Source organism: Amborella trichopoda, chromosome 6 (genome assembly GCF_054954075.1).
Source record: "Amborella trichopoda isolate Santa Cruz 75 chromosome 6, AtrichopodaSantaCruz75HAP2 v2.0, whole genome shotgun sequence".
NCBI lineage: Eukaryota > Viridiplantae > Streptophyta > Magnoliopsida > Amborellales > Amborellaceae > Amborella > Amborella trichopoda.
In genome coordinates this window covers 20,696,531-20,768,619 of record NC_142341.1, presented here as the reverse complement: position 1 = coordinate 20,768,619, position 72,089 = coordinate 20,696,531, and the positions used below count along the sequence as shown (strand labels likewise).

The following is a 72,089-nucleotide window of genomic DNA, read 5'->3' as shown; positions in this document are numbered from 1 at the left end:
TTTCGATGAGGTTCTGATGATGTCCAAGTGAAAAACACAGATGGGAAAGTTTTTCAGTGGGTTTTCGACCGTATAGGAAACGTTTCGGTGGGAGACCGACGGTCACGAGAGGTGGGCCATCGTGGAAGGTGTACAGTTGCAGGAGGTGAACCGTCGTGGGAGGTGTACAGTTGCAGGAGGTGAACCGTCGTGGGAGGTGAACCGTCATAGGGAAGGTGTGTGACTAGCTCTTTCGTGTGTCAAGTGAAGCAGCAAGACGTGGTGACGGTTGGCATTCGCTCATGTGTCAGGTGGCACTGAAGGACGTGGAGACGGTTGTTAGTCGGCATTGCTAAGTTCGAGGTGTCACGACTAGGACTCATGGCACGCGCGAGAGATTCGGTCACAGCTGGTGTTGGCCTTTGACAAGCTCAACGGGCGCTGGGTATTGGCAATCTCAACCGGTTCTAAGTGCTGAAATACTCAACCGGCGCTAATCGTTGGCACGCAACCGGTGCTGGGCATTGACAAGCTCAACCGGCGCTAAGTGTTAATAGACTCAACTGATGCTAATGGTTATCACACAACCAGTGCTAAGTATTGGGAAACATAACTGACGCTAAGTATTGGCAAACTCAGCCAGAGCTAATCTAGTGTATTAGCAACTTTTAGGAGCAAACCATTAAGCCCGTTTATAATGACTGGCTCTTCTTACCAAATTCCTGATGTGAAGAGGCTTCCCAAGGAGGGAGAAATTGGCGCATGTGATTTTACAGGCAAGGTTTTATCAAGGGGTGAGCCCATTTGGTTGACCCAAGTAGTATGCGAACCATAGTGGCTCCTCAGTGTCACTTTCATTACTGACCCCGTTTGTTTTGATGTACGCAAGGGCAATGACGGGAGCATCAGTGTTGAAGAAGGGGTGGCACTTCTTGATTGCCTACCTTAGGGAAATGGATTGTACAGGCAAAGGGACTACTAATGTGGTCTACGAAAGGCCTTCGGATTCAGGGGGAGCACCAACACCTGAAGGGATACACTTCCTGGACTGCCAAGGTATTGGCGCCATACAAAAGCACTCTTGAACGTGCTTCACTATTAGCAGCGGTTCCGTGTTCGAGCGGCTACTATGATTGTTGCTTCAATATAATAAAGGCATTGCTGGAGACATGGAGCCATGTTAGTAATATATGACTTCTTGGGCATGGGGAAGCAAGAATCTCTTTACTAGATCTTCATTATATTGGAGGTCTCCCGATGATTGGGGCTATTTATGATGAGTTTGTGCCCCCGAACTCAGTCATCTTTAGTGGTGCTAACTTGGGGGATGAAGAGCTGCCTGCCAGCCTTCAAAAGATGTTCGAAGTCTACCAGTCAATTGCCCGCTGGTCTAGCAATGGCAGGGTCACTTTCATGGAGTAGGTAAAATTCTTTTGTGGGGATTATCTTGAAGGTGGTCATGATACTCCGAAAGGGAAAGGGAAGGAAATTGCAAAGGAGATGCCTCCTGTATATCAACTTGAGACCGGCGATGACCGTATCTTCTTGGCCGTGTAGTTGGCCTTATTTTTGTACAAATTCGTGCTTCCTGACTGGGGGGAAGACATTCGTCCAGGTGTACTGTATGTGGCATGTGACATGGCCAGAGGACATGAGTATGCCCTTGCTCAGCCAGTCTTGTGCAACATATACCATGGCTTGGGGGCCATCTCTCATGGAAAGGCCTACAAGGGCAAGGAGGGAGGGAATGGCATTGTAGAAGGAGAGGCTTTTCCCGAGGATTTTAAAACTCCTTTCCTTGTGCATTACGTGTATGGGTGGCTAGGGGCCTATTTCCCAGACACGTACATCAAGCATCAGTGCTCGGGAGATAAATTGTGGCCCTTCTTGATGAGGATTGCCAACTAGAGGGCCATCTTCCATACCCCAGGGGAGGCTCGGGGTCTATTTGAGAATGATTCTTTGAACATGAGGCGAGTCCCTTTTTCGGTCGGGAGCTTCACCGACCGTGCTTTCATTGATGAGTTGGGGAAGGAGCTAGATGGTGCTCCAACAACCATTAAGAAACTCATGTTCATCCTGAGCATCAAAGGTGGAGTCTTTCCTTATCGGACTCTGCACAGTGCCAGGTTAGAGGGGTATTTTCCTCACTGCTTCGCCCGTCAACATGTGCTTGATCAAGGCTGCCCCTTCTCAGTGTTTTTCAAAAAGAATTGGAGTAAGGTGAACAAGGGGAAGACATAAGAGTTTGGGATTTTCTATGAGTGATGGCTGCCAGAGGATATATGGACTGCTTGGTCTATGTGTCTAGAGATGACAAAAACCAGCAAATATGTAATACCTCACTTTGGTAGGAGGGTCCGAACGGCCAAAGATTATGAAAACTGGTGGAGAATCACCAGCAAGGGATATTGGGATAAAGATCACCCTTAGAAAGGGGTGAACAATAACTGGTGCCAGGATATCAGGCAAAGGAGACTGGTAGATGCTCCTGCTCCTAGTGCGGTATTTTTCTTAGATTGTCCCTCGAACTGGCAGGCTTTAGGGCTTCCACGTGAGATAGCAGCTGTTGAAGCCTCGCCAGAATTTCTTGCACTGAAGATGAGAACTGGGAGAGTTTTTGACAATATTAGTTCCATCTTTGAGTGGGATGAGGGGCGACAAGTCCCTGGTTATGAGAAGCGTCCCCCACAGGACTTGAACGCCCTCATCGGGAGTGGTCCTCATGGTAAGTTGGCTGGTGGGCCTTCTCGGGGAGGTGGACCTAAAGCGGCCACTCCTACTTCAGCAAGGGGGAAGAAAATAAAGTGCTCGACTGCTGCCGATACCCGTGCACCGCCTTCAGCTAGTGGGCATACTCGGAGGCGCAAGAGTGTCAAGCTTCCTTTGATGTCGGAATCAGGAGGTAGCTCTTCCTCTTCTGATCTTGTAAGAACTACTCCAGTAGCACCTTCTGCGCTCTCTAGACCACCTTCTACTTCTCCTGAATTGTTTTCTTTTTTCTTCAGAAATCAAGGTAGACGACTCTGGCCACTCTGAGCCCATTGTCATTGCTTCTGATCGGGAGGTGACTACGGATCTTGGGGAGGGGCCCTTGAGTCCAAGGGTAGTTCCTGAGTCAGAGGCAGCTCGTATGGAGACTGACAAGGGTGAAAGCCCTAAAGCAACTGCTCCAAATAGGGGCTCTGATGTTGATGTGGCCTCCAAGCCTCAGGAGCTTAGTGCCCCGACCGAGGTAGGGGTTATGACTCAAGGAGAAGAGTTTGAAGTTGATGACGTGCCTGAGCACTAAGAGGTTGCTGCCCTCATGGACATAGGTCGTGAAGATGAGGGATTTGAACTCTTCGTAGCCGAGGTTCTGGCTGTTGAAGGCACAAGCCAAATGGAAGAAACCGTTGCTAGAGATGAATTGGCTAGGGAAGGCCAAAGAGAAGAGGCAGTTCCTAAACTTGATAATGCTAAGGCAACAGTTCATGAGGATGAAGAGCAAGTAGAGGTCCCCATAAGAGAGGGTCAAGTCAGCGAGACTGACATTAAAGAACCCAGGCAGGTTGAGACTGAGGCTGCTTATGAGTCCGAGGGGTAAGAAGCTCTAGGCTTTGCCCTTGTTTCAGGTGAGATAGTGGCTCAGATGGCTATCACTTCAACAAGCCCGATCCTTGAGGTCGAGGTTTCCTCAGGAGCACCTTCTAGGCCTATTTTTAGTGGTGTTTCTAGCATGATTGCAGGCATGCTTAAGCAGGCCTTCAGGGCTTGAGGGAGCTGCCTTTCAATGAGTTGGGTGAAGCTTTGGCAAAGTTGAGGGAGTTCACTGTGACTACTATGGTTGGGAGTGCACCATAAGTGCTTTTCCATTTTGATGCGACTCTAAACAAGTTGGAGAGCTGGTGGTTGGGAGCACTACATCATGAGGAAGAAACTAGCGGGCTAGCCTCTTTGGATGAGTCGATCTTGCATCGTCACAAGAAGATAGATGCTTGCATTGAGAAGAAGGCCACGATAATTGGCCGTCAGCAGGATCTCAAGAGGAAGGCGCAAGGAAGCTTCAAGAGAATGATTGAAATCCGAGAGGAGATGTGAATACTGAGACAGGAGTTCGTGGGCCTTGAGACAGAGATGGATCTGAGGGCCATGGAGTCCTCTTTGGTTGAAGATCTGTTTGAACTCAATGGCACATATGAGTCAGAAATTGTGGCGATGACAGAGGAGACTCAAACGGTGGTGAAGTTGAAGGAGCGTGTCCAGGTCACCGAGACTTCTCCTGCAGCGCGCAGCGCAAAGATCAATAAGATGATTGATTGTTTCTGAACTTTTCATTTCCTTTTGCCAGTACTTGTAAATGTTTTGACTGATGAATAAAGCGCTTCTCTCTTTTGAATGACTTTGCTGCATGATTTCATTCTCTACTTACTTTTGCTGCAACTCATGTGATTTCTCCTTCTACTTTTTTGACTGCCTCTCGACACTTTTATTGCCCCAAGTGGCTAATAACCTAGGCCTTTTTTGGCCCCATGGTGGGCTGCCGCGACTTGGATAGCTTCAAAATGGGGAGTTTTCTCCCCTTAATGTCTGATTGGCAATAGTTCATTTTCCTCATAATTTGGTGAGCCTGGTTGCTATAGATAGTCCAATCAGGAGGGGCCTCGGCCTCCATTAGGGGCGAATTTACCTCAATCTCATCATAGCCTCTAGTATCCGTCACGAACTCCTTGAGATGTTTTGAAGCGATACACATGACCTCCAACTGACTCTGGAGACTGCGAACTTCGATTCTTGAGTTTGCTAGGGGATCCTGCCCTTGAGGGGAAGAAAGTTGCTCTTCATGGAACTGCTCTCCTCCTGAGATGTTGGGGAAGAGAAAAACTTTTAACTGATCACCAATCCGAGGAGCATCCTCTATACTTATCGCAACAGACTTTTGAAAAATATTTTGCGACAGTTGTCGTCCCGCTTCGGCTTTCAAGAGGGCAATAGGGATGTGCAAGACTTTCTACTGGTCCGGCTTATAAGTGATCCTTGGAGCCAAGAATTTTATCCCCATGGCTTACTCAATCTCAGGAATGACCTCTAATTCATTTTTCAGCGAAGGTGGCTCAAAACTGGGGGTAGAGGCCGAAGACTCTTTCTCAAGAGAAGAAGGAGTTTCGTTAGGGATGATGGTTGGGATGTTAGAATGGGGTAAAATTCTGCCTTGCCTTTCTTCCTCTTTGAACATGTTCACCAATGTTCTCCCAACATCCTCAACATCTTCATGAGATAAAGACGTTGTCTTGATTGTAGACTTGTGACCTCCATCATTTGGCTTTTGAGGTAATGCCAGATCTATGAAGTAATATTTAACATCAGCATAGTGAGTTTCGGCTACGAGGAACGGTTGCTTAGCAGCATAGACCCTATGATATCTCCCATCTTGACTATACTTGAAGCACTAATGCAATGTTGATGGGACCACCCCCTGGTCATGGAGCCATTGCCAACCGAGGAGAATATTGTAGGAAGTGTGGGTGTCGATTACATGAAACTGGGCATAATCGTTCAGCTCACCGATCATAAAACGAAGGTGTACCGTGCTAGTTGACTTCTCTCCTGATTGGTTGAAACCTTGAACTATGATGTGGGTCGGGGTAAGATCTTAGGTCCCCAACCCTAATAGAGTAAAGATCCTCCTTGGAATAAGGTTGACTGCCGAACCTATCATAATTTGGTTGATGGGGCATGCATGTAGTTCGCCAGTAACCAAGAGAGGGAGATTATGAAAATTTCCTCTAGCAGCAGATCATCCTCTGAAAAGGTGATTAGCTACATTCTTGTAGAATCACCGGGTCTTCCTCAATGGGTTCTACTTCGATTAGAGCCCTTGGTTTTTTACACTTCTGGGTTAGAGAGAGCTTGAACCAATGCCATCCGGAAATCCTTCGAGAGCATAAGGGCATCGTAGACATTGAGAAGAGCCAAAAATTTATGTAGATGTCCTATCACATCATATTTCACATTTTCTTGATCAAGGCCTTGTGCTTCTGGTCCTACCACTGATTTGGGTGGAATGTTGGGTTGAGGAGCAGGTTTGGGTAGAAAATGTTTATTTTGGTCGGCTGGCTGACTTGATTGTGTAGCGGGCTTGGTTTGAGCGATGGAAGTTTGAGGGTTTAGAAGAGACTGAGTATATGCGATCAAAGGGGTCCTAGGGACTCGGAGAATAGGTGGATTGTTCGAAGTATTGGGATTAGGAAGGAGCCCAGGGAGTTGTAAGATAAGCAGACTAGTCTTTGGATTAGGGGACAGTGGCGGACTGGGGAACTTCAAGGTGCCCGACTTCAGCAGTAGAGGTTGCAGCATCTTCCTTGATATGATATTTATCTGCCCCGTGGTGGGTATTGCTCCTGAAATTTACACCATATGGTAAGCTCCCTAAGCATAGGAGCTTTGCCCATTTGATTCTCTCAGTCTCTGCTCAAAGTCAGGCTCAGGTGGCCACTGAGGTTTCTTTGGCTTTGACTTCTTGTGCTTCTTTGAAGAAGGTGGCTCTGCCTTGGCTTTGCATCAACAATTGTTAGGAATCCTGCTACTTGTGCCAGGGTCTTTTACAATAGCTTCTGCTGCGTCCTGCTTATATTGATTCCTTTGAATTCTCGGTCGAGTGCTTCGAAGTATAGGCATATCAAGGTTGTACCTATAGAGGACGTAGAAGAGGGAGAATGAGAAGCAGAAGAAGAAGAAGGAGAAGGGTTAGAAGGTGGTGTACTTTTAAGGTCGTTCCCCTCATCAGACCGATCTGAGCAGCTGTTTACGTCATCACCAGGTTGGACGGGTGCAGGGGGTCTTTTAGGTCTTTCCCTTGCTTAGACCGTTGGGGAGTGCTTTTAACGTAGTCACCTTCATTGGACGTATGCTGAGTGAGAGATGGCATCGGGACATTGTCTTGACAAGATGAAGAAGGAAGAAAGATGGTGCCGGGGATGAAGGTCAGTAAAGTTTGCAGTGGAGGAAGGGGCCTGAGAAATTCCTACTCGACTGTGGGTTGAGCGATCTTGTTTCGTCGGCGAGTAGCCCTTAGTGCCCGTCTCTTTCTGGTTTTCTGAGGTGATATGTGATTCGTCTTGCTAGGCTGGCGAACAGCCCTAGCTTGGCGAACTGCTTCTCGCCTTAAAGACTTGAGTCTGCTTCAGCCATGGTAGACTATCCATGGTTGGGGAATCGAGGGTTCTGAAGAATCTGAGTCATTGATAGGAAGGTCCTTCTTTGGGAGATCTCCTTGTCCCGATGGAGAAGTGACTTGGGGATCACTTATAGGGTGGTCGTAGAACTCTTGACACTCCAGCATTTTCTTAGGGAATATATTAAGGAAACTTGTGCATTCTGACATGTAATGGCCTCTTATTTGATGGTACGGGCACCAACGATCTTCAGTCCCCTGAGCAAGGTGATGTGGTTGCCTTGTCTGCTTCAGTGTGATTATGCCTTCTTGAAGCATTATAATGAAGAAGGCGTGAAGGATACTAGACATTTCGTCTTCCTCTTGGATAGTTATGGCATGGGAGGCCTCGGCTGCCCCAAAGGCCATCTTTAAGTCTTCAATCTTATCTCTGAATCAGAGCCACGATAATATCCTTCAGCGTGTAGCAGTCATTTGTGGGATGATTGATCCTACGATGGTAAGCACAATAACTCGCTTGAGTGTCAAGGACAGGTTTCTCAGGGAACTTGGCTTTTGGAAACCGGAATAGCATAGGGACCATTCTCGAAGGGATAGACCTTGTTCCTATGCCTGGTGAAATAATCACCCCGATCAAGGTTGGCTGGTGGGGGTACCCGAATTTACGACTGTTGTTGCTTGCCAACCTGGGGTGTTACCTTTGCTGTGCTTACCCCTTTAGAGAGGTCCAAAGTTTGGGAGGGAGCCTTCTTTGAATCAACGACGATGACGGCTGCACTGATTACCCCTTTTTGTTGGCTGCCCCTTATGTTATTCCAAGAGTTACCATTGCCCCAGTTGTTTGCTAAACTTGTAGATGGCTGTCGTGTCCCACCATGATGGCGTGATAAAAATTTTATGCGAACTGATTTAAAGATCAACTCTGACATGAAGGTCGGATTAGAGGCCTCGACATGTAGAGCGATTTCGAGTCACATGTTCCGCATGCAAGTTTGAACTGCTTCCTTCACAGACATAGGATTAGGATGGCGGGAAGCGAAGCTTCTCCATCTTGATATGAACTGATCCACGGGCTCAACAGGGTCTTAAGTCACGGTGAGAAGTTTCACGATCTAAACCTCTCTCTCGACCTCATAGAAGGGTTGATAGAACATATTCTCCATCTCCTCCCACGTATGCACTGAGTTTGGAGGAAGTCAGACATACCATTGAAATACTGGGCCAACGAGGGTCTCAATGAACTGTCGGAGAAGAATTCTCCCGTCAGCCGATGTTTCTCGACATGCTGCCTGAAAGTGGGCAATATGCTGGTTTGGGGATGTGGTTCTGTTGAATAAATGAAACTTCCCTTTCTTGTAATTTGAGGGAAACAGGACCTGATCAATATACGAGAGGTATGGCCTTTGATAAGATGTCATGCCTTATATCCCCGAGATTTGTCTGTTCTATAGGCTATGGGTGACCACAGCGTCAATATCTGTTTGAGAGACTAGATGAGGGATATAATTGTCATGTGAAGTAGATGGAGGGGGCAGACGTGGAGGTGCACCATCAAAGTGATGGGAATTGACCTCATGGTTAGCCGACTGGTGTGCGGCATCGATATGATCAATCTTTTCCATCATCACGAGGACCATATGCTCAAACTTGTTCAATAGCTCTTCCTGTGTATCATCGGGCTCGCTTACAACCATTACACTGACCATTTCTCTATGGAGGTCAATGTTAGCAGGAACTGAGGGCTTGTGAACTCCACGCGTTGTACGTGGTAGGTCAGCCAGTAAGGGGCCAGCATGCCCTAACTGAACTTGACTCTTGTATGCTGATCGCGTTTGGACAGGTTCTCGACGGTCTTGGGACCGTGGCTGCTGAGTGGGTGGGTCTTCTTCTATGATAGTGACCACAACACAGGTCTCATGGAGCTCTTCTTCAGGCTTCAACATCTGATGGGGGTAGAAGGGATTCAGGTGAAGAGGGTCGTCGAAATTGTTTATTTTAACTACCATGGTCACCTTCTTAGTCAAAATTTGTAGACCTTTATCACGTTTAGCCTTGAGATTTTGATGGACCTCGCACCAAAACTACGATCTAAGTCACGGCTGGTCAACTCTTCTTGCACAAGAGAGAGTTGTCTCCATCAGATGCGGCAACGGATGAGGGTCAGGAACTGAAGTCATCTTGAGTCGAGGAGGATGAAGGACTTGATCTTCCATCAGGTCAAGGCCCTGAGGTCTTTTATGAGCTCTAGAGATACGACCAATGTGACGGGGTTGGTTCAGAATGGTACTCTTGGGGAAAACCTTCGAGTACCAACATCGAAGGTGCTTGCTCGATGAAGGAGGAGTGGGCAAGAGCAGGATTGAGTCATGAGAAGGCCCGAGCCTAGGGCTAGGAGATGTCTGTGATGGTGATGCGTGTGTGCCCTTTGAAGAAGGATTACGAGAGACTTAAGGGTTAGCCCGGGCTCGTGCGAGTGATCTGGCCTTAGGAGGCCGAGAACTACGAGCAGGTGTCTATAAGAGAACAGGTGTAGGTCTGCCCCTTACAGGGTGCGCTTGTGTGTGCAGTAGGAGGACGAGAAGGTCGTCTCCTGTGTAATCAGGTTGGCGTGGCAATGATGTTGCCCTGAGCAGTGAGATGCATATGAGTAGCGTACGCAGGACCTGGCCTTGGAAGGTTCGATCTTGGATACAGTCTCGAAGTAACAGAAGGGTTGCCCTGAGGTGTGGCTCGAGTGGGTGACCCACGAGCCTTGTGGTGTGTGTGAGGAATGTAGATCGTGGGGTTGCCACCTTGATGTGTTGAGCCCCTAGGGATAGAGACCAATGGTGCAGAAATGTGGGGCGTAGCCCTATGACGACCCACAGAAGCAATGGCAAATTGTTTGCCTCTTACAAAAAGGGACGGGGCAGCCTTTCGGCATGCCTCAAGAACACAACCGGCGAGTGACTTGCCGGTGGCTGGGTGTATGCTGTGTGGGGCAACAGAAGTGTTGCCGATGAAAGGTGCCTTGGTGGAGTTTCCACCAGAATGAGGAGATGGGGAGTGAGGGACCTTTAAGTCCCGCTTCACACCGGTCCAGGTTAAGACCTGGGAGCTAGATAAGGGGGTCTTTGCTCAAGAGGATGGTTGAGAACGAAGTCGAAGGAACTTGTGCCCTAGGGACACTCTCGAATGAGGGGATAAGAAAATCCCTAATCTGGATAAATGGGTTATAGAACTCGAAATTCATAAATAAAATGTGAAAAGATAATGAAAGCAGATAATAAAAGAAGAAACTAGCTAAACAAGAACGATTCGACAAAGGGGTAGTAAGTCCCCAATGGAGTCGTCAAGCTGGTTAGGTGCCTCAATCTCGCCCTTCAATCCTTTTGGGGATCGGGTGGCATGCGTCTCGGGTTTTGAGGGAAGACCTAAGACATATTTGAGATCACTCTCTCGGGAACCTCATTCGAAAACAGGGATAGGTGTTACTAACCAGTGAGAGAGGAATTTAAGGTGGGTTCGGGACTTACTCGGGCTGGCTCGTGTGGACGTCGATCACGAAGAAAGCCCCCCAGTAATAAAACTGGTTCGAAATCACCTCCCTGGGCTTTGTATTCTTCATGTTTTTTGCAGTCACACATATATATGGCAAAGGTTATAAGACAAGTGGGTTAGACCTCACCCTTTTCCTCTTTGATGAACGTACACGAGCATGCACATTCAAAAAGAAGAAGAGAAGAAAGACGGGGGAGAAAAGAATTTGATTGAGTGAGAGGATTAGAGTGGTGACTAAGCTAGTGAATAATTGGTTTGACGTGGTAGTAAAACGACTCGGTAACTAAGACTGGCTCAGAGGATTACTACTAGACATCATTACCAATGCTGACTAGCTAGGCACGATGGTTAGTCTGTCGTGGCAATAAAACGGGCCAAGTAATCCTGACACAACAACATTATGGCTAGGCGACAAGACTACCATGAGAGGCTAACCTCAATCCCTCTTAGTCGAATGAGGATTATGTGGAAAGAATAAGAAGAGAAGAAAGGAATAGAAAGGAGGGAGAAGAAAGGAAGAGAAGAGTATAAAAGACGAGAGGATAAAAAAGAGAGAGAAGGAAGATGTAGTCGACGCTAGGCTTCACCGACTGTGTTATACAGAGGAGAAGAGTATGAAATACGAGAGGATAAAAAAGAGAGAGAAGGAAGATGTAGGCGACGCTAGGCTTCACCGACTGTATTATATAGAGGAGAAGAGAGAGAAGATGCAGTCGATACTAGGCTTCACCGACTGTCACATGAAGAGAGAGAAAATACAGTCGGGTGCTAAGCATCACCAATTGTGTCGAATGAGAAGAGAGAGAAAAAGCAGTCAACACTAGGCTTCACCGACTATAAAAAAAGAAGCAAGATAAAAAGCAATCGGTGCTAAGTGTCACCGACTGTGTCAGGAGAAGAGAGAGAAAATACAGTCAGCACTAGTTTTCATCGACTGAGTTAGATGAGAAGAGAAGAAGAGAACCAACAGGCACCAAGCTTGCGTCGGTTGTGATGTGAGAGAAACAAGAGAGAGAGATCGAATCGACACTAGACTTTGCTAATTACAATAAGAGAGGAGAGAGAAATCCAGTTGATGTTAGGCTTTACCGACTGTGATAGAGGAGAGGAGAGAGAAATCTAGTCAATGTTAGGCTTCGTCGACTATGATAGAGAGAGGAGAGAGAAATCCAGTCGGTGCTAAGCTTCACCAACTGTGACAGATGAAAAGAGAGGCTTCGTCAATTGTGACAAACAAGAAGAGTGAAAAATCCAATCGACGCTAGGCTTCACTGATTATGATAAAAGAGAGAGAGAGAAAACCAACCAGTGCTAGGCTTCATCGATTGTGACAAACGAGAGAGAGAGAAAATCAACCGGCGCTAGGCTTTACCGAATGTGATAGAAGAAAAGAGGGGATGGATAGGGATAAGAAGAAGAGAGATAGCGATAGAAACAAGAAAGAAAGATAGAGATAGAGATGAAAGAAAAGGAGGAGAGAGAAAAAGGGGAGGAGAGAGAAAAAGCGAAGGATAAAGGATGAGATAGAGATGAGAAGAGAGGAGAGAGAAAGAGATAGAGATGAGAAAAGAGGAGAGAGAAAGAGTGGAGGAGAGAGAAAGTTACTTGCTCGAAGGATACCAGTCCTTTTCTTCTGTATCCTCTCTCTCTCTCCAAGACGTACTCATAAGCTCAAGAAAAAATCAAAATTTTATTGATTGATACAAGGAGAATGAATTCTTTTTTTGTACAATGAGGCATTGCCTGTTTATATAGAATTGGGCTAAAACATGGATGTACGCCCAAAAACTACCTAGAATTGAAGATAATTACAATTTAATTGAATTTAAAGAAATTCTAAAAATGGGTGCAAAATGACTGTTTTGCCCCTATCTAACAATGTGTGGAATTTCAAAATCATCGCTGCTGCTGCTCGAGAACTTGCATGATCTTTCGTGGCTGACCCGAGATCGTTCTGATGCTGATTTGATCGAAAGATTATTATTTTCTTGTAGGGCTCGGCATGTCGATCATTTTGATACCAACTTCGAGTCATGAATCATGTTCTTGAGCCATGAACATGCGACTTGAATTTTGGATGAATCTTGGAAACTTCGGATCGATTGTGTGCTCGTTCCTTGATGTTTCTTCGTGACTTCTTCACTGAATCACACTGAGCATGTTGTCACGATCACGTTGCAACAAACGTAGCTTGATTTCGTGTCCGGATGAAGATTTTATTGTCTTGAGTTTTTGACCGGAATCTTAAAATCAGCCGGCCAAAATTTACAGCAGCTTTGATGCCTTCTGTGTGAAATACAATCGTTCATCGCACGCGAGGTTCAGACCAGAGATAGCCTCAGACCTCATGCACATAAGCAATTGGTTTCATGCTTAATGGGTATGCGAGCGTCGTGATCTGGCTGCTCAAACGAGGCGTGCTACTGCTGAATTTTCTACAACTTCTTTTATGGATCAGCGACTTCTATGTAGTTTTTCTCTCTACTCGAGCGTCATCACGGGGCGTACCACATATCGAATTGCTTGGCTTTATGAGACAAACATGATCACCAAATATTAAATTGGAATGAGTGAGATATAGGCCCTGAAAGTGACTGCCTGTGAATGTAAAAACAGTCACCTTTAATAGTGTTTTAGTGCAGGGTGGCCACACGGGAATAGTGTGCGACCTACCCCTTTTTAGTCTTTTACCCATAACTTTGTCTTGGAATACCTAATTAAGCCGAAACTTGACCCATAGGGGTTTTCAATCGTGATGGATCTAATGGATTGGTCCCACAACTGTTTGACGCACCAAAAGTATGGATCTGGTTAAGGATCCATTTCAGGGTGCTAGAGACCGATTTCACTGAAATTGTTTCTTTACAGCCTTAGACATATTTGATCATGATGAAACTTAGCATGTGCTCTTTTGAAGTATTGATGAAGATCTTGACCAATTTTGGGGCCATTTGAGACTATCAAGAAATTCTACTTTTTTGTAGGCTTTATTGACCTGCTTCCTACTTATTCTTAATCAAAGATCAAGGTGCTGAAAAATCCGTTCAAACAGTAGTAGCAGTCCTAGAGGAAGATGAAGCGTCTGGTCTCCTTTGTGCCTTTTTCGCTATAATGCTTCAAGACGACCTCATCATAGCAAAACCGGCAAGGCAGCCCCAATGCCCTTCTCATGGGATTGTGGACCATTGGTGCCAGTACCATCAGTTATGGGACCACGACATGTGTGAATGCTCCAGTTTCCATGGTATAATTGCAAAGAAAATACATGAATGCCAAGATTCTTGTAGCGCTCCAGAAAGTGATCCTCTCGTACTGTTCCACCAGTACGAGAGGACCTCCTAACACAAGTCCTAGGTAAAGATGACTCAGATCCTGCTGAACCCTCGACTTCCCAGTCATGGATAGTCCACCATTGGTGGAGCAGACTCAAGTCATTAAGGCGAGAAGCAGTACGTCAAGCTAGGGTTGCCCATAAACCTAGCGAGACAGATCAACCACTGTCAATGAAAACTCGAAAAAGACAAGCATCAAGGGCTGCTCATCGGAGAAACAAGACCGCTCAACTACCTGTTGAGCAGAAATTTCTCAGACCTCTTCCCCCATTGCCAACATTATTAGACTTCATCCCTAGCATGATCCTTCCTTCCTCATCTCATCAAGAATATGTCCCTGAGCCGTCTTCTCCTCATAATACGTCCAATGAGGGTGATGACATTAAAAGCACTCCCAAACGGTCTAAGGTAGGAAAGAGCTAAAAGATTCCCCGCACATGTCCAACTCTGGTGATGACGTAAAAAGCTGCCCATAATGGTCTGATGAGGGGAATGACCTTAAAAGTCCCTCACTTTCTGACCCTCCTCCTTCTTCTTCTTCTATGTCTCCTGCATGTACCACCTTAAAATGTCCAGACTTCGAGGCTCTCGACAAAGAACTTGAAGGAACCAACATATGAAGGACGCACATGAGGCCGTTAAAAAGACACTGGCCTAGGCAACATGATTCTTAACAGTTGCTGACGCCCTGGCAGCTCGAGCTAAGACACAACCATCTTCCCCCACTAAGAAGCATAAGAAGTCAAATCCAAAGAAACCCCTATGGCCTCCTGAGCTTGACTTTGAGTATAAACTGAGAGGATCCAAAGGGTAGATCTTCTATTCTCAAGAAGCTTGCCACATGATACAGACATCATCCAACACGGGGCAAATAAGCCTAAGATTGGGGAAAATACTGCAGCCTCCACTTTAGAAGTCGGACATTTTGAAGTTTCCTGGTTCACCACTTCTCCCTCTCCTAAATACTTCAAGCAAACCTCCTCCACCTAGACCTACTCCTCAACCCAAACCAACGGTAGGGCCAAGCACATAAAAGGCTGACGAGGAAAAGGTGAAATATGATGTGATGGGGCACTTAAGGAAACTTTTGGCCCTTCTTAGCATCTACGATGATCTTATGCTCTCAAGGGACTATCGTTTGACCCTGATCTCAGCTCTTTCCGATCCAGAGGTGTATGAGGCGGAAGTGGAACCAATCGAGGTAGACCCATCAATCTTGAGTGGATGTATAGCGGTCACCTTCTCAGAAGATGATCTACAATTGGGAGAAAACTTTCACAAGCGTTCTCTCTTTGTGACTGGTGAATTGCATGCGTGCCCATCAACCGAATTATGTTGGATGGTGGGTCAGCAGTCAACCTCATCCCAAAGAGAATCCTCACTCGGTTGGGATTATGTTTTGAGGATCTCACTCCGACGCATATCACAGTCCAGGGATTCCACTAGTCAGAAGAGAAGCCAACTGGTACTGTCCGCCTTCGTCTCAAGATTGGTGAATTAAAATACTATGCTCAGTTTCATGTGATCGACACTGACACCTCTTACAACATCCTTCTCGTCCGCCTGTGGCTCTATGACCAGGGGTGGTTCCGTCCACATTACATTAGTGCTTCAAGTAGAGTTGAGATGGGAAACAACATATGATCTAGGTCGATAAAAGACCGTTTCCTGTAGCCGAAGCTCACTATGTTGATGCTAATTATGACTTCACTGACTCAGTAGCAAGTCGACTGTGATGACCACTCTCGATCAATGCATTCAAGTCCTGGGAGTGGATGCCCTTCATGACCTGGGACCTTTCAACCCTCCTTCAATTCAATGACATAACTGAGTTTATCGAAGATACTCCCAGTCTTTTTCTTCATGGCAAGGAATTGAGGCGAAGTATCATCAGCCACAATCCCTGACCAATTCTAAGGATAGTCCAAGTCATTAACCTCGCCAAGGATGGGGGCATTGACAATCCTCCTTTGTCTAATCTCTTGATGCCAATTGCCATTTCCCCCTTTCCAAGGGTGATCAGCATCCCAGTATCCCAAGCTGGTAAGCCTCCACCAGAGTGCATAGACCTCAGTCACTCGAACCCTTCTTCCAAAATGGGGAAGCTCATACTTACTAATATCCGTTGCCTCCAAACATGTAGACCACATAGGTCGTACATTCTCTGGCAACCAGCATTCTTGAAGAGTCCCAAGCTCATCTTCTTTCCCAATGTTTACTCTGCCACGACGCTTCTAAAAAAACACAGAGAAAGGGTAGCTCTGATCAAGCCCATGCTGAAGAGCGAAGCGATGAGGGAAGTACCCTTCCAGTCTGGCACAGTTTGGGGTCTGATAGGGCCCTGATAGTCATCGGAGCGCCATCCAACTCCTTTCCTAGTTCATCGATGAAAGCGTGGTCAGTCAAGCTCCCAACTGGAAATGGGACCCACCGCATATTTGAGGAGTCATGCCCAAACAAGCTTTGAGCCTCCCCTGGGCTATGAAAGATAGCCTTTTGACCAGCAATTCTCATCAAGAAGGGGGCATTTTCTCCCTTGAGCACTGACTCTTGACATAGGTGGAAGGGAAATAGGCCCTAGCCACCCATATACATAATGGATGGGCAATGGAGTCTTAAAGTCCCTAGGGAACGCTTCTCCTCCGATAATCTCATTCCCTCCCTCTTTACCTTTGTATGTCTTTCCACGAGAGATGGCCTGCAATCCATGGTATATATTGCACAAAACTGATTGAGCAAGGGCATACTCATGCCCTCTTGCCATGTCACAGGCCACATAGAATGTGCCTGGACGAATGTCATCTGCCCCTCCAAGAATAACAAATGCAACTGCCTTCCCCTTCTTCCTCAAAGAACCTCGACCATCCTCGGGGTAATCCCCGTAAAAGAAATTCACCCATTTGGTGAAGGTTACTCGACTATTGCTAGACTTGGAGTGAAGCAACTGGTATATATCAAAATACGTTTTAAGGCTGGCAGGCAGTTCTCTCTCCCCAAGCGAGCACCACTAAAGATGACAGAATTTTGAGGCATAAATTTGTCACACATGGCCTCAATCAGCGGAAGGCCGCCAATAAAATGAAGATCTAGTAAAGAGATCCCCGCTTCCCCGTGCCGAAGGAGCTAAGTGTTGCTAACATGACCCCATGTTTCGAGCAACACCTTGACAGTAGTGGAGCACTGATCATAATAGCTAGTGGAGCACTGAACTGCCACTAGCAAAGAAGCATGTTAAAGAGTGTCTCTGAAGGACTCCAGCACTTGGATGGTCCAGAAAGAATAGCCTTTCAGATATTGGTGCTCCCCCTGCAGTTGGAGACTAGAAGAAGACTGCATCATCCCTTGGGTCTTCACCATTCTCTTCCCCAAGGTGGGTAAATTGGCATTGGAGGCCACATTCTTGTGCATGCAATGAAGGAGCTCCACCCCTTCTTCAATATGGACATTACCGTCACCTTCCCCCCAGACTTCAAAGCGAATATGGTCGGTAACGAACGTGATGCTGAGGGGCCACTCTGGCTTGCACAATGCATTTATGATCCAAATAGGCTTGCCCCTCACTAAACTCTCACCAGTAAATTCACTGGTGCTGACCTCTCCTCCTCTCGGAAGGTTCTTCACATTAGGGATACTGTGAGAGGACTCGACCATCTTATCAAGGCAGGACCTACTCCTATGCGGAAATTACTTAGGCATAGGATGGTGCCAGCTCTGTTCTTAAAAGCCTAGCAGTGGCTGTGTTTGCTAATGCTTAGCACTGGCTGGGTTCACAAATACCAACATCGGCTATGTCTGTTAACTCCTAGCACTGGCTGTGTCCACTAACACCTAGCATAGACTGTGTTCGTTGATACCAGCATCGGTTGGGTTCGTAAATACCAGTGCCGATTGTGTGCTTCAAATACCAGCGCCGACTGTGTGCTCCAAATACTAGTGTCAGCTGTGTTCGCTAATACCTAACACTTGACCGTCGCTTGTGTTCAAATCTCATGTACATGCCACAGATCCTATGTGAGTGATCTCGAGCCTCGCTACGCCTCCTGACAACTGCCGACACGACGTGGCCTGACGCATATCCTCACATGTATTGATTGATGACCCTTCGTCTCCGGTAACTGTTCATCTTCCCCGTGACGGTCCACCTCCAATGACGATCTGTCTCCCTGTGCCTTCAGGTTCCCGTCGGAAAGTCCCTTTCACTGCCAGAAACCCTTTGCAACCTTTCCCCAACCCACTGAGAAACCTTCACCCTTCATGCGTACTGCTGAAAAACCACTTTCACCCATCGGAAAACTACATAAAAACAGCAGAAGACCTTGGGCATCCCTATGTTGCACCTCCTTTCCTTCTCTAGAACCCTGAAAACCACAGTCGGAGTTACTTGTTTCCCCTAGTGAACTCCCTCTTCCTACTGCAAGCTCCTACAACTCCGAAAAAGCACGATCTTCCCCTCTGGCATTTTTTTTTTCAGCCGGAACCTATCCTTGCTTGTCAAAAAACTTCTGTTAATCTTGCTAGAATCCCTTGTGTGCTCACTGAAGCTCTCACCGGAAAACCTCACCCTCACTGATTTTTACCTTAAGTCCTTTTATCTTTCATGAAACAATGAAAATGGGGGTTACCCCCTTTATATAGCTGAAGCTTCCCTTAACTATACCTCCCAAACCAGGAATGCCAGCCACATCCAAGAAGGCCAAGCGATGATGGGCCGGATTGGGTCGGGCTCTGACTCGAGTCCCAAGCAAAGCTTTTACAGCAAACCATAAAATCCCATGTAAACAAAGAGTAGGGCCGGGTCTGGCTTGAGTCAAGGCCCGAATAGTGACCCATGCCCAGCGCCAGTTGTGTCCTCGACTCAGCGTTGGTTGCGTTCTCGACCCAGCGCCGATTGCGTTCTAGACCCAATGCCAGTTGTGTTTTCAACTACCCAATGCTAGCTGAGCCCTTGCATTAGACTGTGGGTCATGGGTACAATTGGGTCAATTTGATAAAGCAAGTGCGGCTTATGGTCCACAGTAGAAGATGACGTGCTTCAAAATTATTAATTCATAGACCTTTAAGATCTTATTCCTATCAAATTTATTTTCTTAGATATTGATTAATTTTTTAAAATAAATTAACAAAAAATCAAATTGTCTTTTTCAATATTTATAAAACAATATGGGCTCATAGGGGGCTCATTGGACCCCATTTGTTTTTGCATAAGGGGCCCACTATGTGCCCCTTTGTGGCACACCACTTTTAGTGGGGCCATGAGGGTCACACCTCACATTGTAGAAGCTTCCTATTTTCATGAAGCTAGGTGCCACTTTTAGTGGGGGCTATAGGGAAGCCACACCCTAATTTTAACAAAATCCACTTCTTGTGGAATAAAGCCCCCACACCACTTTTTGAGGGGATATGGGGGGTTAAGTACCACCCCCACGAGATAACATTTCGGTTTTGATTTAAAATTTGAAGATATACCATAAGATATGAGAGTTAGTTATTTGAAATAAAAAATCTATTTTGAAATATTTACTTGCTTCAAGAAATATAAATTTATTGACTAGATACAATCTATTTGATATTTAAGCATATCTCTTATTTGATGGGATAATGGTTTAGGAATTGAAGGATAAGGTTCTGGTTTGTTATTTTAGATCATGATGGCTGATCTTAGGAATGGATGGCTCAGATCTCTCATCCCACAGGTCTCCAAGATCAAAAGATTATGATCAAATTTTGTTGATGGCTATCTCTATGGAACCCTATCCCTTCTGAGAAACCCTCTAAATAGCGGCCTCTTCTCCTATTCTTTGCACCCCTCTCTCTCTTCTCTCTTCAAACTTTCTTTCTAGGGGCATGCCCCACTTGAGGCACTCTTCTTCTCTCTCCTAAATATTCTCTCTCTCATAAATTAAATTGTAAGGGGTGGCACGCCTCACCTAGGTAGAGAAGGTGGTACACTCCACTAACTCCTAGGTGGAGATTTATTTTATTGTGGTTTCTAAGCTCTCAGGAGATAGTTGAAGCTTTCTAGATCTGAGATTAATCTTTTGATCCCACACGCTATTGTATGAGGAGACCTAGAGTGAGGTGTTTCAAGGGCCGGTTGAGGTAATCTTCTGGCGTTCTTATTTTAATTCATGCAATCAATGATCTCCCAGCCTTGTTTTCCTCTTCCCTTTATTTAATGAAGTTGATTGTTCTTAGTGGCAGCAAGTGAGGGCCGTTTTACTTATTTTATTTATTTCTTTTGATTTGAAATAATTGTGTAAAGGGCCATTGTAAGTGTTCTCGTCGGTGCAAAATAGTGTGCACTATGATAGATCACCCTAGTTCTACTTTCACTAGTATCAGAGCAAGGTCTCTTACTGCTCATAGGTTTTTTATTTTCTTATTTCCTATTTATTTTGGAAAAAAGAGAATAATGGCTACACGTACATTCATCTCTACAATCCTTAAAACTAAAAGGTTTGATAGAACTACTTATGCCTCATTGAAGCACAAAATAAAATACGTGCTCTATGAGGAAGGTTTGGATGATGTAATAACTGAGGATCGTCCCCACCACTCGAGGTCTAATTCATCTCAACAAAATAAAGATGAATATGCTTCTTGGAAGCACAAAGATAAGCATTCACTTGATGGGCTCACTATCGAATTCATGGGAGACCTTTGTCACTTCAATTTCAACCAAGAAAACTGCTCCAAAGCTTGAAGAGCTCATCATTCTACTCAAAGGGGAGGAAGAAAGAAGGGTTGCACGCAAAGCACCAACTCCAAGAGAGGTAGTTCATGTGGTAAAATCTAAACCGTTCTTTAAATTTAATGAAGGGAAGAACATGAACAATAATAAGAAGAGGGGAGATGAAAAAAATAAAGAGAGAGAACTTAAGGGAAGAAAATAAACTTAGACCTGCTATGTATTCAAAATGGTAGGAAAAATAGCAAAGTTTTGTCGGTTCAACAAAAATACTGAAACCAACAAAGAAGTTTCTTTTGTGGTATTTAAGTCGCTGCTAGTAGATCTCAATGGGACGTCTTGGTTTCTTGACTTGGCAGCTACAGCTCATGTCACAAACACTAAAGATAGCTTTTGCACTTTTACTCCCGTGAGGCCAAGCAAGCAACACATATATATAGGAGGAAACCAAAACACTTAGGTTCTAGGAGTTGGCAACTATGTGCTCAAAATGAAGAATGGAAAGATTCTAATTCTAAAGAAAACACTTTATGCTCCTTAAATGAGGAAGTTCTTGGTTTCGGTTTCCAAAATTTCTAAGGTCGGTTTTATTATCACTTTCTATGGTGATAAGATAGTTGTGAAATACTGCAATAATGTAATTTTGACCGGTCAACTTGTGAATGACCTTTACTCTATTGAAATAAAGGAAGAGGTTGCTTATGTCTCATCTTCAAAAGATTTGGATGTTTTCATATGGCATATGTGACTAAGGCACATAAGAATAGAAAAGGTTAAGAAAAGAATGGATTCTTCAAAATTATAAAGGTGACCTTTTAAAAGTGTGTGAATCATGTGTGGAAGGAAAGTTAATAAGGAAAAATTCCACCGGGGTAAAAAGAGCTTTTAACCTGTTAGAAATTATTCATAGTGATATATGTGGACCTATGAATGTGGCTACAAAAGACGAAAAAGGGTTTTCATTATCTTCATCGACCACTCGCGATATACCAAATATACCAAATAGGCATATATACCAAATACATATGAAATCCGAGGCTTCAAAAAAATTCAAGGAATACAAAGCAGAGGTAGAAAACCAAATCAACTTGAAAATCAAAATCCTAAGAACTGATAAGGGCAGAGAATACTCCTCTGATCTCTTTAGGGACTGGTTAGGTGTCTCGATCTCTCCTCCCCGGATCTAATGATCAGGTCACACGTGTCTTGGGTTGGAAGACCCGGGATCTGAGATCGCTCTCTCAAGAACCTTGTTCACAGAACAAGGGCACGTGTCCAACTAGTGAGAGAGGAATTTTAACATGAAGTGGGGAACAACCTCACCTGGGTCCATGACTTACTCGAGCTGACTCGCGCGGACGCCCTCTTAGATCACGACGGAAAGCCCCCCAGCTGGTTCAGAATCGCCTCCCTTAACCTACAATCTTCTTGTTTTCTACACAACATTATCATGGTTAACTTACAAGAGAAGTGGGCAGAGGGACCTACCCTTGTCTTAGGGCAATGCACATTCATAAGTGAGGGTGATGAAGCTGAAGGTTCGAATAAAGGCAGAGAAGGGAACTTGATAAGGGGATGAGACTAGCATGATAGCTAGACCAGTGACCGACTCGGAGTGGTAGCAAGATAGGCATGGTACTCAGGACCAGCATGACGTCAATACTACTCGAAATCGAGGCTGATATGACTGTTTTAATCTGGTGTGGCAGCAAGACAGGTATGGTACTCAGGACCAACATGAAAGCAATACTGCTCTACAGCTAGACCGCTAGAGCAATGCTAGGCTGAGTCTACCCTCAATCAAGTGAGAAGAGAAGAGAATGAAGAGAAAGGGCGAGACAGTGAAGAGACGTGGCCCCAACAGCGTTTAGGCATCGCCATTCACTGTCATGGAGCAACAGTGTCACAACCCTTGGACGGCGCCAGACACTACTGCTCATGGCAAGAGTGGGAGCAGTGAACTACGAGCGGTGCTAGGCATCGCCGTTGGCAACACGAGAAAGCAGCACACCCCTTCGTGGGCGGCGATCACCTCTTGTGAAGCGCATGGCGATAGCCATTTGTGAAGCGCGCGGTGATAGTTCCTTCTAAGGCACACAACGATGGGTGTGTGACGCAAGAGAAACCTACGGACGGCGATAGGCACCGAGCGCGCGAAGAAAGCTCACGGACGGCGATAGGCACCGAGCGCGCGAAGAAAGCTCACGGACGGCGATAGGCACCGAGCGAGTGAAGGAAGCTCACGAATGACGATAGACACCGAGCGAACGAAAGGAGCTTGTGGACGGTGATAGGTATTGTGGCGACCCTTCGCAGGTGGCGATAGGCTTCGCCGTCTGCGATAGGCGCACAACAAGGGAAGACCCCTGCGGCGGCAATAGGCTTCACTGTCTGTGCTCCTCGCTGAGATGTCGAAGACACATCTGCGGACAGCGATGAGCAGTACTATCTGTGAGCCTTGCCGAGAGATAGAGATGGATAAAAAGAAGGAGAAAGAAGCTCACGCATGGTGCTACCATCGCCATACGCAACCTGTGAAACCACAGGAGAATAAAGAAAGAAGGAGGCATGCATGGTATTTCCACTGCCATACATGGCCTCTAAGAAAAGCCCAGACGAAGAAGAAGAGCGAGGAAAAGAGAGAGAAGAAGAAAGAAAGGAAGAGAAGAGAGAGAAAGATTTACCTTAAGTCTAAGGATATCGATCCAAAAGTTTCTCTCTCCTACCTCTCTCTCTCTCAGAACGTGACCCAATAGTAAGAAGAAATAGAGAATTTATTAAGCAAAAGTCTCTTTGGCGAAGGGCCTGTGTACAATGGTAGTACGTGATATATATAAAGTTATGCCCAAACATGGGTAGATTGATAAAAAATTAAACCTAATTGCTGAAAATTAAGATTTAACTGAATTAATAGAAATTGTAAAAATGGGTACAAAATGACTGATTTGCCCCTTCCTAACAATTTGTGGAATTCAAAATTAATCCATGTGCCGTCCTAGAATGTGCGTGATCCTTCATGGATGATCCGGGGTTGTTCTGATGCCCGTTTGATCGAAAGATGATTGTTTTTTTGTAGGGCTCGACATGGCGATCGATTTGATACCAACTTCGAGCCATGGATCATGTTTTTAAGCCACGATCATGCGACTTGAAATTTGGATGAATCTTGAAACTTTGGATCGATAGTGTGCTTATTGCTTGATGTTTTTTTGTGATTTCTTCACTAGATCACACTAAGTATGCCGTCACAATCGCGTGGCAATAAATGCAACTCGACTTCATGTCCGGACGAGGATTTTACAACTTTGGAGTTTGTTCGAAATTTGGAATTTCTGCATCGAAATTTACAGTCATTTCATCGGCTTCGTATACAGAATCCATCCTTTCATCATGTACGAGGTTCGGACCAGTGATAGTCATGGATACTATGCACGCGGTGCAACCGGTTTCTCGTCGATCGAGTTCACGAGCTTTGTGATGTAACCGCTTGAGCAAGGAGCCACGCTGTTAATTTTTCTGCAACTTTCTTCACGGATTAGCAACTCTCTCTAGCTTTTCTTCTTGCCCGGGCGTCGTCACAAGGCATACCGCATATCAAAACGCTCGTCTTGACGAGACAAACATGCCCACAAAATTTGAACATCACATGAATTGGGACGAATGAGATATGGCCGTCGCAAGTCACTATTTGTGACTGTCACTTTAATGGAATTTAGTTGCAGGGTGGCTTCACAGGAATAATGTGCGGCTCTTCCTGTTTTCGTCTTATACACATAATGTTTTCCTGGAGTGTCCGTTCAAGCTGAAATTTGACCCTTGGGGATTTTCAACCATGCGGTGGTCCCACAGCAATTTGAGGCACCCAAAATATAGTTCTAGTCATGGGGGTCCATTTCAGGATGCTTGAGGCTGATTCTGCCAAAATTGTTCTTCAGTTTGTACTGCCTTAGACATGTCAGAATGTGACGAAACTTGGCAGGAGACTTTTAGAAGTATTTATGAAGGTCTTGACTAGTTCTGGGGTCATTATGAGACTGTCAAAATTTCCAATGTATGTTAGGCTTTATTGACCGGCTTCTCCCTTTTATTTCGCATGAGCGACCCATGATGATGAAAAATGTCTTCCAACAGCATGCCCCACTAAATGTTGTGCTTTGAGTGAAGCGAGAAGGACAATCATTTGAAAAATTTCTTTTGGCTTTGTTTTTTTTTTCTTCTTAGCCACAGGACTACGTGAACGACGAGAAGATCCACGCAATGTTGTAACTAGGATGCTCAGACGTTTGGATGCAATGTATTGATTCATTCGTGGAGACTTTAAGGGGAAGAAACTTTTGAGGGATTTGTCGAAGTCCTCACCCTCAAGGGACTATTTATGATTCTGGCAGTTGAGGATTTTGTGTGGACCTCGTCGGTCAGAATCGGATCTATCTGGCTCCTAAGTGCTATGAACCTTTGGTCGGCATTGTTTATTGCTACGTCAGGTTTAATTTTGATGACTAAGGTACCTCTGTGGGTCCCGTCTAGCGGGGTCTAGTCGAGGCTTTTTGTTGGCCTGTCCAGAAGGTCTGGGCTTGTCGACGAGGGGGGAATTTTGGCGAGGCAACCTCGTGGTCCCCATCTTGCTAGGTCCAGTCAGGGGACTTTTTTTTTGTCTATCCTAAAGGTCTGGGCCTGTCAACTAAGAAAGGTTTTGGCAAGGCGATCTCATGGCGAGGTATCACCCTGAAGTCTCTAGCATGTTGGGTTCTGGCTTTGTCAGTTTCTTGCCTTCATAAGGGTCTTTAACATTTTGGAAGGATCTTTCGGTCATCGTCCTCACCCTTAAGGACTCTTCTTGTTTTTGGGGGTGAAGTGCGGGAGATCTTATGGGGCTCTCACTCTCGAGTGAGCCATTTTGTGTTGTGATTGGAAGCTGGCAATTGAGGATTTTGTGTGGACCTCATTAGCCAGAATTATGTATGTTTGGCAATTGGGAGCTGGTTGAGGCTGCGTCAACCTGATTTTTGTTGATCCAAACACCCCTTGCGAGTTTTCACTTAGACTGGGGAAGTGGCACCGTAGAGACAGTTTTCGCCAATCTCTTTTATTTTTGGGCTCTTTTACCCATGACCTTGTGATCATATCCATCCTTTTCATCCATTTTTTCTCACGGTGCCCTTTTGGGTTTTCACCGTGCCCGGGTTTTTATTTTCACAAGAGTACGTGACCATTTGGGGGGTAGAGTTCAATGATGCTTTTCAGTCAAATCCGCATAACAGTTATTGTTCAATGATTGGATGAGATGGCGTCAGCCGGGATTAAAGGAGGTTTGGAAGTGGCCAATTCCACATAAAATTCAAGTGGTTCATATGCAAGGAAAAGCCCTTACGGTTGATGACTTGAAAAGGAATTGTATGATTATGGCAGTGTTCTAAAAAACATCGAGCGGTTCTTAGACAGCTGAGGAGGTCTAGGTCATCCAGCACCTAGGCGGTAGCCCAAAACCTGGGCGGCTTAGGTTCAAAAGGATGCAAGAGGTGTAATCTCATTTTAGGTCCAAATTTTGTAAAAGAAGTAAATATTCATGCATATTTTATAACCCAATCAAAAGAAAACACCAAAAATACCCAAATTTTGTATAAGAAGTAAATATTTATGCATATTTTATAACCCAAACGAAAGAAAACACCAAAAATACCTTACCTGATGGGTAAAATATACCTAGGCAGACGCATTCCCTTAGGCTAGCACGTAGGTATAGCCCGCCTAGTTAGTCCACCAAGTGCCGTCAAGCCCCCTTAGCCTGCCTAGGCATTGGGCGGACCTCTTTTATAGTCAATAGATTATAATGAACATTTACTTGATGTGCAGGTAGGGAAACTGGAGATCACTAGTTTCTGGGGAGGTAAAGTTATACATTCCTTATAGAGTTGATTCTCGATTACAAAAGGTTGAGGGGTTTCACAAGCAGATATGTCTCTAAATTGACGATATTTGACCAACCATCAAATTCATAAAACTCGACCAGTAGGGAGATGGATTCTACTTACTGAAAGACGTTTGAAACTAAATCTTGAAGGGAGCTCCCTTGAAAATCAAGGACCATCAAGAATATGAGTGTAGATATCCCATTTTAAATCTGGAAAATTATATAGTTTCTGAATCCTTAGGACCACATTATCCTAGTTAACTCGAAATCCATAGTTCACATAGCCTAATGTGTCCCAGAATCAGTTCGCCTACTCGAAACCCTACAGAAACCCTGTTTTGACTAGGAATCATGTAAATGCCCTGTTTTACCAAAAAACTCATTAAAAATACTAAAATAAATATGTTTTGACAAAAAATTTCTCTGAGAGCTTCACAAGAGGCTGAGGAATGCACTCAAAGTGAAAAAACTTAATTTTGACTAAGTTTGACTTGGGCAACACTACCAGTGTCGCCCAGCCTGGACTGGGCGACACACCCAGTGTCCCGTGTCGCCCAAACCATTTTCACCAAACTTGATTTTTTACTATTTTTGAATTTTATGATATTTTTACCCTTTTTTGTGGGTGACACTGGGCGTGTCGCCCAGACCTGTGACCCTCAAAACTTGCATTTTTTGATAGGTATGTGTTGGTTACGTGAGTCTATCCTTCCCAACTAATTTTGCCCCTATAAAGCCTCTTTTTCGTGGCCATTTGAGGGAGAGGGGACTAGAGATAGAGATAGAAACATCAGAGAGATTAGAAACCCTAGAAACTGCTTCAGAAAACCCTAGCCTCCTGAGACCCTAACCCTTAAGCTTGAGAAAACCTAGACCTATGCACAAGAACCCTAAATCAGAACTAGATATAGGGCCCAACAACCCTAGTTCTAAAACCATTTTCCAGGGCACAACAACCCTTCTACACTTGAGATCTACTGGTCAACATCCAAATTAGAGAGGCAAAGCGAACACCGGTGCTGATACAGATGAGCCCTAGAAGGCTCGGGAGTCCTGAGCCATCCGGCCCAGTTTGGTATTGTTTCTTCTTCTTTCTTTTTTTCTTCTTTTCTTCTTTTACTATTTTGATTATACTTTTGTTATTTTTATCTATTAATTTGTTTTAAAAATCGTATTTTAGTGTCTTGGATCATGCTGGCTCTGCCACAGATCAAAGAATAGATCTGTTCGTTCTCGGGTAGATCTGGCCTCATATCTGAATTCGGTTTGTCCCACTTTCTCTACCACTTTATTTATTTCATTTTAATTAATTTAAGGTGTCAAATCCGACAACTCTTCATTGGAAAATCTGTCATATTTTCATCGTAAACAGTTTGGTGCCCACTGTGGGGCCATTTGAGCCCACAGAGGTCCCAAGAGTCAGTTGTTACCAGGATCTAGGGCTCCGAAACCCTGCTTTTTCTGGGCGACACCAACAGTGCCGCCCAGATCTAGGGCGACACTCCTCGTGTCGCCCAAATTCAAAAGTTTCAGAATATTATGAAACTTTGGAGATATGTTCTAGGGTCCCTTTTGTGAATTTTCAAAAACTTTCAGATCAAAATAAAAGTTTTAAAAATACCAAAAAATATTTTACTGTTATGTCTACATTGTTCTACTTTACTCTGTTTTAATTTATTTTATCATAAATATATTTTTTTCCTGCTTATTCCAAGTTTAAAGTAGTATTATTTCATCAATATTAACAATAATAAAATAAAAATAAAAATAAAAATGTTGGGCGACACTAGAAGTGTTGCCCATCCTGCAGGGGCGACACTGGTCGTGCCCACCCATGTCGCCCAACTGAAAGTGTCCCAAATAATTATGGGACACCATAGGTCTATTCCAGGGAATTTTGGCTCCTTGTTGACCAATTTTTGTCCTAAAATAAATTTTTAAAAAATATAAAAAAAATATTTTGCCTCAGATAGGTCTGTGTTGATTCTGACTTCTTCAATTAGAGGCAGAATCCTATGAGTCCATCCTTAATCCTGAAATCTGTGTGGCCCGAAAAGTCGGTTCCGCCTGAAAAACATTGAATAGTTTGGGGTCCGACCAGGCGTAGTCCTACAGGGACTTTTGGGCAACCAAAGTAAAAGTCGAGTGAGGGAAGAAATTTATGCAGCATCTAATGCCAATTCCCACAACTCGAACCAAGATAACCCCGAGGTGCAACGATCTTAGAACCAAGACCCACTTTGGTCTAGGGAATCCAACCCAACCTCGAGCCACCATAGTACCACTCATGATGTTCTTAACACTGTTTGGAGTAGAGGTATTAATCTAGACCAACCCTTAAGCGAAATAGGCATCCAAGCTAACCTTAAAATTCTAGCTGACCTAGGTTACACCATTCATGCCCCGGCTTATGGGTCGGTGCCAAACCAGGTTAGTGGTATAGGTCAACCCCTAGGACGACCGAGTCAGCCGATTCTTCAATCAGTCCCTCTAGTTCATTCAATCAAACAAATCGTGCAATTTTCACAACTGGCAGCGACACCTATGGGTCAATATGCCCCTCAAGCACAAATGTATCAACCACTCCGATGACTGCGGCTCATCAATCTCAATCCCAAGCAGGCCAACATGTACTTACCAATCTACACTTGAGAACCCACCGACCGGTGGGCCTACTGTCATGCCCAATACTCAACAAGAAGGCACCTTAAAAGCAATGCAGGATATGCTCGTAAGAATGGGCATGCATGAAATTCTACCCCCAAAGGGCTATGTTCAAGAGACCCTTGAAGGCATGGAGGACCTTCCCTTGGGATTTGTTGTTCCAGAATTTAGAAACAAGTTTAATGGGAAGAGCGATCCAGATGCTCATGTCAATGCATATCTCCTCTCCGTTAGAGCTTTGCGAGACAAGCCTAACCAACTGAAGGCCATATTTTCGCAAACATTGACCGGCGAGGCCTTGAACTGGCATCAGAGAACAATGTCTACTCAACCACACATCACTCCAGACGAAATGTTCAACTTATTCGTCTCTCACTACCGTGGGTTGACACCAAGATCTCTCTCCCTGGGCGAGCTCAGTGCAACAAAGTAAAATCCAGGAAAATCCTTTGAGGATTTCATCCGTCGATTTCGCGAGGTGGCAATGCGGGTCATAGAATGCCCACTAACAGACCCTGTCAAAGTCTCTATGGCCTTGGAGAAAGTCGCTCCTGAATACAGGACCTTTTTCAACCAAGGTCTTATCCCCCACTCCTTCGACTCCATGATCGAGCGGGTGGCACGACATGAAAAGGCAAGAGGGACGCCCCTCGGCACCAGGCCGACAATAAACCAATAACGACTCCCAAAAATAAGAGAAAAAACAATAACAAGGGGAAGGCTTCCGATCAGGTTAATGAGATTGTCGTTAACAGACCAGCTCAAGGTTCAGCCACTCAGCACAACAATCAAAACCAAAACTGAAGGGGTCAACCTAGAGCCAATGCTCGAAATAATAACCAAAGGCGAGAGGATAATTTCACTCCTCTCAAAAAATAATTTCACTCCTCTCAAAGACCCACTAGAAAAATTTTTGAGATTACTCCTGGCTAGAAACATGGTTTACCTCCGGCCACCATCCGAACCACCGTTTCAAGTCACCGATAAGAGCAAGTGGTGCAAATGGCATCAAAACCATGCTTATGATACTCAAAACTGCATATATTTGAAATGGGTGATTCAAGGGTTAATCAATAGGGGGGACATCACTGTCACACCTAGAAATCAGCCCGTCGAAGAGCCTAATCAAAAGATGGGTATCTTCGTAAATCCTCTCCCTAAAAATATGATCACAATGACCGAAAAGCTGAGAGCTCAAGACAAATCAAAAGAGAATGTTGGCATTCACATGATTGAGAGTGGAGACGAAGAAGAAGAAGATCTTAGTCAATTCATATTGGCTTGTGACCATCACTTTCAAGATCCCAAAGAAGATCTCTTGAGCATTCTAAGAGGAAACCCTTCGTCTCCAAACCTAGATAACCTTCTCAAATGGGACCAATACGGCAAAGATGATATGCTAAAAATTGATATGGTCAGAACCAATGAAAATACGTCATCTTCCAAATAAGGGGCCAACACCCCAAAGTCTCTCATTACTCTTGCTAGGGATGACCCTATCGAGCTTCAGGCTAGCGAGGTTGATTCCCTAACCTGAAAGGGGCGAGTGTTCAAACTCATCCAATTAATAGCCGACACTCTTGATTAAAGGATCAGAAACACCTCAAAAGCTAAACAACCAGTAGGGGCCACAGACCATGAGACAAATAAAGAAACTCAAGGATCTTCAACCACCTACGATCTACCGGCTCATCTCAGGAAGATCCAGGCTCAAATCTCTATCTTAGAGCTACTCGCCAGCACACAGAGCCACTCGCCAGCACACAGAGCCCATATTGAAAGGGTTCTCGCTAAAACACACATTCCGAGCAACACACAGCCGGATGAGTTGTACGGAATGATCAACCAATTGATGGCACTAATGCCAACCGTGTTCACAGACGATGACTTCCCAACCAGCTTCAACAGCTTTCATGTCCAACCTCTGCACATCACCGTTTTCATGCAAGGATATGAAATACGGAGAGTACTTGTTGATAATGGGGCATCCTTAAACATATGCCCTATGAAAACAGTGAAGCAGATAGGCAAAATTCCAGATGACTTCCAGCCATGTCAACTAACTATCGCTGCATATGACGGGACCAAGCAACAAGCTGAAGGCATACTGCCTCTCACACTCAAGATCGGCCCTACCGTCCAAGTGATAAATTTTTATGCCTTGGTCATAAAACCTTAATTTAACATGCTGTTAGGAAGACCATGGCTGCCTGAAAACCTCGGGGTCGCCTCTACACTCCATCAATGCAGCAAAATTCCAACTAAAAATGGTGATGCAAAGGTATGTGCTGAACCGCCCAATTTTCTCAATCCTAGTATACATAACGGGAAGCTAGCCGTAGGGGTCGAGCTTGGAGAAATCCCACTCGCTTCCTTCGAGCAAGCCGATTGTGCCACCTTACGCCTAAAGGTCAGCGACCCTGTTCCTCAAATTTTTCAAACTTCTACATCGATGGATGACATTATCCAATGTCAACATCGATACGGTTTCGGGCCCCTCGAGGCTTGGCACATGCTCTTCTCTCAAGGCTTCCAACCAGGCCAAGGCTTGGGAAGTCAAGGGCAAGGCTTAACGAAGGCAATTTCTGAATCACTCCAAGCCAAAATTAATAACGGGGATAAAAGAGGTCTCAGGTGTTCTCTCACCTTATTTTAAAGCCGGATGAAGCCTTCAAGCTATCCGGGCTTTGTAACTGGAGGCATTCAAAGACTCGATCCTCCCAATGCCCGTCCTTCAAAACGGCCAAAAGTGATCCTTGAATCCCTAATAGGGAATAATTCTTCTTGCACATCTCAGCACACACAAGAACTGGGAATTGAAGACCTTTATGTTGACCTAGATTTGAAGGTATGCACAATCAGCTCTAACACAACCAAGCGTGCTCATCCATCTATCCAAGCCCAAGAATGGAATTGGTCGATCACTGCTCTATCTCGAGAACCGCTGGAAGTCTACCAGTGGCACCTTCAAGTCTTAGTGCCAAAAACCGAATAGGCACAAGGTGACCACTCAACTACCCTGCGCATCCGATCCTCAACATTTCTCTCGTGAGTCCCATAAGGGACACCTCTTGCGATGTTTCAAAATCTGTTGAAAATTCAAAACATGATAAAATTGATAATAATGAAAAAGAATTAAAAAAAAAAATGGTGAACACTCAAGATAGCCCAATAATGGTGCACAACACCCAAAACGACGAATTGGATGACCAAGACAAAGATCAAAAGAGCCAAGAATCTGATAAAATCCCTCAACCTGAGGAACTCACTTCCCATGTTGACCAATTCAAGACCAACGGCTATCATCGAAGAGACGATTGATGTAAACTTAGGAACTGAGAAGGACCCAAGCTTAACCAAGATTAGAACCTTCCTATCTCTTGAGGAGCAGGAAAATAAGATTTCCTTTCTCAAGGAATATCGCAATGTCTTTGCCTGGTCATACGATGATATGTCAGGGCTAGATCCCACATTGGTGTAACATCACCTAATATTCAATGAAGGAGCAAAGCTTGTAAGGTAGAAACTCCGACGTCAAAAGACCCACCTCGAGCTCAAAATTAAGGAAGAAATTGATAAACTACTCAAGGCGAAGTTCATTACCCCCGTCGATTACTCAGAATGGTTGGCCAACATAGTGGTCGTGCCCAAGAAAGATGGGAGGATCTGAGTGTGTGTCGACTATAGAGACCTCAATAAGGCATGTCCTAAAGACAATTTTCTATTACCAAACATAAATGCCTTAGTCGACAACACTGAGGGCACGAGATGTTGTCATTCATGGACGGCTTCTCAAGCTACAACCAGATCCTCATGGCAAAAGAAGACCAAACCAAAACTTCATTCATAACACAATGGGGAACCTACTGCTATTGTGTCTTGCCCTTCGGCCTAAAAAATGTAGGGGCAACTTATCAGCGGGCAATGACTAGCATCTTCCACGACTTAATGCATACCATTATGGAAGACTATGTCGATGACATTCTGATCAAGTGGAAAACCTAGTCTGATCATCTCACCAATCTGAGAACCATTTTCGAAAGACTCAGGAAACATCAACTCAAACTCAATCCACAGAAATGTACCTTTGGAGTTGAATCCGAAAAATTATTAAGCTTTATAGTAAGCCAAAGAGGCATTGACGTGGACCCATCCAAAATATGAGCCATCATTGAAATGCCTCCTCCCCGAAACATCAAAGAAATATGTGGGCTTCAAGGTCGCATACAAGCCATAAGGCGTTTTATTTCACAACTAGCAGACAAGTGTGCGCTATTCAATAGGCTCCTTAAAAAAGATACCCCATTCATATGGGATAATTAATGTCAAGAGGCGTTTGATCAAATTAAGGAGTACCTTACCAACCTACCATCCTTAGTCCTCCTAGTCCAGATAAACTCATGTTCCTATACATATCTGTGAAAGATAAGACCATGGGGGCAATGTTAGGACAATACGACGACCGTGAAAAAGATTAAACGATATACTACATCAGCAAAACCATGGTGGACTACAAGACAAGATACACGGATGTGGAGAAGCACTGCTTGACACTTGTGTGGACCATGCAGAAGTTAAGATATTATGTCTTATCTCATTCAGTCAAGCTCATATCAAAAATTGACCCACTCAAGTACCTATTGGAAAGATCAGTCCTTAATGAACGTTTGGTGAAGTAGAGAATGCTATTGACCGAGTTCAAGATCAAATATGTTACCAAAAAATCGATCAAAGGACAAGCCATTGCTGACCACTTGGCTGAACACGCACTGTCAGATAATACTCCCGTCAACACAGATCTCCCAGATGAAAACCTATTCACAATTGAAGCTCGATCTGGGAGCTATACTTTGACAGTGCAAAGAACGAATATAGGTCAGGTATAGGAGTTATATTATGCTCGCCGAAGAAGATTTTAATGCCAATAGCTATCAGATTGAATTTTCCATGTACCAATAACATTTTTTAATATGAAGCCTTAATAACCGGGCTAGGAAACGCCATGGGAATGAAAATCCAGCAAATACAAGTAATAAGTGACTCCTTACTCATTATAAACCAAGTTCAACGGACTTGGAAGGTGAAAGAAGAAAAACTTAAACCCTATCAAAAAAAGGTGGAAAACATGATCCCATATTTTAATAAAATCACCTTTAAGAACGTAATTAGGGAAAATAATCGGTTTGCTGACACCCTTGCATCCCTTGCTTAAATGGCTAATTCCTTCATAAATCACCATGTTGCCATTCTACATCAGAAACAAACATGATCCTTTCCCACCAAGGATCGAAGAAGAAATAGAGCAAGAAATGAGAATGATGGAGAAGTGTCTCTCGTGACTTTAGATGTGCTAGTTAAAGCAAAATCATAGTTCCACGATGTTCTGTCCTTGCAGAAAGATGCTTCTGTTTAAGAAATCCTTCGATGGCATCATTCTGCGGTGTCTCGATCAACCAGAAATCGACCAAGTACTAACAGAGTTACATGATGAAGGAGGTCATTCTGGGGCAGTTGTCTTAGCTCAAAAAATCAGGCGCCAAGGCAATTACTGGACCACCATGGCCGAAGATTGTTAGAAGTTCGTTAAGAGGTGTCCCAAATGTCAACTGTATGGAAACCTCATCTATGCACCGTCCGTGTCACTCAATTCAACACTGCCTGTATGGCCCTTTGCCATGTGGGGTCCTGATATCATATAATGATCTCACCAAGAATCTAGAGAACTCTTTATGGATCCACGAAGCACAGGATGAAACTTCAAAGGTAAAAAGATAATTTCAAGACCTTTGAGTTCTCACGATCCTACAAGGAAATCCTTTCATCATCTTTAGGTAAAACATAATACAGAAAATGACCATCAAAGGGGCCACAAGTGGCAAAACTATAAGGCCCATCTCTTTTAAAAATGCTTTTTCAATCTGATTTGTTAAAACCGTCCATTTTCCAAACGCTTTTGAAAAAGACTTCCTCCATCACTATAAGAGGTTAAACTGTTAATCGTCTGCCCTCGTTCACGAAGCCAACTTCCTACGCCTGTTATGAAGGCTTGAAACTAGTCAGGCACTCCATGGTTGTATGAATATAACTACCAACTACCACATATCGGAGATGGGTGAACCTCGCCAATGACGAAATTGGCTAATCTGGGAGCGTCTTTCTCTCAGCTGGATCCCCTGAGGAAAAATGAGACAAGCTCATTCCTGTGAGCGTGTATGATGGTCTGATAACCAGAATTTGAGAAAAAATCTCTAAAACTAAGGGGCTGAGTTTGTAAAAATTCAGCTTGAAAAGTATATGCAGATAAAGTATGTTGGTATACTTCGACGAATCAATTGCACACATACAAAAAAGAGAGAGAGATCAAGCAGACCAGAAAACAAAATTTTGGGTATCTCAAAACTTTGATTTTATTCATCCATTGAAATGGGCTTATTACAAGCGTTCACACCATCTTGGTCCTATGACAGAAATTCCTACCATGTAAAATCGGTAGTAATTTTAACTTGTATTTACAATGGGAGCTTGATAGTATACAAAACAATAAAAGGCGTGTTACCACCATTTCCCATATTAACACTCGAATGTAGTCAATGGCATCAGCAATTATTCTCCCCTATATAGTGTTCAGTAAGGCAAAGGCTAGGCGGTGGCGGGCTGGGTCGCCTAGGCTGCTGCCAAGACCAAAAAACACTGGTGATTTTTTTAAAAAAAAAAATTTGAATCTCCACACCTCCCCCATATATAAAATTGTCTATTTTATTATTTAATAAATAAATTTTATATATAAAATTGTCTATTTTATTATTTAATAAATAAATTTTGTATATAAAAATTATCAGTTTTATTATTTAATAAATAAATTTTGTATGTAATAGATTGTTAAGATGCCAAAAATAGACTCAATTTCGGGCCAAACTGAAATGTTTGGGATTCCAAATCTCCTCTTTTACAATCCTATAATCCTAAAAATTATTGGGGTTAAATATCTTTTAATATCGTGACCATTCGAAGATTTCCCAAAAAAAAAAAAATTGCTCCCCAAAAATCTTCAAATCAAATTTTTTTTCAAGTTATTTATCTATTTAAAGTGCACTAAATTAATTTTTGGAGTACAAGAATGACCCCCCAAACCCTTACGCCCCCTTTTAAGGGAGTAAAATGAACTTTTTTGCCCCCACCCAAAAAAACATTTCCACCATAGCTGCATACCACCTAGGCAAGCACCTAGTTCTGCCTAATCGGCCGCCCGACCACCTTGGCGGCACCTAGTTCTAGCACCTAATTAGTCCCGCCTTAAAAACGCCTGGGCTTTTTATGAATAAAGAACAAGGTCACAAGTACTACTAACCCTTGAATGTGCAAATAGACTGCTTGGGGTTTCATAAAATTGAGGAAAAATATTTATGGAGTTTTGAACAGTCATTAGCATATCTCCAACCATCCGATTTCCCATCTGAAGGTCAAAGGTGATTCTGACCGCATACCAATGGTAAACCGTCATATTATATGTTTATCCTATTTTAAACGCTTTTCATGCATTATAAGTTCTTTCTAGCATGTACAGAAACATCCACTGAATGACAGACAAGAAGTAGAACATGAATCAGAATTACCTATTTATGAACATCTCACTCCCATGACAGAAACATAAGATCTAGCATGTCCAATAAAATTCACGATACAAGATGTTTCTGCCACATGAATCCGAACTTCCCATTTATGAAGGTCTCTCAAATCCTATGATAGATTCTCATGTCTCCGAGCAATTATGAATCTACAGCACACCAATTTTGGTAATAAAAAAATTTACATAAAGTTCCAACCTCACTTGTAGAAAGCTGCATTAATCTACACCATCTTATTTTATTTGGATGATGTAGATCTGACACAATCTTAAAAAATGTGCCAAGGTCTTTAAAGACATTTCAAATATACATCTAATTAAAATAAATAGTGTAGCACACTGCAACATTATTTTTAGAAAATTGCCAACCATACCCTTTTGATAATGGCATATTGTACCCAGATTGCTTAAAAGTTGAAAATTTGCTGTCAGGAAATAGTACAACTATGACTCCATCGATCAAGCGCCACTTTTGGATATGGCACGGTGCACCCATCTAGCTAAAAAGTTTTAATATTGCTGAGGAAAGAGACTTCAAAATGCTCCATTTGTTTTCAGTAATTTACCTTTGAACTTTATCTAGTAAACCACTAGAGGATCTTAAGGGGTTAAAAAGGTAGAAAGGTGAAATCCGAGAGAAACATGTTTTACTATTAAAACAGAAAACTGGAGCAAGTTCTTGACAAAACAATGTTGTAACACTTTCTAGTAATGGCAGGAAGTGAAAATTAATGTATCCTCTTTCCTTGACCTCACGCAAAATTCCAAGGAAATGCAGTTTCCAAACCTGACAACGTCAAACTGGATATTTAACAGCTCAATTGTCATGGATTGCATCCATCAAATAAATTCGGCTAAAACTCTGCCCTGCAAACCTGTAAAGATCAAATTCGAACCAAATTAAGATTTTCCCTGTTACAAATCATTTTATCATAAACTGCATGCTGCAATGAACAAAAAGCTTTCTATGCCCTACAACATGAAACTTATATACTTCCCTTTATCCAACCGTCCATTCTGAATGGAGGGCTAAGATTGCCCCAATCACAATGTCACATCTCTACATTATTTTATTTTTAAATTTTTTTGACAAACTATATTAACACCAAATTTTGTACGTCCAATCCTATAAAAAAAAATATTTCCAATAATACAAAATGACCAAAATACCCCTGAAAGTTTCAAGGGGTATTTTGGTCATTATATTTTATCCACAATTATTTTTAACATTTTTTATAAGTGCACCCCAAGGAGAAGATGGCACGTACCAAATTTCATATTCAATACAATTTGTATAAAAAAACTAAAAATAAAATACTTTGAGACGTGGGATCTAAAGATCAAACAATAAGTGACTCTCTTGATCAAAATTGGATGGCTGGATGGTAAGGGAAGCATAGATCTTCTGTGCTGTTTGGGAAGTATAGAAACTTTTCCCATTTGAAATTACACATTGCAAGCCATTGAAACTAAAACAACCACAGCAAACACGGCACAAGGCAGATTCAAATATAATGCAAGCAGCAGAGCACAAGCCCTCCACATGGTAGAATGCAGTTTTTAGGTACTCACCTTGGGCTAGGTACTCAGCTGTGGCCCAAGGTGAGTTACTTGGGGGTGAGTCTGGGTGGACTTGCCCAAGTTAAAGCCCTCGAAAAATTCACAAAAAAAAAAAGAAAAAGTAAAATAAAACAGTAAATATAATAGGGAAAGGTTTCTATACTTCCCCTACAACATAGATGATATATACTTTCTCCCATCAAGCCGTCAAATTTAGATCAAGTCAAACACTGACCGTTTGATTTGATCCGACACCTCAGAGTATTTTATTTTTAGTTTTTTCTACAAATTGTATGAATATCAAATTTAGTATGTGTCATCTTCTCAGTGGAGCACACCTAAAATTTGGTCATTTTATTTTATCGGGAATATTTCTTTTATATTTTTTACAATTGCGAGTTTAATAGAGGAGTGAATGCCCAAAATTTGGAGTTACTATTTCGTAGAAAAGAAGTTAAAATAAAATAGTGTAGAGATGTGACATTGCGATTGGGATCATCTCAGCCGTCCATTCAGAATGGACGGTTGGATAGGAGAAAGTACATAAGTTTTATGCAATGGGGGAAGCATAAAAAGCTTGCCCAATAAAATAAAACCAAAAGCAACCTTAAAAGTCCAAATAAGCTCAAAAAAGTATAGAATAATGAATTTAAGAAAATTGATTTATAGCTGAGGACATCTTTAAAAATTTCCAAAAAAATATAAAAATAGGGAGTATGGCAAAAAACACTCACCAATCTTAGCCAACAACATCCAAATCATTACAAAAAATTTATACAACATTCCTATACGTTTACAATTTTTTGGGATTTTATCTGATTAATACTTTAAATTACCAATTTGAATCACTTCTAAGCCATACCAGTAGCTGACGTTTCTTCTTTTTTCTTTTAAATAAAAGAAGTTTCACTCTTGGCTGACATTAGGTGTCACATTGTTGTGGCATAATAACTCAATTGTAGGCCTCTTTTCATCATCTTTTATTTTGCCCCTTTACTCAGAGCATTCCAATTTTTCTGTCTTGTTGAGATCTCCAGTGCTCAGAGTCTTTCTTCGTGACTGGCCTAAAACATGCCCTTACAAATGGGCATGTTTTCTCATCTCCATACATGAACCGACACACATACACATGCCCTTTGATGGGCAAAGATAAAGTATATACCCATCGATAAAGTATATACCTATCGATAGATAGATAGATAGGTAGATAGAAATACGAACATTAGATATATTTCCTCATTTGCCACTAGAGAGAAGCATTCTTGATATGCTGTGATTTGAGTGACACACACCTAATATGGTTCCAAAGCCACAATGAGGCATTGTTGATATCAAGTCTCACAATGTTCACGCAACATGCTTGTAGAGCTTCAAGCATTCACTCAAAACCACATTATAGAACCATCCACCAGTTCTTAGGCATCCACATTAAAACACCTCAGGCCGTCCTAAATAGACAGCCAATTGTCTGCTGAGCCATCACAAGCCAGCGGCAACAGCTAGATATTTTATGGTGGTGCCAATCCCACAACAGATTGTTATGGAAACTCATCACAGTTTATCATTAGTCTTTAGTTATATTTATTTCTTTAACAGCTAGAATTTGGATATGAATAAGATGCTTTGCACAAGCTCTCATAGAGTAGTGGTTGCACTCTTAGAGTGGTGGTTGCGTATGTAGAATTGCTATGAGAGAGGCACGTCTAGTTTATAGACAATATCTCATTGTTCATGTTAGTTTGTTGATGCAAGTCTTTACGTTCCCTAACCCTGCAACTTCAGCACTTTTTTTTTTTCTTTTCCCTTTTCTGCACCGCAACTTTATCATGTTGCAGCAGAAACAGGTAGCCCTATTTAAGCTACAGGTTACCTAAATATGGTGCGAGCAACACTCTCATTGCTGGCAAAAAAAGGGACGGCTAAAGAGAATCTGCAGCTTTCATTCTACCCAATACAAGTATGACAGCTGGATGCGCTCATTTTAGTAGGTGATGATGTGAAGCAGACAACAGCCGCGAACAAGACCAGCTAGGAAAAAATGATGAGATCAAAAATTAAGATCCTTCCAGTTCCATTGAAGCAGGCAATAAGAAAAACTCATGGTATTGTATGCAAGGAAACCAAGACGCATTGTATTTGGGGTTCATGCTCTAGGATGTTTGCAACTTGATTACAAAGCCCACATACCAGTTCAAGCCACAAATCAGTTAACGGAATTTGAGATTTTTCTCAATTCTTAAGTAAGGTTTATATTTTCAAAGTCAAACTGTTCATATTTCAAGAATCATTTTCCTCTCTTTAGTCTTTTTTTATTCTTATTAGGAAAAGAAATCACTCGTTAATTTAAAATATGGATAAAATATCATTTCTATTTCCAAACTACCATGTAAAAACAGCTCAATAAACAAAGGTGCAGTTAAACAAGCAGAAGGGCACATCAAAACCATGAAACCAACATGAATGTGCAATTTCATTATTAGAGTGGTCGATCTGATAAGCCCTTCTACCATACTCACCAAGCAAGCAGACCAAATTGTGATGACAGACAGAAACAATCTAGAAATTCAAGGAATAATTTCATACAGTATATTACATACCCATTTATCTGGTTGCAGTAGTTAGAAATTTGATTAGTTATAAGGAAGCTGTCCAAGCGTGATGGCTCTGGAACTGGCTTGAATATAGGATTTGATGGATCTTCTTCAGGTAATGGATCTTCTCCAGCATCTTTCCGTGCCTTGTTCTCAGCCCTGCATTACATATGAATAAAAATTAAAAATATCCATATCCACCATCAAAACAAAATTTAATTTAAAATTAAGTATATACTGTATATCATAGCCCTAAGGACAATAGCTCTAAGTGCCATTGCCATAAAATGATGAATGATGATGGAAAGCATGGGACCCACCTTTGGGCTCATTATTCTGGTGGGTCTCAGTTTCTCCAGATCACTGTTCCTCACATCAACACTCTTAAGGGCTATGCTTTTACCATAGCCTATAGTTTACTTCACCTAAAATGTAAAATTACAGTAGACGAAAATATGAAAATTACCTAACCATCTCAGTTCAGATTAAGAGATGCTATAAAGTCTGAGAGTTTCTGATATGGTGAGGATTTTTCCTCAGTACAAGAAGCAATCCAAAATATGAAATAAATAGACAATTCCAGGTCAGTTTCAACCATTTATCTTTCCCATCAACTTCCAATGCTTACAATTTTGTAAGTTATTCTTTTTTTTGGGACAATTCAGTGGTAATAGTCGAACTTGAGATGTAGGGTTGCTAAGCTAATTACTCAAGCTGAAGCCCGATTCCTGATTTTATAAATTACTACAACAGTCAAAAAGAAAAATTTAGAAGTTACTAAGATTTAATTTCAAGACATTTTGCCAAAATAGAACTGTGGATGATGCAGTGACAGATAATGTAAAGATGTGAAAACATAGTATGTTCTGACAACAACAACCGATGTAGGTGAAAACTCTATACAACAAGGTTCAAGAGAAGCATGTCTAAGAACGATCTTGAAACCTTCGTAAGGTTACTTATGGAATAAGACATGTTAGAGATGAGCAACTCTCGTGATTGGCAAAGCACCTCCCCACTTAATCGCCAGTCTTGTACAAACATAATTCATCTAGTATTTAGTCATAATTGCACATATGTTTTACTGATAAGTTGATGCTTCTAATAGAAACAACCCTTTAATTAGTGGAATTTAGATTATTTCCATAGCGAGAACTATGACATCATGTATATGTATCACAGCTTAGACAATCCAGTTGGACCACAGCATTGGTGCCACAGAGTTATCACCATGTCTAAGTACCACAATTGACATGAATCGCACATTTTATACAAGCTCAAACTGATGAAACTGAAATACATTCAGCAATAACAACCTCATGCAACTTGTATAAATGACAGAGATGGGAACAAAGATCCCGTTGATTATCCCGAATTTGTAACGCTTGCATTAGTTCACATTAGTTCCTTTAAGTTTTCCTAGTAAATAGAAGTAATTATATAGCAAATTCCTAGGCCCACCTCCTTTTTTGTAGCCATGCCTGCTGTTGGGCTTGCTGACGTGAAAGATTGCGGTAATAGAATTGGAACTGCAGAAAACACAGTTCAGTGTTAAGCATACTCATAGAATGAAGGAAGAGCAGCTAACATCTAGAACTGGGGACAAAATAATGTAAACCATCCACCTTCTGCTGTTCCATAGAAAGATCATCCATGCATTCTACCAAAAACTCCAAGTTCCGCTCCATAAATGGATTTGTTGATAAAACCAAACGATCATAATCACACTGCCACAATATACATCAAATGAAAATGAAAATTGCAGCTTACAAATAAAAAAAGCAACCCTGCCAGGAAAGGTATCAAGCTCAAACCTGGCTAACAGGTGCATCTGCTTCTAGCTCAGTCATAAAAGCACTAACAAGGGCAGAGTTGGAAACTTTAACCTGTATACGTGCAAAAAATATAATTTGCATGCATCTTTAACTGACCACAATAATTGATCCATCATTTTTAAATCACAACATGCATACATCTCTTTAAGCAGAAATCACAAGTCATCATCATCATAGCCTTTTCCCAATTAATTGGGGTCAGTTAAAGCAGAAATAACAAGGGTGACATAAAAACATACAGGTATTTCCTCAAAGATGTCTACCCATGACAGATTTTTCTCCCTCAACCTAAGGAACAAGAAAAGCATGTTAGATTGAATAATCTTCATGGTAGAGAGAAAATGTTCGAAAGAAATTAGCATTTTCTGATTTACTTATGCAACAGAAAGAATCATACTTTTCTCCTGAGAAATTGTTATAGCGATAAAGATCCATGAAAGAATCAGAAAGCTTCAATGCTTTGAGAGCCAGAACCCCCTGACTAGACCGCTGAGGATCATATATAATGCAGACACACCTTTTAATATTCTCCTGTAGAAGTAAAACATCGAATCTATGAAAGACGTAAAAGTCAGAGAAATATATTAAGTTGACAGATGTATTGAGGTACTAGAAGGTCCTTTTTCATTTAGATAGGTTAATAATAAATTGAAAGGTAAAATGGAGCACATTACCAACTGCGGACTCACACACGGACAACAAAACCACGTGAAAAACTATAAGTCCGGCAAGAGAAATAGCTTATTTGTGCTACCAAGAAAAGTAGACTACCTTGCCCATCCAATATGCCACTCTGGTAACATATCATAAGAGTAATTGCTTACTCCACAGAGTAGGCAGTCAAGATTCGTCACTATGGGAAAAAAACAATTGAGATTATTATTTTTAGGTAATTACATCCATAAAAAATACAAATTACATTACCCATAAAAAACATATACTACATTGCCATCCAGTATATTCAGTAGAATCTGTACCATGATCCCAAACATATCCTCAGTTTTTCCAGCATTCCTTCACAGTATCGGTTTCAAGTTTTATGTAAACTATCTACTACCTGCACAAATCTGGAATTTCACAAATTGTTTGACACCTTGACTGCTGCAATCCACGGAAATTTCTATATCCAAACGCTCCACATTTTTCTCATAATTTGCAACTTGCAACTCCCTACAGTCGATCCTTCGTTCCATTTCAAAACGTTTAGAACCTTCTTACACTTGCTATAAGAAATAGAGTCACCTATTCAATCATGCAGGTATCAAACCTCCAACAGATTCCTCCAAGAATTAAAAAGCCGTGAACTTAAAAGAACCAGCACATCCCACAGGTTGCCTAAAAAGATGATATTTGATCACAAGTAAAATACTCCAAGTGGTCTACGTGCATCCAGTTGTCTTACATAGCCTTCCCAATTTAGGATATTACTATTTCCAAAGTAATATATAGTTTCACACTTCTGCAAGCTGTAGAAATGTGCAATAGTTCAACAAGTTATGATGGTTCTTGGCTTTAACTTCATCACCATACACTCACTATCAATCAATGACAGAGCACAAGAGAACATTGATACGATTCTCAGAAGTAATATGCTAATACTGAAACTTCTTATTGGACTGGATATGGTGTTTAAGAATATTTATTGAAAACCGCCCATCTACTAAAGCTGCATAAGAAATGACCGTGGGAATAGATATCAGTATTATTTTCCATCATGAATAGCCAGGAAATGGTAAGAAGACACACAGTTAAGTTGTGAATCAATATATTATGTTTGACAGGTACCCTATATTCTATATAATATTATTTGGTTAGATGTTTGGCTATTTGGTAAGTTATTTGGTCCTTCTATCTATTTTTTTATTCTCTACTATTGACATCTCAAAAACTATCTGCAGAATATAGTTAACACCCAGACTCTCTCTCTCTCTCTCTCTCTCTCTCTCTCTCTCTCTCTCTCTCTCACACACACACACACACACACACAAACACACACACACACACACACAAAATCCTTGGGCACCATCAAGAAGCATACTCCCCCTCTCCTTAGCTCTCAAAAATCCTTGGGCACCATCAAGAAGGCTTACTCCCCCTCACTAAATAGAAAGCGCAAGCTTCAACCAGCTTAACCTAAGAAGCCATGAACCAAGCTTCATTGCAGGGAAAAATAAATGTCGATGAAAAATAAGTCAGAATGTGGATGATTTCTAGCCATCTCTTGCTAACCTACAGGCTTCTTTTCCCCTGGATTCTCATGTGATTCAGTTTGAACCCAGAGCCATAATGAGAAGGCGAGAAGCTTTTGTAAGAGGAGAAAAGAAACGACAAATTAGGCGGAACTATCAGAAAAGTAGAGGAGAGAATTGTTGCTTGGAATCAGTTCTTAAAAATTGATGATTGAAGCTTTTATGAAGTGGCGAAGCTTAATCAATACATTAGGAAGAGGAGAAATGCCCTTTGAAGAAATTCATCATAAACTAATGGAAGGGGAAAAATTCTCTGGCACTTGCTTACAACCGTCCATTAGAGGTGACTAACAAACATGATTATCTCCAATTTAGGTGAGTTTCAAGCAGAAAGGGACTGGATTAGCAGGTGGAAACAGTGAGAATACAACCGTAGGGTTTCACCGATTAGCCAGGTCCTCTAGTCAGATGGTTTACCCTTGCATGAGGTTTCTTCATGGCCTGTTTCGATAACAATAAAATTGGGAAGAGGAGAAATGCCCTTTGAAGGACAGAAGTGAGGAAATTCATCATAAACTAATGAAAGGGGGTAAAATTCTCTTGCACTTGCTTACAAACGTCCATTAGAGGTGACTAACAAACATGATTGTCTCCAATTTAGGTGAGTTTCAAGCAGAAAAGGGACTGGATTAGCAGGCGAAAACAGTGGGAGTACAACTGTAGGGTTTATCACCGATTACAACAGTGAGTACAACTCTAGTCAGATGGTTTTTTCCCCTTGCATGAGAGTTCTTCAGGGCCTGTTTCGATAACAATAAATTGTATCAGTAGTAGACTTCTTTATATAATATTAATATATTATGTGTGATATTTAAAATAAAAAAAAAGATATATAGCTGTTAGGCAGCACAATATTCTGTATCAATTATAATGTTGATAATTTTACATATACTTATTAATAACAAATGAGGCCACTAAATATTTAATACAATTTTTGAAATATTTGAAGATAATAATGTGATCTTGACTACAAAAGAGGAAAGAGTGATAATATTATAATTTTTGATAATGTTATTATGATATTCATACTAATTAATATAATATGATGATTATCTTCCTCATAATTTAAAACTTGATATTATTATAAATATGGTTCAATTCAATGTTCACAAAGGCGTATGCAGTTGCCTCCGCGTTTTGGGGGACTAACGGACTAGGCAAGTGCCCAGGAACAGGGACGCGTGGACTATTAATTAAGATGAAAGTTATATTATAATTATTATTTATTAATTAATATTCATAAGATTTGGTTTTGAATATCAAATATTCACAAAATATCAATTTCATCCAAAGTTTAAGACTATTCGCAAAAGCACAATTTCATCTTCCAAATGAGGAAAAATTCAATAAATCACCAAAAAAAAAAATCAATCTTTCAACCACAAACATGTAAATATATCGTAAAAGAAAAAAAAAAGTAAAAGAAAAACCAAATGATTCACAACATAATATGTTATAGCAAAATAAAATCAAAATCCTTGTTCAAATATGATAATACTTTAAAAATATCAAAGTCAAATCGATGTCGGTGCAAACCTCATCTATTGGATCACCAAAAGTCCTCAAAATCAACCACTAGAAGCTCCAAAAGCACCCACGAACTATTGCCTTTGTTTTAGAAAGAAATCGAAAAAATCCAAAATTTATCGACCTTTCGATAAAAATCACAAAAGAGAGGTTTTGGAGGAATTTTTCTCTCAAAGAGGCACAGTTTTGGTTTTGGGGGTTTAGAATATCCCCCAAAACCCTTTTTCCCTCCTTTTTAGAGGAAAAAAATGACAAATTTTGACACCCCCCCCCCCCCCCCAAGGGTTTTTTCCACCGTTTGACAAACTGTCACGAGACGACGCCTAGGCGGCCACCTAGACTGTAGCGCCTAGGCAGGCACCTGGATGCAGGACGCCTAATAGTCCCACCTAACTAGCGCCTAGGCGTTTTTAAAATTTTTCCGCCTAGGCGGCTGGGCGGGCAAATTGTCAAACATTGATATGGTTATAATGATATATGATGATATTATCATATTGATCATAATTCACAAGAACTGGGTACTTTGGTAGCAGTGAATTATTAGTGATTAAGAGTGCATCTAAGCAGGCCCTTAAATGAATACATTTTTTGATCAATAAAGTTCATACACCATATGGGAAATGCATTACTGATTTCTGGACTCATGAAGATGGCCTTACTCCTCACGGCACTTCGTCCTAGATTGACCAGTCGAAATCTTGTTTTCAAGTTCTGCACTACAGCCATACATGATCCATCATCGATCCTAATTATAGACGTTTATCCCATAAAAACTAGGCTATTCCATAATTATCAGAAAAAGAAAATAAGAGAAACGATGTCTTCCATATTCGCCATCAGCAACACACATCCATCCAATCAATAATGCATAGACCTCAACTGATCTCCAGCAACTGTAGCCATACTAGCCAAAGGCTCTTCTAAAACCAGTCTACCTTGTTTCTGTCCCTTCAATAGATTCTAGAACTTTTCAAGCTCTTCCACCACCCATTATTTTAAATTGTCCTCCTATAATTCATCTACGAACTGGATGTTTGATCTCAGTGCAATTTGACAAGTTCTTTATTATTATTCTAACTCCTGCACTCCATATCATACAATGCATATATATGCACAAATATTTATTAACAAAAGCTTGCATGTGCAACCTATACACAAACATGCACACACATGTCCGTACCTACATACACGTACACATAAGGACTAGTGTAAGCACACACACACTCTCGCAGTTCATGAAACCAAGGTCATATGAAGAGGATAAAAAGGAAGGACTATTTATTTATATTGACCACAGAAAATACTAGAGTACAGATTCAAAAAGAAAAAAAGATCAGAAGAAGTAATCTAAAAACCAGGTAACTGAACACTGCTCAAATGATAGCATTAAAAGTCTCAGAAAATAAAAGACCGAGGAAATTTTCATTTTCAGTACAAACAATCTAGTACCACCAAAATGCTAAAGAATAATGCAATCAGGAATTATTTCTTTGCCAAAAGGTTACACAACAGATAATTTTACCTGGTAATTCATAAATGTTTCTATTAACTCCACTGTCTGAAATGATCCCATATATGTTGACTGGTACCTGATGAATAAACACAAATGTTGTGATATGACTTAGATACTCTGGAATGCAAAGGTGAACTTCAACATGTTTTGAAAAATACTATCAGAAACTTAACAGCACCATAACTCCCCAGCTTAAAACCTGGTAAGAGTTTCTTAAAATAGCAACCAGCAGGACCCTTATAAGGAGACATACTGACCCAAGAACATCTCAATACATAAATGCAGTGATTAACTGGACAAAGATTAGCATGTGCATCATATTGGTGCAACTCAAATATAAATGGTCACAGAGATACTCATCAGTGGTAGATAACATGAAAGAATCCAACAATATGTGAGATTATATGCAAAACAAGAAATGAACACAATGTCCAAAAAGCAATCAGGAAATAATTGCCCCAATTCAGAAAAATAGAGATCATATACCATTCCAAGCATTTCCAACTCTAAATCGCATGACTTTCCATTTGGTTAATGGGACAGTAAATGTGAAGTTCATGCTAACACAACCTTTTTTTAAAGATGTGTAATCCACACAGATATCTGTTTGGTGTGATCCACAGCTTAAATCAAATATATCTTGAAGATCTACATCCCTTATCCTAAGGGTTTTTAAGAATCTGGACCGTTGGACTTCAAATTATGGTTGAAACCCTATTGGAAAAACTAGTGATGAAATTTATTTACTATTGATGAATTATATTTTCCCAAGTCTTCTAGGTTTCTTCCTTATCATTATTGAGACATTTTTTAATTAGGTCTTAAATTTAATTTCCTTAAGTCATTAGGTTTATAGAAAGTAACCAATTCTAGTTGGTTCAGAAAACCTTTGAGTTCAATAGTTTCCTAGTCTTTAGGAGTTTGTTTTCTATGCTTTCAAAGGTTCAAGTATAGGGCAATAGAACTTAGAACTCTCTATAAATACTCTCTTTCATTTGTTGGTCTTAGGCAATCTGTAGTGATTTCTTCACCTCATAGCGAGATTCCTCTAACTCTTTTCATAGAGAGAGTAGTTGTACAACTGTACCCTAGGTTTGAGAGTCTCCCCTAAAGGTTAGAACACTCCTTTTGGAGGATATATTCCCCAAAACCTTAGCTTTTGAATTGTAGGTTCTTCCTGTCTCAGATTCCCGACCACCAAATTTGTCACCCATTCCAACCCTTCTATAAAACCTAGCTATACCTCTCCAAAACCTAGGCAAACTAGCTCAATAGTCACCATAACCATATAGCTACCCTCCTTATCTAAACCCTAAAATGTAATTTACAGAAAGGTATTCCCATCCTAAAACCCTTAAACAAACACTAAAAATTGACCTAACCATATCTAACCCCTCCCTATCATTGCACCTACAGCCCTACCCTATTAGACCTTAAATTCCTCAATCCTATTGAGTATCCCCAAAAACCTATTGTCCCATATGTTTTTAAGCCCACCTCATGTGTCACACTGGTGCAGGAGCAAAGGCTCCTTCATCCTATATCACATGCACAGTCTACTGCAGAATCAGAAGCAACATCCAACACGCATTGGGTGATGCACTATCGTAGTGCATTCCAAAAGTGTGCCACATTTAAATAACACTGATCAGCAGTACATATAGATGCTGATTATATGTAGACATATTTTATGCAATTTGAGTCTGTACATAAAAAGGCGACTTTGTAGGCCAAGCTTGGAGTACATTGACAGAACAAGACCAAGAAGGACACCTGGTCCAAGCTCCAATCAAACAATGGCTCAATTTGTTATAACATGAAAAATCACTGATATGTGGTTTCAAGTCGGCTCACTAGTTTTCAACCAGCAGTGCAAACCACAGCCATGAACATGGAAAATCACTGATATGTGTTCATAAGCTAGAAAATTGTTTGAAAGCAATAAGTCAGCCAAAAAATCAAAGACGTCATTTTCAAAATTCATAAAATTTTGAAACCCCCCTAAGATCGAGATCCTCCTTACCAAGATCCACCCACATTTTTAGTGGGGTTACTGTCCCCCTTCCAAAGGGATCAAGATCCCTTTAAGCCAGAGATCGAGATCCATTGTGTGGGGAGCTAGAGCTCTGGTCACATCAATGATATTCCATGGAGAGATCGCCAACCGACAACCAAGCTACCCGCATCTAAGGGACTCTTTACAAACACAAACCTGAAATGAAAGTTCCAAGGAGAAGAAATGCAAGCTTATGACATTATGATAAAAAGTTTTAGCAGTGGAGGCAAGAGCACCAAAAAGATAGACACGTCTGATAACTGGTGAGCAGTCTATGTAGACGATTAGTGATTTCTTTTGTTGGTCTATTTTATCAAATGAAGAGGAAAACAAGAACTCTCACTTTGTCTAATATAAAAACAGGCCAAAAAGAGCAACATGCGGAACTAACCTAGCCCAACATAAATGATGTCTGACCATCCAGCAAAGTGCTTCTGATTAGACTTAAATAGGCGTCCAACTTATTTTGGAAAGCACAACAAGTCTAGGTCGTTATGAGCTTCCCAGATCTCATAGTTCAATTTTCTAATGCTACTTTTTGCATAAAATTATTTTGTACATTGCAGATTTCTCACTATTTAACCATGCAGTTAGCCAGAATGACAGAAGCAGGGAATGTTCATGACATAATTAAAAAAGAATTGGCAATGGTGAGAGGAAACCAGTGTTAAAAAAGTCGGATTTCGTCGCCTTAGGAGGCCAGGGGTCTTGGCCGCCTAGGTGGCACCGCGCCTCATTTCCTAGGTGGCCCAAACAGAGAGGGAGTTTGAGGATATTAAAGATGATATCAACAGGGTCAGAATTTCGATTTGGATAGGATGGAGAGCATCAACAAGAAATGAGTTTGACATAAAGAGAGAGAGAGAGAGAGATTGATTCGGTGATTTCTGATACATAATTGACCCCAAACAACCTTTATTGTTCACTAAAAGCAAGTCTGACTTTCAACTTGGATGAGATAGGGAGTGTCAACAAGAAAATAGAGAGAGAGAGAGAGAGAGGCTCGGTTGCAAAAGACCCATCTGCAATTGATTGTCTCATGAATTTCCCTCCATTTCTTGTTTGCTCAAAGGGCACCCCCTTTGTCTGTGTGTGTGTGTGTGTGTGTGTGTGTGTGTGAGAGAGAGAGAGAGTGCTCTCATAATCCCCCACACTCCTCAAAAACAGAAAAGGGGAATGGGGATGAGATATAGGTAACATACATGGGTAGTCAATCCATCATGATCTCTAAGAGATTGAGAGAGATGAGAAGGGGAGGGGGCAGATTTGGGCAGACATTATCATTACTGAGAAAGCATGCAGAAATTGAGTGAGAGAGAGAGCTTGGTCCTCCAATCATACTTGTACGACTCCAGAGAATGGAATTTTTTATTCTCCTTCACAATTATGACGAGCTCGAATGCTTTCCTTTTATTTTTCTTTTAATAATAAGTGGCACATTCTGCAAATGATTTTCTTTTAAGTTTGCGAGACAAAAAAAGTGAGATGAAAAGGACAGTCCTTACTCAAGAGCCTTAAGATTTGCTCTATTAGGCTTCAAGAATTGGTCAATGGAGGCCTCACCTTGTGCTCAAACATAAGGATAACTCGCTAGGTGTGACAGATACTACTGGTTAGAATCTATAAGTGTTGAATTATCGTGTTTTTATTCGTGGTTGACATTTTCCAAATTGTTTTTTAAATAATTCATGTTTTCCATAATTGATCAATTTGATACACTAGTTATGATTTACAATAAATGCTCCAACAAGTCTTGCATGCACTAGTTGCAAAATTTCCATGTCATATGCCAACATAACATTGGTTGGGCTAAAATATTTTTACAGCTGTCATTAACTCTTCTCAAATATGCAGCTTAGAAAACCCAACAGGCATAAGACATGAGTTCTTACACAACAAGTAATGATTGATAGCACGGTGATTCAGATGCCAGACAATTAGCCAAGAAATTCTGAGAACCCCAGGCCAAAAATTCAACTGAGCTAACTCAGACGAACTTAGGCAAACGCACTATATTTGGTAGATTCACTACCCGGGGACAAGTCAATGCATGACAATGTTTCATCAGTAGATCAGCATTCCTTTTTTGGTTATAATTACACTCAGATACTTCTCTTCAAGGTCGAGCTGATCATACTTTACCACTGAGGTTTCTCCATAATCTTCCCATAAACTAATGGAATATAAACGCCAGGTTGACAATCATTCTTACCAATATGCACATTTATAGTGACCATCCAAAAAAAGGGGCTTAATAATTCTAATATAATACATAAATTTAACCACATCAAGACAAGAATAGCTGATTACAGGGGAACAAAGTTTTGCCGTCTCGGAACCTAACCAATAACTCCTTTTGGATTTTGTAAGAGCTACATGTTTAGAAAGTCCACAATAGTTCAATACAATTAAATCTATTTGGATATTAGATGAATTAGAGAAAGAAAACACATGAATATGAAGAAAAACAGTTTATGAAAGTGCTAAATACAAAAGTGTGCAAAGCTGAAGAAAAACTTAACACTAACCATCCAACGGTGTTATTATCAACATTAACTTCTCTCAAGCACCTCATCATTTCAAGCTGATAATTTGCTCCATCAGCTTCAATTTCCTCATCTTCTTCTCGACTCTAGCAATTCGATGTAGATAACAAAGCAAATGAGATAAGTCAATATTCATTTAGTAAAAAATAAGAAGAAGAGCATAATTACAGAATAGACTAATGAAAAGAACTGTGCATACCGGAAATGGAAAGCAATTGGTAACCTCAAGACAACTACCAACATCCAAACCAAGAAGCTGCCCTGTAACTAGAGATGGCATAAATTCTTTGCAATGTTTAATAATCTTCAAAATAACCTGTAGTTCAGCAAAGTGAAACGGCATCAATTAAGCAGTTTAATGGTGTCATTCCACTTTAGTTATGCGTAGTCTTCACTATTGCAGAACATGATCATCCCTAATTAAATCTGATGTAACCTGTCTTTTGTTTTTTGATTTGATGGACTTAAATTAATGCCATTCACATAGTTCTAGCTAAGTCTGGCTGCTGTGAAAGATGCACCAGAAAATACTGCAATGATTCAAAACATACATGAACACGCAAAAAGTGCAATTGCAGTAAATAGGAGAGAATCAAGCACCATATGATCCGAGTGGTATACTACAAAACCTACATAAATCTGAACAGAACTAACAAAAGCTGAAATTTTCACAAAAAGATACAGGTGAGAAGATAATCAGGAGAAACAACTATAGAATTATATAACACCATAAGTTCAGCTCCTTTATATTTGATACATCATACAGGCCAGCAACAAAAAGGTTCTTCAATAAAATTGTAACCTTTATGCCTAATGGCACATATAATGAAGGAATTGACCCCATTCATCAAGCCGGAATTTAATACAGTACTGTCAACGCATGAAATGTGATCCAGAAGTCTGTGATTTAATATTTAGTGCATCAAGTAGGCGAAAACACTTTCTAATAGTAGGTATGAAAGATAAAGCAGCTGATTCAATAGCATCAGGTGCAACAAAGGCTCGGTGTCATCATGTCAAAAAAATGTACTGGTGGTATGTCAATGAACTGGTCTCCTACAGAAACAAGACTGCATAGGTTCAGGGAATCCCTTAAATAGCAAGCAATTTACCAGGATCTATATGCCAACTTTTCCATACCCCGTGCAAGCAGCTGCAAACCTTAGTCATTGCGCACGTAATTTACTTCTACTGGACAAAATGTGCCTTTTCTAATAGAAATAAAGCATATTTTCAATCCTAATAGTACTCGTTACAGTTTAGTTAGAGTCCACTAAGCGAATCAATTCAACTGGTATGCATAATCCAGTAATCAACAAGAACCACTGGGAAGATGGCATAAATAGTGATGCAACAACACTATCTGGCTGACCCAAAATAGGATCCTTCCAAGCCCGTAAATCCACATAAATAAAATACTTGACAAGTTAAAGTGCCAGAACTTTATTCAATAATAATCAAGCAGGTTCCAAAATATAACCCACTTGCATAAAAAATGTAATTCAGATTCACTTTTGGGTTCTAGAATTTTGAAATTACAATTTGGTATCTTTTGCTTTTAAATATTTTAGAGGTATTTGTGTTATTTGTTGTTGTCGAGATTTTCTGAGGTATTTTTTTCATGGCCGATGCCGGAAAAGATGAAGGGCTGCAATTTAATAGTCATTAGGTTTCCTCAGAGTCAAATTCCGTTGAGGTTTTCTCTTTTTTTTCCTTACAAGTATTTGTATTGTGCATTGTAATACAAGAGAGAAGTTGAATTAGGTTTAGGTAATGTGAAAGATCTCTTGGACTCCCTTACAGGCCTAGAAAAGGCTAAATCTCTCAACCTTTGAGATGGACTTCCCTGCTGACCTAAAAAGCTTGTATCTTATCGTAATATTTACTTATTTTTTTTGTTTTTATTTGATTTCTCTTTCCTCCATGTATCATTTGGTATCAAAGCCTCAATCCATAGAGCCTGAAATATTAAAAAGAACAACATTCAAGAAGGAGGAGGCGACCTTTTTTTCTCTTTCTTTTTTTTTTTTTTTGTGTGTGTGTGAGTGGGGGGGGGGATTCTCTCCCCTTTTATGGTTTCGATTTGTATAAAAATTAATATTAATTCCAGGAAATTTGCAGTTGTACAAAAAAGTAATATTAATATCATGGCAATGTGCATGTGTTATTGTGTAAATGTGCCACATGCATGCTTTTTAAGAATTGTACCCTCTCTCTTTTCTAAAAATTAAAGAAAGGTATTTTACTGAATAAAAGAGAAAGGATACTTTACTTTTTTTAAAATGTGCCATGTACTTTACTTTTTTAATGCACAAAAATAAAAGAAAGGATACTTTTTTACTTTTTCTCTCTAAAATAAATGAATAGAAATACAAACAATAAAAAATCTCTCTCCATAGACCTAATTCTCTCGCAATAAATAAAAGAAAAAAACTATAAGGAGGTGGCACCAAGCAGGCACCCTCCTTGAGGCTGCATAGGTGGCTGCCTTGGGCGCCTAGCCAGCCACCTTAAACAAATCCGATTGGACCCCTCCCGCCTAGGCCACGCCTAGGTGGTTTGAGAAACAGGCCGCCTAGGCGGTTTGGTGGCCGAATTTTTGTACATTAAAAAAGATCATATGTAGACTACACAGATCCAATCTTGGAGTGCATGAATCAAATTTTTGAAAATTTACAAAAAAATGCGAGAAATATCAGACAGATTCAAGCAACGAAGGGAAGAAGAATGTCATGAAGATGGATTTAACTTCTAATCCAAGCATGATTGCAAACATACAAACCATACCAGTAAACGATCTGGTTGTAAATCATAGAGAAGAAGTGATTGAGCACGAAAAAGAAACCAAAATTACGTTAGAAATCCCAAAGTTGCAATAAAAATTAGTTCTACAATAATTGTTTTATTAGTAGGTTGATTGAGGTAGAGAAAATGCTTAGACAATTGGTGGGTCTCCATCAACAACTATTGCTAAGACCTTAGAAGGATGCAATGAACTCAACAAGCTCGAGGTCAAACTTCTACCAATCACAAGAGAATGTAGTTTGTGATTTTTTTGGGTTGCTAGAAGTTTGAAATTAGGTTCAATTTGATCTTTTCTGGTTTAGGAATTTTGGTGGCATTTGTATCCTCTGTTCTTGTAGAGGTTTTACAGGTATTTTTGTCATGGCTAATAGTAGGTAAGATGGAGTCCTGGGATTTGAAAGTTATTAGGTTTCTTGAGTCAAAATAGCTATTTGAGTTTGCTTTCTCGTAATAAATGTGTTGTATTTCGTAGATACAGGAAAGAGAAGTTGAATTGAATTTAGGTATTGTGAAAGTAGGCCTCAAGGGAGGGCCTAAACTCTCAACCTCTAAGGCGGACTCCCCTGCATAGAGAGAGTAGCATATTAATATTTAATTATGTTATAGACTTTATCTTTTTTCTCTTTCCCCCGTACCTCGAAAGATAACATAGAAATAAATCACGAACCATCTCAATTTGCGGCAAAATACTATAGAGCTTGTATTTCACAAGCTTTATAATTCCTATGATATATCAATAGTGAATGAAACAAATATGACAAATTCGAGCAATAATAGTTCATACAATGAGTGAATCCAACATTGGTCAAGAATTTGCTCAAGTTCAATAACAGTTGCTGACATGTTAATAAGTTCCCCACCACCTCAAATTCTCTTCAAGGACAAGAAACAGAATAAGGACTCATTTTCCTTAGGAGCTTGGCCAGGGATGGGAACCAGTTTTCCTTTATAGCGTCCAAAAGGTTCTACTTCTACTTCCTCGAAAATTCATTTTGTTTTCCTCACTTGTACAGCTTATTCATTTTAAAATAATTATATAACAGAAAATCAGGTTCTAGCTCCCATGGATGTTTCCCAATATTCCAAGGTTTTACAAGACCCTCCATCAGTTCTATCGCATCCTTTTTTCACGAATCAAGTATGTGTTAAGAGAGATAAAGAGCGGACGATTTCTGCTAAATAAAAACTTTGTAGCGGACGATTTCTGCTCAATAAAAACGTTGTCTTTGGGCAAGACAGAGCCGCTGCACTAGTTGGAATCGAAGAACTATAACTTAAAATCATTGTGTGCTAAGAAATACACGGAAAGGTGCCAAATCAGTAAGAAGCCAGAAGATCCTTCCTTACAATTTTTGTAATTTTTCACCCCGTATCCGTGAAAGAAAACCAGAACCTCATGAAGCAAAGTCTAAACCAACGAAGCGATCTCAACCCATTACACACAAATCAATTCTCTAACACCGAACAGAAAGAAAATTTAAAAAGTGGGTACCAGTCCATCAATTTGCACAACCCTGAGTGGGGAAGCAACCTCCTGAGTAGCCGCAATATCACGGAACGACCTCACCATATCTGTATAAAAAGACCATAAATACAGCCATTAACATCTCAAACATATCTAGCATTTCAATGGTGACACACTCTAATTCAAAACCCTAGAAGAGGTTCAAGAGGTGAGAGAAAAGGATGTAGATAGCAAAAATAACCAAAGAATGATAGAAGAAGAAGAGGTCTTACTGTTTGCCATCTTTAAAGAGAGACACAGAGCGGCTCGCTGCAATCTCAACAAGCAAAAATTGCAGCAGGGAGAGGAGCTTCAAGAAGAGAAAGGCTCTAAGCCCTTACTGTTTTAGGGTTTGCAGTAGGGGAGAGGAGCTTCGGAGCCTCAGAGAAGAAAAAGGTTCTAAGCCCTTAACGTTTTAGGGTACAAAGACGAAAAGAGCATGTAATTGGCGGACCAGCGTTTGTTTTATGGGCGTGGTGTCTGCAACCTTAAACAAACCAATTAAGGCGCACCTCAAAATTTTATTATAACATGTAATTTTGTTGAAAAAATTTATTAGTATTATCTTAAAATCTTATTTCATACCTCATTAGAAAATTTTAAATTTTAAAAATAGATAAAATTAAGTAGGTCTACAAATATATGAAAATCTTGAAAGTGGATGGTCTAGATAATGTGTTGCATGATACACTATTTTTGGGACTCAAAAACTTTTTTTTCATATTCATACATCTCGATGTCGATTAGAGTATTTTTTCAATATTAAAACAATATTTCCGATAGATTTTTGAGATTTATATGTGATTCTACATTTAAGGTTGCAACCTTATATAAACTTTTCCCTTGTTTTATTTGACTGAAGGCGCAGGAAACACAAGCAAAAGGAAGTGTTATCAAGAGGGAAGTATATTGGAAAAATAGATCATGCACACAGTTTTTATAGAGCCGAGGCTTTAAACAAATAAAGTTAGAGCCCACCTCAAAAATTTCACTAGAGGACGTTGTTTTGATGCCCAAATATTCACAAATTGGTCATCTCCACATCAAGATGCATCAATATGAGAAAAAAATGGATTTTAAGTTTTGAAAATAATGCATTTCTTAACGCGTTTTTGGACCATCAATTTTCAAGATTTTCAAGTTTTCATGGATCTGCACTATTTTTTTATCTTTAAATTTTATAATTAAAGATGAAAATATATTTTAAGGCTATCACAAATATTGCCAATATCGAAACACATTTCTCAACACTATTTGAAGGTGTGATGTACTTTGATTGTTTAGAGCCTCGGCTCTATGCAAACCACCCTCATAGATCATACGGTCGATTAAGGTCAAGTGTGATTTGCTTTTTTAAATTACTAGCATGGTCTTTGTGTAAATTAAAATGTAAAAATCCAAATATATGATCATTGCACAAAATTGTAAATTAAAATTTATTGGGTAGTAATCTAACGCAAACGGTTGTTTCATACTATAATGCAACCACACTTCTAGAAAATCATGTTTGAGGTATTTGTATGACCTAAAATTTTGTACACACACTCTTCATCTCGATAGTCAATCCCAAAAAAAAAAAACAATTCCATTTGAACCCCAGATATAGGCAAAATGAGTCCTTTCCAACAACGAATCTAGACCATTCATTTGGTAAATTTCAAGATCTTAGCCTTGACAAACTCAAAATTATTTTGTCTTTTTTTAACATTATTCATTTAAAGATACTAAACCCATCTAAAAAAATTAGAAAATAAAAAAATCCTTTTAAGGCCTAGATTTAAGCATCTTATCAAAATGGAAGACCTATATTAATTGGGCTAAAAAAATACTTTTTAGGTAGCATTTTCAATTTTTTTTTTTTTGTGATTGTTCATTAGAATGAAAAGAGTATATATTTTAAATTTTTGATCAAACAAATGACCCTAACATAATTTTTGAAGGTTGTTACATTATATTACTATACAACCATTACATTAAATTACTACCTAAATTGGGCATAATGTTTAGGGTGCGGTTTGCATAGAGCCGAGGCCCTAAACAATCAAAGTAAAGCACACCTTCAAATAGTGTCGAGAAATGTGGTTTCAATACTAAAAACCTTTATGATAGCCTTAAAGCATATTTTCATCTTTAATTATAAAGTTTAAAGCTTCAAAAATAGTGTAGATCAAGCAGATCTATGAAATCTTGAAAATTGACCGTCAAAAAATGCACTACAAGATACACTATTTCCAATACTTGAAATCTATTTTTTTTCTTATGTCACTTGATGTTGAGATGATCAATTTGAGGATATTTGGGCATCAAAACAACCTCTTCTAGTGGAAGTTTTGAGGTGGGCTCTAATTTGATTATTTAAAGCTTCAGCTCTATATAAAGTTTTGCTTACTTTTTATTAGAAATACATAAATATCTCTATATCCATCCTATATATACTTACTACATTATTAAGTCAAATTTTAAGGGTGAATATGTGCTACAAGAATAAGAAAGAACCCCATCTCTAACGACATTGATTTGAAATTGGAAAGGGAAAGAGAGCAACCCTTAAAAAAATATTGCATACAGGGAGGGTAGGCACCCCATTTTGAAACTTGTAAATGCCATGGTTATTTTTAGCCCTTAGGACCATACTATTTTAGTAGACTCCTAAATCATAGACCACCATAGTCCATGATCATCATTATGTGATCCAGTATCCTAACATATTTGGTAGTTTTTGGTACTTATCCGTTTACACGCTATTTTCAATCATCAAAAAGATATTTGGGCGACCATTTTAGAAAGAAAGAAAAAAAACTGAGAAAATCAAACGTGTGAGTTAAGAAACCAAAGAGAGCCAGAGAGCAACCCTAGATCTAGAGAAGCAAACTTGAGGCCCTAAAACCAACTTTAGCTTAGATCAGCAAAACTCTAGTTCAACCAAGTCAATGCTTGGTAAAGTTTGAACACACTGTGTAAACACAATCGTGGTTCTGATAAGGCAAGGCCTCGAAGCCTCGGGTGCCAGGGTCAATTGGCCTGGCCAGGTATTTTTCTCATCTCTTTTTCTCTTATTTTATTCACTTTTCATTCAATATTTTTTACTTTTGGATCAACACTGACTCTGCCATTGATCTAAAAGCAAATCTCCTCATTTTTTAGTAGGGCTTACCTAAGATTAGAATTTGATTGTCCCCACTCTCTATCACACTTTTAAAATCAATTTGTGGTTCGGATCTGAGGGATCTTCCTCTCGAGATCTCCCCGATCTGTACCGTTAACAGTTTGGCGCCCACTGTGGGGTATTTCTAGCTAGATCCGTGCACGAAAAAAAAAATCTCCTTTTGAAGGCCATGTTTTGATTAAAGAATAAAAAGAAAAAATTAGTTTGCTTTATTATTCTCGTTGGCATCGTTTAAATACCTTTTTGTTTGCTGGAGAAAAAAGAAAAAGAGATCACTCGGTTGCCTTCTAAAAAGAGCAAGTTCATTCTTTTAGTTTATCTTGCGCTTCTAAGGTTATTCTTTTGGTTTATCTTATGCTTCTATTGTTATCTTCTTTTTCTTTTCTTTTTTTCTTTTTTTTTTTGTCTTATACTTCTAAGGATAAAGCTTTCAGTCTCATGTTCTTTAAGATAATCACAAAAGATAAATCACAAAGAGGTTTCGCAGACATGAGGGGTCCAAGTACATATGTGTGTGACTGTAGCCTGATATGCATTCGACTCATCCTCCTTAGCGAAACAAACTATTCATGATTTTACCTCAGCAAGAACCAGTTTTTCCATGTTACCCTACGCCCCTGTAAACTTGCCTTGCGCGTGCGTGCAACCGAGTATAACAGTGACAAGTTCTCTCTTGGATCACAAAATTTTTGGCTTTTTATTTGTTGTTTTATTTTCTACTAAATTGATCGTTTTCTGAACTTTTTTTTCTCTATAAAAAAAAAAATTGTGTTCTAAGGCCTCTTCAACTTCAAACAGGGAATAAAAAAAACGTTTTTGAGGTCATTTCATATTAAAAAAAATTTTGTTTTTGTTTTTGTTTTTGTTTTCTTTGTTTTATATATATATATATATATATATATATATATGAAAAACACTACGCAACGCTTATAAGCGAAAATGAACAGTGATTTCGCCTACTCTCATCACCGTCCAAAGTTCATCACGCGGATACGATTGTCCAGTAGTGTTTTATTTTTCATTTTTTTTTCTACAAATTGGAATGGCTTGAAATTTGAAGCATGTATTCATCAAAAATAGGGAAATCTTTGAAAATTATAAAAAAACTATTTTACATGAAAATATTGACCAAAATACCCCCAAAAAGTTTTGAGGGTATTTTGGTCAATTTATTTTTTACGGATATTTTTTTTTATATTTTTATTAGATGCGCCTTAGTAAGGTATATATACTCTCCAAATTTTCGGTCATTCCGATTTATATATATATATATATATATATATATATATATATATATATATATATATATATAATGAAAAATAAAATACTACTGGACAATCGTGACTGCGCCATGAAATTTGGACGGTGATGAGAGTAGGAAAAATTACTATTCATTTTTGCCTATAGGTGTTGGAAAGGCTTTTTCATATATATATATATATATCGTTGTTGTGAAATTTTTTGTTTCTGTAAGGCCATTCTATCTCCAAAAAAAATCTTTTGCTAAAAGAAAAACTTTCTTTGCTTCAAAAAAAATAAAAATAAATTTGGGCCTCTTTGTTTAAAAGAAGAAAATTTTTTGTTTTATTTTCTTTTAAGGCCATTCTATGTCCCCAAAAAAAATGGTATTTAAGATCATCTTTCTTATCCAATTTTTGTTTTTTTTTTTAAATGCACGGTTTAATCATTTTTCATTAAAAAAAATTAACTTTCCAAAAAAAAAAAATCAACAATTTTTTTAGGCCTCTTTCTTTCAAAAAAAAAAAAATAACATTCCTCAAAAAAAAAAAAACAAAAAAATTGAAATAATTCTTGTACCCTCTTTTGTTAATAAAAAACTTCATTTTCAAGTCTTCCAACTTTTTTTAAAAAAACATTTCATATATTCTTTCCTTTGAAAACATAATAATAATAATTAATACTTTTCAAAGTCCATATTTTTTTTTTTTTAAAAAAAATCCTAAAATTCGTTTTTCTAAAAACTAAAATTTTAAAAGGCCATCTTGCTTAAAAAGAAAAATGAAAAAAAAAAAAACAAAATGAGCTTGTAAGGCTTATTTGACTTCAAAAAAAAAAAAAAAAGACGAAAGCGAATATCCACTTAAAAAAATCACCTTTAAGGCCTCTTCCTCTTTACAAAAAAAAAATTACTAAAAAAGAATATCTCTTTTTGTTTCTTTGCTTGTAATTTAGCATTTACTAATTATCTCTAATTTCATTAAAAAAAAGAAAAAAAAAAAAGGATAAACTTTCATGGGTCACTTGCACTCTCTCTATAATTGTGCCTTAACTCGGGGTGCACCTTACTAGGCATGGAATGTGCTCGGTTCCACTTTATTAACTGTATATCTTCTTAGGGGTTGCTCATCCCTGCACATCAACTGTACTCTCAGTTGGTTAAACTCTGATTCAAAGTGCACCTCACTCGGCACAATTTGTGCCAAGTGCTCACATTTTGCTTGAGCCACTTTATTTTCACTTGCCGACTTCTTTACACACTCTTGCATACAATGAACAGGGGACTACTGGGAAATCAACAAAATTTTTCAAAAACCCCAAAATTCGACATTAATTGTCGTGAGGGGAACCTAGGCTTAAGAACCAAGGCGGTTGGGATTCGTGTAACTTTAATAGTGAGCGCCCCTCCGTAAGCCTTAGCCTCAAAACAACTTCACACATAGTAGGTCCTGGTTGATTCCTATTATAGGTGGTCAGGACCTACATGGGGACCTACTCAGCCTAGCCACATTTTTGTAGTTAGGAACTCACTTAGACCTAGCCTACCCATAATTCATGGCAAAGTTTTCGAGTACATTGTTTGCTTATCTGAGTTGTTTAGTTTCAGATCTCAGACCGGATCCACTCCTGATCGGAGTTGAAACCTTTTGGGATCAAGTCTAGGCTTGTACCCGGTCTAGCCTAGGTCCAAGCCTTGAGTCAAGGCTCATGCCAAATCTCAACTAGACCTTAGTCCGAGTCCACATTTGATCTAAACTTGAAATCTTCTGGGTCCAAGTCCAGGCTTGTACCTAACCCAGCCCAGGTCCGAATTAGGTTCACAACAAGGGCCAAACATAGGGCCCCTTTTGGTATGAGCCAAGGCTCACGCCAAATCTAGACCATATCTCAGTCTGGGTCCACACCTGGTCTAAATTTGAAACCTTTTGGGTCCAAGTCTAAGCTTGTGCCCAGTCTAGACCAAATGCGAACCAGGTTCACACCTAGGTTCGAACCTATGCCCCTTTTTGGTCCAAGCCAAGGCTCATGCCTAACCCAACCTTGATCCAGTCCGGGTCAACATCTGGTCTAATATCCAATCCTTCTAGGTCCAAGCCTAAGCTTGTGCTTAGCCCAGCCCAGGTCCAAACCAGGTTCATGTCCAGGTTTGAACCTAGGTCCTCTCTTGGTCCAAGCCAAGACTCGTACCATCTCGCCTAAGTCTAAACTTAGAGTTACCTCCAACACTAGATTAGATTCACCCTAGTTCAAGGTTCAAACCAAAACCCATCGAGTCTAGTTTACGTCTCAATCTAGGTCTGCCTAGATCTAAATTTAGAGTTATCCCTAGAATTATACTAAGTTCCCCTTAGTTTAGGGTTCAAACCTAAGTCCATCGAGTCAAAACATATGTCTTTCTAAGTCTAGACTAGGACTCATGCTCAGTTAAGCCTGAGTCTCGATTCAGGTCCACATCTGAGTTCGAACTCAAGTCTGTCCATAAGTCCAAACAAGGTTCACCCTTGGTTTAGGCCTCAGTTTAACCTGTACTCAATCTAGGTCTAGTTAGGTTTTAATCATAATCCAACTAGGTCCAATTAGGTTCAAGTCAAAACCTAGTCTAGGTCCATGCCCGAGCTAGGTCCAAACATTCCTATTTTAGCACAAGTTTAAGAGTCATGGCCCAGGATCAAAGCGGAGAAAGGTCCAACGCTACAGCTCCGGCCTAGTCTAGATCTAGGGAACTTAACCAGTTTGAGGCATCGTCACAATGCCCCCTTACAAATCCATAGCACTTGTGTTAGTGAGCCAAGTCTGAACCCACATGGAACCATACTTAGTCGTCCAAGCTGCCTCAAGGCCATTATTTGGAAGCCACGAGCCAGCTGGTTAATAAGGTACGTAACACCCTGAACAGTCAAGGGGTTAGGCCAGGGGCAATCCTCCAAGACATGAGGATTAGCCTCAAATCTAGTCGGCACACCAAGGGTAAGGCCCTAGCCCCGATCTCTGGGTTAGCCAATCCCAATCGGGTTAAACCCAATATTCAATTAGCAGCTCAACATTCAAGTTTTATCAATCAGTCAGTTAGAGGGCAAGTGGGTTCACACACAACTAGGGAAAGTCTACCCAAGCAACCTAGCACCAATAAAGGTTAGGGTTTTAACCTAACCAGGTATCAAGACAATCCTAAGGTGCATGTATTCTTTCAAGACGTACTGAACCGAGGATACACCATCCAACATAGTCAATTCAAGCAGGTTAGGTCAGAAGCTCACGCTATATGTCATGTCCAACCTGTTGGCTCAAACCAGGATAACCTTAGGGAGCGTTTGATAACTTTCTATGCAGTTTCCTTGGGATTCTCCCCTGCTGTTGACTTTCCTATAATTTGGGAGAAAGTGAAAATTGGGAGAAAGTGAAAATTAGTAGCCCGAAAGTTTGATAAACTGTAGTGCTGCTACTTTCTACTATTTGGTAATGTTGATACTGGGAAAGCACAAATTGCCTATTTTAACCGTTCATTATGTATTTCCATGATATAATAAGAGTGATGTATAATTTTGAATAAAATTTTCTTGCTACTAACTATGTAATGCATTTCTATCAATGTAAGGTCAATATTGAAATTTAATCACACACTTATGTAACTTAAGAAATACCCTAAAATAAAAATCAATTTTCAACCACACACGTATGCCAGAAAAGATAAGTAAATAATGATATCAAAAGTTCACCCCAAAGGTCTTATGAAAGACAACATATGAATGAGAGACAGAGAAAGAGCGGCGAATAGTTAAGACAAACTTATAGCACACCAACATTTATGAATTCACTAATGATTGCGATGTATTCGGTATGCACCCCACATTTGCATCGAAATTTGGTCCCTCAATTGCACCCCAAATTGTGATTAGCTCTACTTTGGGAATTCAGTTGCCCAATTACCTCTCTTTCTTCATCATCTTCACTTTCTTCATCTTTTCCTTCTTCTTGTCTTGCGCGCCTTTCTTCTTCCAGTCTAACTTGCTGAAGAACTTCACGCGCAAAAGCTATTTCGGCCAACGAGGTGTACGCTATCCTCAATATGATGTAGTTGTGCAAAATACAAGTGGCATTTACAATCTTGACCTGTGTTTCAATTGGGTATTGAACATGAGAGCTTAAGATGGGAAATCTCACTTTCCAAACTCTGAATGTGTGCTCCATGACATTCCTTAATGATGAATGGCGATGATTATATAGCTCTTGTGGTGTCCTTGCATTTCTCTTTCTCTAGGTCTCACTAAGGTGGTATCTTGCCCCACGATATGGGGTAATGAATCCACGTTTAGTGGGGTAACCTGCATCCACAAGGTAATACTTTACTACACCAAATATGGACAACATATAAGTTGTCTATCATTCGCAACTTGCAATGAATAATAAATAGTATTACCTTGAGGCACTGTTAATGGATGTATGTCCCTCTCAATTGCATAATGTAGAATTCTAGAGTCCACTGTAGAACCTTCCCACCCAGCTAGATCTTTTCGTCTCTTCTCCAAAATCTCTAGAAATTATTCTCTTCTCAAGTCGAAATGGAGTCAAAAAGAAAAGAATTGAAGGCATTAGTCCAAGTACACCTAAAGAACCTCGACTATCTGAACTTCAAAGGAGTGGTAGTGGATGAACAAAATTGGAAGTTTAAGGATATTCTAAGCACTCTGAGGCAGCATTCCATATCATCCAACACACTGGTTTGCGCGAAAAAAAAGAAAAGGTCTCCCTTGAATTGTGACATAAGAGCCAAGATTGGAAGATGAGGAAGTACTTGGTGATTCCTCGTCCTGAAAGTCTCAAGTAGAGGCTCGACAAGCTCATGTCGAAAAAAAATGGAAAAACAAAATAGAAAAGAAAAGGAAAAAAAAATAAAAATAAAAGGAAAAGAAGAAGAAGAAAAGAAAAAAAGAAGAAGAAGAGAAAGCTCCATGGTAGCATGAGCCTAAACTGCTAACCAAATTTGTTTTTACAAAAAGTTCTCATCCATCTTCAAAATTTTCCCTATGTGTTTCATGAGTTTTCAAAAACCTTAATTTCTTTAGTTAAAACGTAGCCTGAAACTCTATTTTTGTTTCAAAATTCAATCTATCTTCAAAACCTTTTAAAATATTTTAAAAAATGAAGGGGTTTCATGGGGGCCAGGATATAATGCGTTTGCCGCCATTAAATCTTGGATTTCCATACTTGCAAACTGTTAGGAAAATAGAAATCAACTCATAGGTTCCCAAACCAAGAGGTTTATGGACCCCAAGAATCAAAATCGAAGGTGAGAAAGAAGTTCAATTAGTTAGGAATTCATCATCCCATCATTTCTTCTAAATTAAATTGCCATTGGATTTGAGAATCAGACCCCAAGAAAAAGGTCTAAAGCCGAAGATGACAATACTAGCAGCACTCATGTAGTATTAGGGTGACTACAACAAGGAATGTCACCCGATCAAAGATAGCACGATTCCTGTTGCCTATCACTTAGGATCCCAATTGTAGGAAACACCTCAACTGCATTGACTCAAATATAGTAGTGCCAGTTCGATATCTTACAGATCAAAAGTATCCATCGATGTATCGCCTACCCAAAGGGTATTGATCATTCAAAAGAATGATTTCTGGAAAAAAGTTTTCCTTCCCACTGTATCTCAGGTTTCGTATCTCAAGTTTCTACTTCTTTATGATTCACCTGGTGCCACAGGTAAATACCAAATAGGGGTAATTGTAGACACCCTCTCGAAATTCTGGCTAAGGGAGCTCTTAGAAACCCAAAAGATCACAAAAGCCCTAGTAGACCATAAGCAACTTAGACCCAATATAATTGTCTCAAAACTAATCAAAACCTATCTCAAGTTGAATTAGACCTCTAGAGCTTTACAACGGTCTAAGAATCACCCAAATTAGATTTACAATTAAAATGATATAGACAATTTGGTCCCTATGAGACCCATGAGCCTGGCCTCAGGCAGGCCGCACCGCGGCTCGGTAGACCTAAAAGCATCATAATGACATAGTAAAGCATTTCTTTAATTAGATAAAGCCAAAAGAACCAAGATAAATCCAAAAAAATCTAAAAAACTAAAGAAAAATCACCAATTAAATCCTATAAATACCCCCCTTCAAAACCCAAAAAGGGAGATCAATAAATCCCTTAGAACTTCTTGAAATTAACAAAATAGCCCAAAAATAGAAAAACTCTAAAAAATTCCTAAAAAATGAGAAACAAATCCAAACAAATTCCTAAAAATTACAAAAAATCTTAAAATTCGTATTCAACCCTAAGGGATCCCAAAAACCTTAAAAACTAGGGAAATTCTCCTCTAATCTCAAGAAAAGCCTAGGTAGACTGTACCTAAAAATCTCAGCTTTTCCCTTGCCTTAAGAATCCTCTATCTAGGCAAAAGAACCTTGAATCTACTAATTCTAGAGGTGAAAGAACCTTAAATCTACCAATTCCAGCAAGCAAAGGCATTCAAAAAAGGAAATGGTGGAGTAAATCAGAAGGGCGACCTGATCCAAAACCAAAACTCCGGGTTTTAGGTCCTTAGAAGTAAGTATTTATTTATTTTCTTAATTTAGTTTGTTTTTATCTATTTAATTATCTTATTTATTTTATTTTTTTTGGAAATTAATTGATTTAATTAAATTTAGAAACTGTTTTTAGGTCAAAATATGAATTTGGAGCTGACGCTACTAGTGGACTCGAAGAAAGACCGGATCTATAAAGTGGTTAGGTGCCTCGATCTAGCCCTTCGGGTCGGGATGACCTGGTGGCATGGCTCGGGGCTCGAGATGGACTTGGGACTTGAGATCGCTATCTTGGGAACCGTGTAAAGGAGACACAGACAGGAATACCAATTGGTGAGAGAGGAATTTGGGTCGTGAGGTGAGACTCACCTCACGTGGGTCCGTGACATACTCGGGTTGCTTGCGTGGGGGCCCTCTTAGATCACATGGAATACTCCCCTAGCTGTGGCTGGTTCGGAATCGCCTCCCTTGACCTGTTTCTTCTTTTTTGCAACTTCACACACACATTAGAATATGGACAAGTGGGTCAGAAGACCCCACATTATCTTTGAATGAATACACACAAGCATGTACATTCGAGGGAAAAATGAGGGAATGATGCCATTTGGTCCATGTCAATTGGACAACATTATGACGTCTTTTCATCAGGGGACCTACAACATCATTTTCTTGCTGGAAGAATGACAAAAAGGAGGTGAGATGAAGAAAGTAAATGAGGAAAGGGACAAAAAGAGGGGAGAATAGTGATGGAATAGGTAAATGAAGAAACAAATACCAGTTCGGCTTTCACCTGGTTCTTCAGAGAAAGAGAGTAGATAAAGAAAATGGAAATGAAAGTTCGTTTGGATTTCACCTAGCTCTTCAAAGGTAAAGAAAGAAAAATATTTGTTTTAGAGAGAAGACGAAGAAAAGGAATAAGAAAGAGGTTGAAGGTTAGCTTAACTCTTGCCAAACCTTCCAAAAGGGGAAGAGACGAAAAGAAGGAGAGAAGCAGAGAGCAGAAGTGATAAAAGAAAGAGAAGAGGGTGAAGACTAGCTTGGCTCTCGCTAAACCTACCAAAAGGGAGAAGAGACGAAAAGAATGAGAGAAGAAGAGAAGAGAAGAGAAGTGAGAAGAAGAGAGAAAGTGAGAAGAAGGGAAGAGAGAAATGTCGTGCACAATGGTGTACCGTGCTGTGCCAGACAGAGAGAGAGAGAAGAGAGAGAAATGTCGTACATGGTGGTATACCTTATCGTGCCAGACAGAGAGAGAGAGAGAGAAGAGAGAAACGTCATGCACAGTGGTGTACCCTATAATGCCAAATAGAGAGAGAGAAGAGAGAAATGTCATGCAGGGCAGTATACCCTGCAGTGCCAGACATAGAGAGAAGAAAGAAATGTTGTGCACAGTAGTATACCCTGCTGTACCAGACAGAGAGAGAAAGAGAGAGGAAATGTTTGGCACGATGGTTAGACTGGCACGGCGGCAAGACTGACACAGCTACAAGACTAACACAATGGCTAGTCTGGCACGGTAGCTAGACGGGCACGGCGGCTAGACCAGCATAACGGCAAGACTGGCACGACGGTAAGACTGGTACGGTGGCAAGACTGACACAATGTCTAATCTGGCACAACAGCTAGATGGGCATGGTGGTTAGATTGGCACGCGGGAAAAGGTTCAGCCTACCATCCAGTCAAGCAAGCAAAAGAGAGAAAGATGAAGGAGAGAGAAAGGAAACAAGAAGCGAGAGAAAGGAAAGAAGAAGAGAGAGGAAGGCAAGAAGAGAGAGAAGGGAAAGAAGAAGAGAGAGAAGGGAAAGAAGAAGAGAGAGAAAGGAAATAAGAGAAGGAGAAAAAATGAAAGAAAATAAGAAGAGAGAAAATGGAGAAAGAAGAGAGAGAAATGAGAGAGAGAGAAGAGAAAGAGAGAAAGAAGAGAGAGAAAGAGGAGAGGAGAAAGAAGAGAAGGAGAGAGAAAGAAAGGAAGAGGAGAGAGAAAAATGAGAGAAAAGAGAAGGAAGAGAGAGAAAGAGAAAGAAGAGAGAGAAAGAACAGAGAGAAAAGAAGAGAGAAAGAAGAGAGAGAAAAAAGAGAGAAAGAGAAGAGGAGAGGAGAGGAGAGAGAAAGTTACCTTAGCCCCAAGGGTACCTGTTTAAAAACTTTCTCTCTCCTCTCTCTCTCTCTCTCTCTCCAAACAAAGAGAAACGTGACCCAAGTTGCAAAGAGAAGCCCAAATTTTTGATTAAGCAAAGAAGGGTCCATTACATGAGCACATCACGTGCTTATATAGATTTTAAGTGCAAACATGAGTGGATGCCCAATTCTTAACCTAGTTGTGGAAAAATAATAATTAAATGAATTAAATAAAATTAAGAAATTAGGAACAAAATGACAATTTTGTCCCTCACCCACAAATCTTGAAATTTCAATTAAGTCCTTGTCATAGCCTTGCAACCTTTGTGATCTTTCTGGATCCGTTTGGGATCCTTTTAGTCTTCATCTGGCCAAAAGATTATCACTTTCTTGATCGACTCAGGAAGGCGGTCGCTTTGATACCCATTTCGAGCCATGGATCGAACTTTTGGTTCATGATCATGTGACGTGGAAATCATGAGAAACGTGTGATCTTTGATTTGAGATCACGCCCGTTCCTCAATGTTTTTTCATAATTTCTTCACTGTATTTTGACGAGCATGCCGTCATGGGCGTTTGACAATGAACGTGGCTCGATTTGGTGTCCGAACGGCCGTTTTCCAAATTTGGAATTTTGGTCAGAGTTTGGTTTCCAGTGGTCGGAAATTGTAATGAATTTCACACATTTTTTTGGTGGATCTGTCCATCCATCATGTGTGAGGTTTGGCTCAAATGAAGCCTCTAACCTCAAGCTCGCAATGGATTTGGTTTGAGGCCGATCCGTCGTGCGAGCATCGTGATGTGGCCATTCTATTGATGCGTGCTCTTGCTAGAAAATCTACAATCTTGCCTTGAATTGTAATCTTCTCTCTAGTTTTTTTCCCGTCTTGGGGCACGACATGGGTCATGCCATATATCGAAATGCTCGGGTCGACGAGACAAACATGCTCCCAAAATTTGAGCTTGATCTGACTTGGTACGAAAGAGATATGGCCTTCTAAATTTCATCTCAAAACCCAAAAACATGGTTTCCATTAATGGAAACTGGTTCATTGAGGGTGCACGGTAACAGTGTGTGAACTACCCATTTTAGGTATTTTGGCCATAACTTGGTTCAGAAATGTTTGATCAACTTGAAACTTGGTCTTTAAGGGTTTTCGAACATTCCAAATCTAATGAAGGTGGTCCCACAGTTATTTGACACTTAAATGATAAGGTTGTAGTTATAAGGTCTATTTCCAAGGCGAGAGAGGTTAGTTTTCCAAAACTGTTTCTGCATCTGCACTGCCTTAACCTCGTCGGATTGCGATGAAACTTGACACGTGTTTTTAAGATACCTTTAGGTACATTCTCAAACCTTCTTGGGCCATTCTGAGACTGTCAAAAATTTCACCTCTAGATCAAAGCTTATTGATCTATGGCTTCCGTAGTTCACAACAGTGTTCACAAAATCGAACCAGAACGGTTAACCAGACACCAGACATGGGCTTAGAAGCAATTTAATTGGCCTAACTGGTAAACCGGATGATTCAACCGCTCTAATCGGGTAAGTCCCATGGTGTCAAAAAAGTGTTGAAAAAAATACAAAAAAATATACTAAAAGATGAAAAGCATATAAAGAATGACTAAAAAAAAATACATTCAAATTAAGTTGCAAATTATTGATTCAAATGGATTTTAACCAATTTAATATTTTCCAATGGCTATTTTTAAAATTTTCTAAAAAAGATGGAAAAATATAAATTTGAGTATTAATGACCAAAAGAATTTTTAATCTTTACCATAATGTAAACAATATTTAAAAATAAATTAAAAATCAAATTCCTTATTATTGAGAATTTCTATACATTTTTTTGAATTTTTTTTTCTAAATACAGGTTGATCACCCTAACCACCCAAAACCGGAACCGGCCATTAGTCAGTTCTGATCGAATCGGGTGGTTAGTGGTTAGATC

The 72,089-nt window shown here is 40.4% G+C and overlaps 1 protein-coding gene across 1 annotated transcript; it reads right to left on the bottom strand.

The window, feature by feature from the left end:
* Positions 1-37,521: 37,521 nt before the first annotated feature.
* Positions 37,522-57,516, bottom strand: TIF3H1 (translation initiation factor 3 subunit H1). Its single transcript, XM_011623761.3, has 12 exons — positions 57,311-57,516; positions 57,066-57,145; positions 52,968-53,084; positions 52,751-52,854; positions 48,176-48,242; positions 43,275-43,408; positions 43,117-43,165; positions 42,857-42,928; positions 42,668-42,769; positions 42,504-42,571; positions 41,049-41,201; positions 37,522-37,766 (listed from the first exon to the last, which is right to left on the bottom strand). The coding sequence occupies exons 1-12, from the start codon at positions 57,318-57,320 to the stop codon at positions 37,709-37,711; spliced, it is 1,014 nt and encodes a 337-aa protein (XP_011622063.1). The 5' UTR covers positions 57,321-57,516; the 3' UTR covers positions 37,522-37,708.
* Between the last annotated feature and the right edge of the window lie 14,573 nt (positions 57,517-72,089).

Bases quoted from the DNA above. Each gene is read 5' to 3' on its own strand.
- TIF3H1 (XM_011623761.3), bottom strand. The intron at 43,166-43,274 runs GTATGATTCTTT...CTTGTTCCTTAG, and splicing joins AACAATTTCTCAGGAGAAAA to GTTGAGGGAGAAAAATCTGT. The intron at 42,572-42,667 runs GTGGATGGTTTA...TGTTTTCTGCAG, and splicing joins TTTCTATGGAACAGCAGAAG to TTCCAATTCTATTACCGCAA.